Source organism: Papaver somniferum, chromosome 9, assembly GCF_003573695.1.
Source record: "Papaver somniferum cultivar HN1 chromosome 9, ASM357369v1, whole genome shotgun sequence".
Lineage (NCBI taxonomy): Eukaryota > Viridiplantae > Streptophyta > Magnoliopsida > Ranunculales > Papaveraceae > Papaver > Papaver somniferum.
Genome location: NC_039366.1, coordinates 45,999,344 through 46,071,432, shown reverse-complemented (window position 1 = coordinate 46,071,432; position 72,089 = coordinate 45,999,344). Strand labels below are relative to the sequence as shown.

At 39.2% G+C, this 72,089-nt stretch overlaps 4 protein-coding genes across 5 annotated transcripts; all 4 read left to right on the top strand.

The window, feature by feature from the left end:
• The first annotated feature begins 29,235 nt into the window (after positions 1 to 29,235).
• On the top strand, positions 29,236 to 33,759 carry LOC113311909. Its single transcript, XM_026560697.1, has 14 exons — positions 29,236 to 29,529; positions 29,692 to 29,854; positions 29,947 to 30,057; positions 30,160 to 31,197; positions 31,280 to 31,438; positions 31,524 to 31,623; positions 31,726 to 31,820; positions 31,930 to 32,121; positions 32,217 to 32,273; positions 32,353 to 32,424; positions 32,548 to 32,646; positions 32,728 to 32,859; positions 32,943 to 33,116; positions 33,253 to 33,759. The coding sequence occupies exons 2-14, from the start codon at positions 29,786 to 29,788 to the stop codon at positions 33,757 to 33,759; spliced, it is 2,805 nt and encodes a 934-aa protein (XP_026416482.1). The 5' UTR covers positions 29,236 to 29,529; positions 29,692 to 29,785.
• Positions 33,760 to 36,323: 2,564 nt separating this feature from the next.
• LOC113311908 lies at positions 36,324 to 37,399 on the top strand. The gene is made up of 2 exons (XM_026560696.1): positions 36,324 to 36,605; positions 36,782 to 37,399. Exons 1-2 carry the CDS (start codon positions 36,324 to 36,326, stop codon positions 37,397 to 37,399), a joined length of 900 nt encoding a protein of 299 aa, XP_026416481.1.
• Positions 37,400 to 41,548: 4,149 nt separating this feature from the next.
• On the top strand, positions 41,549 to 48,449 carry LOC113309940 (E3 SUMO-protein ligase SIZ1-like). The gene is made up of 17 exons (XM_026558454.1): positions 41,549 to 41,777; positions 41,934 to 42,057; positions 42,218 to 42,341; positions 42,903 to 42,969; positions 43,199 to 43,361; positions 43,531 to 43,661; positions 43,896 to 43,964; positions 44,389 to 44,476; positions 44,599 to 44,674; positions 44,835 to 44,908; positions 45,104 to 45,211; positions 45,574 to 45,735; positions 45,862 to 45,966; positions 46,050 to 46,130; positions 46,241 to 47,405; positions 47,674 to 48,060; positions 48,156 to 48,449. Exons 2-16 carry the CDS (start codon positions 42,034 to 42,036, stop codon positions 47,817 to 47,819), a joined length of 2,583 nt encoding a protein of 860 aa, XP_026414239.1. The 5' UTR covers positions 41,549 to 41,777; positions 41,934 to 42,033; the 3' UTR covers positions 47,820 to 48,060; positions 48,156 to 48,449.
• Positions 48,450 to 48,703: 254 nt separating this feature from the next.
• Positions 48,704 to 50,639, top strand: LOC113313971. 2 transcript variants are annotated; one of them, XR_003342177.1, is made up of 3 exons: positions 48,704 to 49,257; positions 49,343 to 49,738; positions 50,512 to 50,639. XR_003342177.1 is itself a non-coding variant. In XM_026562745.1 (2 exons), exons 1-2 carry the CDS (start codon positions 48,777 to 48,779, stop codon positions 49,480 to 49,482), a joined length of 621 nt encoding a protein of 206 aa, XP_026418530.1. In that variant the 5' UTR covers positions 48,704 to 48,776; the 3' UTR covers positions 49,483 to 50,048. The 2 variants fall into 2 exon arrangements, 1 of the variants encoding a protein (XP_026418530.1); XM_026562745.1 differs by lacking the exon at positions 50,512 to 50,639 and having other exon boundaries at positions 49,343 to 50,048.
• Positions 50,640 to 72,089: the final 21,450 nt, after the last annotated feature.

Sequence of the window (72,089 nt, the reverse complement as noted above, 5' to 3'; positions counted from 1 at the left end):
GAGAATTGACTTGGATTGTGCAAATTCAGGTATTACTGGTGGTGCATTTGGAAGATTTCCGATGGAATTGGTTGAATTCTGGGCAGGATCAGCCATACTCTCAATTTAATTTGCTAAACCTAAACCTTTCCTCTTCTGTTAAAGATCTCTCTGAAAATGGTAATCTCTCTGCTAATTAACCCCTCAAATACCCCATTGTGCCAATTCAATTCCATTTATGGCGCTTAGTTAGCCGTCATGTCACTTTGTTAACTACGCCCATTCAAAGCCATCGTGTCCCCTTCACTCTAATAACCATCATTACCCTATCAAGACCTATTTTCAACACCTAATTCCCATTAAGACTTTTACCCTCTTTGGAACTGCCATTAAGGGAGTATCTGGTGGGTCACCAAACTTTGATGTTTATCTTTGGGGTCTAATTAACTCTTTATGTTTTATGCATACTAGGAGATGGCAGCACCAGTTGGGAGGCTTCATTGCAACCTGCTAAAAATGCTCTTCCTGCTAGAACAGTCCTTCATATAATAGCGTGTCCAAAAAGGAAAATTTTGGCCATATTACGTTTCCAAAGTAATATTAACAATAATTAAAGCAAATACTAATTAACCACTAAACTCAAAATGGATATTAAGAGAAGTAATAAGGGAGAAGGGAGAATTTCTTATTCACTTAAGAAATTGGGATACAAAATACAATAGCCTAAGGGAGCTATTTATACAAGTCTTAAGGTGTTAGCTTGTATACACCACCTAGTATTACATGTCACACTACATGTAGGATGTTATGTAGCAATAACACCTCTAGCTTGCAAACCATGCAATTCAACACCCACTAGCTTTAGGTGTTAATCTCATCCAACAAAGTAGCTTACTATTGCTTAAGTAGCTTATACAAGTGCTTGGTGTAACAAGGTGCTTATGCAAGGTGCTTGGTGTAACTAATGGTGCTAAGTGGATAGCCACCATATCCCATGCATATTATAACAGGCCACACTTTGATTTGGCGTGTTATTAAAATGTTGAGTAGCTGAACCAGTTTAGTTTTTTCAAAACACCCTATAGACACGTCTAAAGATGGGCAGCTTGGTGGATTGATACGTTACCTAACTTCTTTGAGGTCATGCGTTCGAATATTGCGTTCGAAAGCTTTTTATTAATTTTTTCAGAAGGATGGGCTTGTTCAGAAGGATGACAGCGTCTTCTTCTAGAAGTTTTAAGGTAATTGGGCTTCCACTTGCCACTTCAAGCCCGTCTCTGACGAAAATAGTTGAGGGCAGCTGCGGTTCGGTACTGGGTTTCGACTTCGGGTCACGGGTAGCCCGCTTAGAGAGTCCGCTTGCCAAATAGCTGCCAAGTGTTTGCTGCCTCTTAACGGCCAATAAGTTGGGGTGGCGTTCAATAGGTCTTTGCATGCACTTAGTAGGCATGTGCCTCCACGATATCTCAACTAATTGATCTCGAGGATTGAAAAAGGATGGGTGAGATGTGTTAACTGTTGGTCTTCTCGTCCATAAGGCCTGTTTGGAAGAAATCAGTTTTAATTTCCAATTCTGTAACTCTGTAACTTCCACATTCCATCTCCGCAAAATCCCTTCAGTGTTCCAATTGTTGAAGCTATGTCTAAGCGAGGTTATAATGCATATCTAAATCTGAATGATCGCCCAGCCATGTCTACAAATCAGGAATCCATGGGTAGACCAGAGGAAAAGAAGGCTAAGATGAATATGCAAGAAAACCAGGTATTGATTTTTGATAATCATGGAAGAATTGTTGGGTTCAAGGTGTTGAAAGTGAATTTCATAGTTGTAATTGGCTTTATTAGTAACTGTGATGGTGTTATTGATTGGGATTCCCCCATTTCTCCAATTTGACAGGTAGTAGAGATAAGCAGTAGCAGTGAGGAACCAAAGCCAAACATGCAAGTTGGTACTGGAGGTGTTGGAGAAGTCAAAGAGGATAGGGTTGTTATGCATGATAGTGCCAGTGTTTATGCGTTGGATCCTCAACTTCTCCAAGGGGCTGATGAAGGGTGGGTGGTGTATGTCGTTCATCCTGACAAAGGCCGGTTTGTGATTAATGAAGGTGTGGTGCTTGTAGGGGAGCAGCAGGTGGTTTGTGGTGTGCTAGACAGGGGTTCTATTCTGCACCAGTTCCAGTTGCATGCAAAGCTAAGATTCGGGAGAATGACACTCATGGTCCCCAATGATGTGGTAGTATTCCCCAATATCTTCATGCTGGCACCAGTGATGCGACAGTTGGCAGAGGATGCTTATGATATTGCAATCTTCGGACCAGGGGAGATAACTGATTCTAATGAGATTCCTGAGGATGTAGTAGTGCCTATGCCTCCTCCTAGGGGAAACTATTCTGTGCCAAGGAGGAGGGCTGCACCAGAAAGGAGTGGAGCTAACAAGAAGGTTGTTGGAAGTGGTGTGGGGACCTCTGGGGTTGCACCAGGAGCTTGACCAGTATTCAACCATCCCCTTCCAGATGGTAAAGTAAGTATTCCTGTAAATGTTTTTTGGCTGAATATTGCATATGTTTCTCATGGATAAACAGTTAATGCTAGTGGTGCTGATTTTGGATTTGATAGTGTTGGTTTTAAAGACAATGATGTTCAATTGAATGTATATATGGTTCTGGGTTATTGTATTATGCTTGGTTGAGTGGTTGTTGTGTTTAATTTTGGTTTTGAGCTTGATATGGTGACTATAGTAAATAGCAGGGGGAATTTGAAAGGGGGTTATGCCCAAAAGTGTTTTCTACAGAAAGTTATTTACTAAAAATGTCTAGTTTTTTAAAAATTCCGAAAAAGGTATAATGTGTACACATTATAGGTGTGGATTCTTGATATTGTGTACACAATATCAAGCAATGGGTGCATATTCAAACATTTTTGGTAATTTATAACATTTTTGGGAATAACTAAAGAAAACTAGACACCTTTGGAAATTTTCTCGTTATCATGAAGGTTTGAAATTGTTTTATGGGGTTAATAGTTTTGTCTGGGCATTCAAATGAACTACTCCAACTGGTAGCTTAGGCAACTTTGAAGTTATAGAAATAGAACAACATATTAGTACAGGAATGCTTGAGAGAGCAATGAAAAATCTTACCAGAAATGCAGTGTGGTAGCTGAGAGGAAATTTCGATAGCACACATAGTCCAGGAGTAGGATCTTTTAGAAACCAAATTGCAGACTCCCAAGTTATTTATAGCATTCCAATGCAACAGATTACCAAAGAAATTTTGATTATAGGTGTTTAGAAGATTTGCAGAAATATTTTTGGAGAACCCAATAACTTGCAGAACATGCAAGTCAGGATCTATTCCAGAGAAAGCTAGGGAATTAGTCTTGAGGGTTTTGGGTGTACTTTTTGGGCACACTTTCAACTTGGCGTGTTTATTTAAATGTTGAGTAGTTCAATCAATCTAGTACTTTCAAAACACTAATCAAAAACATCTAAAGATGGGCAGCTTGGTGGATTGGTACGTTATCTAAATCCTTCGAGGTCATGCGTTCGAATATGGGCGAAAGATTTTTATTAATTTTTTCAAAACGAACTTTTTAGCCACGCTATAAAACCGGCGTTTCTATAGAATGCACACTATGGACACACATATACTAGCGTGTCTAAAGAAGAACTTTTTGGCCACACTTTCAACTTGGCGTGTTTATTTAAATGTTGAGTAGTTCAACTAATCTAGTATTTTCAAAACAGTAATCATAAACATCTAAAGATGGCCAGTTTAGTGGATTGGTACGTTATCTAAATCTTCGAGGACATGCGTTCGAATATGGGCGAAAGATTTTTATTAATTTTTTCAAAACGAACTTTTTAGCCATGCTATAAAACCGGTGTGTCTTTAGAACACACACTATGGACACATATATACTAGCGTGTCCAAAGAAGAACTTTTTGGACACACTTTCAACTTGGCGTGTCTATACACTATGGACACGATATACTGGCGTGTCTATAAATTGTACACTATGGACACACATATACCGGCGTGTCCAAAGAAGAACTTTTTGGCCACACTTTGAATTTGGCGTGTCAATCAATCGTACACTATGGACACGCATATACTGGCGTGTCTAATGAACCAACTTTAAAACCACACCTTAAATGGCGTGACTAACCTTTTGGACACGCCACAACTCCCTAATGTGGCCATAAACTGGTTTATAAACATGCCCAATACCTAATGTGGCCATAGACTGGTCTATAAACACGCCCAATCAAAAATTTGAAGTTAACGTGACTAAACGGTTGAAATTTTGACACGCTAGTAGCCCTGGCGTGGCTGAAAGCACTTATATGAACACGCACATAGAACATTGCGTGTCTATAGGGTAGAAGTATACCCTATAGACACGCCAAAACCAAAAAGGCGTGACAGGAAAATTTATATTTGGCGTGGCTAAAGGCCATTTCTGTACTAGTAGATGTTACTCATGAAACCGCTGTTGATGCCGAGATCACGATTGAATTTTTTCCATAAATTCTTGTTGATGACAAGACCATGGATAGAGTTCCTCCATATATCCTTGTTGATGCCGGTTCGAAGTTGCTCCACAGACCGAAAAGGCTAGAACCATGATTTTATGTGATCAGTGAAGAGAAGAAGTTCCTCAGTCGTGCAGGGGCTTGTGATGTTGAGAAGTCCCGTTGATGAAGTTTCACGGAATCACCTAAGGTTGCTCGGTGTATGTTGAAGGAGTTAGTGCCATTCATGTATGAATGATGGTGCGTCTGCTTCATAAGTCTTACCATGAGATAATGAAGACTTATCGATTGTAGTTCAGTTACACTTTGATCGTGCTAGTATTGAATCCGTATGTCGTCAACGAAATATTGGTGCTGAAGCTAGAGGTATCATTACTGAAGGTGTACTCTTTGATTGGGAGTACAATTGATGGCTTCTTAGATGCTTGAGCGTTGAAGCATATATTCCTTAAGCACTGAATGTCTTAGGTTTGATCATCTCGGCCCTGAGTATTTTCTTTTGATTCAGCATTCCTGCCGTTACGGTAGTAGGATTCAACACTTGTGCAGACATCAGAGCTTTCTGATTTTGTGGCACACATGGACACTCCTGCAAGGCTATGAAGAAACGCCCAAAGTGTTCTTTGCCATTCTTGGACATCATCTCAGTAATGAATTTTTCAATGCTCGATTCAGAGAAATGTCATATTCAACCACTAAGTAAAATACGGTGAAGCTACCATTCATAACGTCTTGTAGAAGTGCTAGCAGAATTGAGTCACCATGCTAGTATAGCATGTGAGGAAATGAATGACATAGACATGGAAGGAATGAGACTTGCCTGAGTGCGGAACCTCTTGATAAATGTCTATGCATCTTTTGCAGGTTCTTGCTTTAACCTCGTCAAAGTTTGAAATTCCTCCAAGTGCTCTGATGATGGAATGTCCGCCAAACCTTCTGGATCGGAACTTTCTTTGTTAGAGAGATATGCAACCAAAGGAGCTTTGTCATTACTCATCTTTTCAGCGTGGATCCACGCTCGTCTGAAGAACATGTCATATCCTGGATCTTCCTGATTATGTGAAACTTGGTTTCCGTCCAGGTTGAACTTATATTCACTTTGAGAGTGATGTAGACATAAATATTTCCGAGAGTTCCTTCAAGGTCTCTGATTGAGATGGGATCACGAGTAGCTTCTTGTCAAGTGATGCCTGCGGCTCTGAGGGTTTTTGTTGGAATGACATTAATGGCGGTGTCAGCATCGATCAACAATCTTCCGAATTCATTTCCTCTGAGATGGACTGTGGTCAGCAGTCCCCAGTCATGCATCTCCTTGTCTGTGGATGAAAGTTCAAGGAGTATTTCCGGGATGGACAGACGTCTGACACAATGTAACTCGGTTCTGTTAACATGTCTTTCCTTTGAGCTTTTGACAGATAAAACAATTCGCAGATATGCTCGATCAATGATTGGACTGCTTCTTTGATTGGTTTTTCAGAGAGTGTAAAGGTTCTGATTGGGAGAGGATTTGTGTGTACTCCTTTAGTCCACAGTTGAAGCTATTATGGATCAACCTTCTCTTTGAAGATGTGCTTCAAAATGTTGCAGTTACTTGTTGGATGATCGATGGACTTATGAAGGCGACAGTACCTTGGATTCTCCATTTCTCCTTCAGTTGGCTCTCTCCTGATGAACGATAATTTGATTGCACCATCTTGAACTCAGACTTCCAGTAACTCGATCACTCCTTCATGAAAAGAGAGAATTTTGAGTCTGTATGATCATTTCCCTATTCTTTGATGTTGGGTCGAGGTTTGTGCATTTTAGGATTGGTTATTTTCTTTGCGCCTTCAGATGAGCCTGGGATGTTGGAGAAGCGCTCTGATGCTGTGTATCGGCTTTACTTTCATTCCTTTTAACAACAACGTTTGTTGAAGGCTGGGGATTGTACTGATTGTTGATTATACATCGGTTGCTTCGAGGTTCCTCGACCTTGCAGACTTTGCTCTTTCCAGTAAAGCAGGTGTAGTAGTCGCTGATCGTTTGGATGCTTCATGAAGCTCTGAGAAAGTATGGAACCGGAGATTTTCCAGCAAGGCTCTGTAGACCGGCATCGTTCCGTCGATGCACAATTCCACCAGTTTTTGTTCACTGACATTCGGGTCATGACAATCCAAATCTTGGACTCTGAACCTCTTCACATAATCGTTCGGATATTCATTGTTCTTCTGAGCCATCCTTCCTAAGTCAGAAAGAGTAATCTGCTCAGAGACGAATAAGTACTTCCTGTAGAAGGCGTTAACCATTTCTCCCCAGTTAGCAATGCTCCCATGTGCAATGTTGTTGTACCAGGTGTATGCTCGGCCTATCAGAGATTTCGAGAATTCTTTCAGATAGACAACATGGTTGTGTTCATGCTCTCCTAGTGCCTCCAGGAATCGAGAGACGTGTTCTCGAGCATTCCATGTTCCGTTGTAGAGTGTGAACGTAGGAGAAGTGTAGCCTTTTGGGAGAGGGATTCTCTGCATAGCAGCAGGGTATGCAGGTTGATGACGGTGGACATATGGTGCATTTCCTTTCCCTCGATCCTCCAAAAACGTTCCCGATCTTCACGAATTATGAAAACGACAGGCTCATTTATTGATGACTTTTCCGCAGATTTGTGGACTTCAGCATCGTCAACTACCGGAACAACTTCGGGATCAATAGTTGGAGATGCTTCTTTGGATTTTCCCTTTTCCTGAGACTTCTCTGACATCTTGTCAGTGAGGTCCTTGAGATGAGCGCACAGTTTCTTTTGTGTTGTTGCCATCTCTATTTGATTCTTGGAAAGAATTTCTTGAATCTTCATGAGATCGGTTATGGTAGGCAGATCTTTTCTGATTTCTTCAGGAGTCCTATCAAAGAGCGGATTACTTCCGATGTTGGTTTGAGGAGGGGTGGTGCCGCCAGTACCATTGTTGGAAGTAGGAACGGTTTCTGGAGTACCACCATTGTTGCTAGTGTTGGCGTTATTTGTGTTAGGATTTGTGACTGAACCTGACCTAAGATCAACCATTTTGTGAAAGTTGATATTTCAATCGAGAGACTAATCTCCCACTGTGGTCGCTAATCTGTGGATGGGGAAAAACGATTTGCTGGTTTTTTAGGAAAGTGAAGAATCGAGTGTGTGGACAAGACTCCTCAACCGAACAAACTATTGAACCTCACACATATGCACTGCAAAGGGAGTGCTTAGATTCGAGAGATCAATCTGTAGGACTCCGGCCTAAACCAAGACAATGGTCGTTCCAGAGTCAATTCGGTCACAAAGAGGGAGATGGGTTGATCTGTAGGAGGGAAGCTAAGAATTGTGTGGGATCAATGATGATCAAGGATTGTGGATGTGTTGAAGGTTTCTGCAAATTTGATGAACCGCTGAAGTTGAGTTCTGCGAATAAGTTTTTAATTGAGTTGTTGACGAATGATGATGGTTCTCTGTTGTCCTCGATTTGGACCTGTTCATATTGCAAGAATGATGAACACCCTGATCCCTGTAAGTGTGACGGTTTCTTGAGTGAAAGAGTGGGAAAGTGGAAGATTGTGGTGAAACCAGTTCCAGGTCGTGCAGAGACTTGGTTAACCGTCCACGCACTACTTTGCTAACTCCTTCCAACGTTGCACGACTTACTCAGATTCTCATCGTGGATGAATCCACGTGCCGTAGGCCGCCAGACCAAAACCCTAATTGATATCCCCCATGTGACGTGATTGATGTCTCACGAATCGTGGAGTCTGCATGACAGACGTGTATTTGATTAGTCACGTTGACTGATTAGACAATAAGTCTAGGGTTTGTTACATTAAGCATGGATGGCGCATTGCTCGGTAGAACATTCGAGTAACTGAATAACTGGATATTGATGGTTGGATCAATTTGAGCAATTGAGCAAGTATTGCGAATTACTGAATATTGATAGTTGGATCAATATTCGAGCAATTGAGCAAGTGTTGCTCGATTCGACGAATTACTGAATATTGATAGTTGGGTCAATATTCGAGCAATTTGAGAAAGTATTGCTCGACTCGACGAATTACTGATAAATTACTGAATATTGATAGTGAATCAATATTCGAGCAACTGAGCAAGTATTGCTCAATTCGACGAATTATTGAATTATTAGTGATGTGACCCAATAAAATATTAATTAAAATATTGGTAGATTACCGAATATTATATAATTAATTCGCGTGTTGCTTGATGGATCAACATAAATTTATTTAGTGTTTGAACTTACTCAGAATAATGATTTATTGAGCATTTGTTCGAAACCCTAATTTTTGATCAATTGCTCATTAGTCGACGAATTGCTGAAAATAGGTTATGAGCGAAGGAGGGACCGACCACATGAGACTATGGACGTCCATGTGATGCCCAATTGCTTGAGTGAGCGTATACCAGGGTCCTAAGTTGGCCAGTTGGTGAAGGAATGACGATTAAATGCAGGTTTCATCATTTATTGAAATAGTGCTGGATTGAGCATTAGGTGATAAAACCTAATTATAGAAAAGTGATGGACCGACCAAGGTGGCATGAGACCGGCCCTTGGAGGTCGTGGGACCGCTGATGGGCGTTTTCACAAACTCTGAGTTGGTTATGAAGAGTTTGGACCCAATATGAGCGATTGCGCAAATTAGGTCAAAAGTGTGAAAACGTGTGGGACTGGCTTTGTGCAAGCCCCAGGGATGATCTTGGTCGGTCAAGAAGGAATGCACGTGTTACTATGATGTCCGAGTTTCCGTACTGAGATTTCAGTATTTTTTGATGTGCGTTCGAGCAACATTTTGGATTTTCAGAAGAGATCGATCTTTGACTGAAATCCTCGATTTTTTGCTCGAATGAGCAAGTATGCTCGTTTGATCACTATTTTGTGAATATTAAAATAATAATATTTTAATATATTTTCGTGAGTGACCTAGTCGGTCATGTAACCATGTTGACTTTTGTTTCTTTTATGGTTTGCGCAATATTTATGAAAATATGGAGAAACCATGATTTTTGCTGAAACAAGGAAGTTTCACAAGATGAGAAAAATAACAATTTATGAAAGATTAGGGTTTGCAAGGTGTGGGACCGGCCACGGCTAGGGTATGTCCGGCCGGATAAGTTGTGCGGTCCCGCAACACCTTTCCCTATTTTATATTATTATTTTTCATGAAACCACGAAAATATGGAAAAACCATGAGTTTTGCTCAAAAAAGGAAAGTTGTTAGAATGGAGGAGTCTTCATGAGTTCATGAAAGCAACAAAAATAAGGAAAAATAATGGAGGAAGCATGGGACCGGCCACGGCGAAGGCACGGCCAGCCGGCCGGTGGGCCCGGCCCATGGGCGCTTCTCAATTATTTTAATGTTATTATTTTCTCTCTCCTATTTTATGCAAGATTCCTCATTTTTCCATGTTTTCGCATGCTCATTCGTGCATTTGGGTGTTCGTTCATGCATCATTGTCGAGTACACTTGCACCATTTTATGGGGCTTACTCAGTGGTAGTCCAGATGCCCGATTGTTGAGTATTTATTACTAATTTATGAAATTCAATGGAGAATGATTCATGAAACTGAGTAATAAAAGTGAGTAGTTGTTTATTATCAATCCATAGGATCAGCCGTGGATTCGACCATGAATTCGGAATAATAAAACGAGCATTACCATTCCATGGGATCGTGGATTCGACCACAAAATCAGAGTAATAAGATTATTACCATTCCATGAGATCAATCGTGGATTCGATCATGAAATCGGAGTAATGAGATAAAATAGATTATTTTCTAGGAATTCAGTGGTGAATGTCACGGTAGAATTAATCTATCAGAAGGGATATTAGCCAGTTAAAGCGTCATACCCGTTCTGAAAGGTGTATAGTCAGAAAACAACGAGTGCTGCCGAAGTCCTGAAGGCGTTATTGCTCTCAATCTTACGGAGAACCGCCTGGATCTATACACGGTCTCTCTACATAGTCAGGGAACAATGAGTGTCACCGACGTCCTGAAGGCGTTATTGCTCTCAATCTTACGGAGAACCGCCCAATCTTTATTCTATGTAGAGGGGGGTCTCTCTCATGTAGTCAAGGAACAATAAGTATCAGCGACGTCCTGAAGGCGTTAATGCTCTCAATCTTACGGAAACCCGCCCAATTATGTTATTCTACATAGAGGGCATGATGAAATGCGAGGTATCGAACGCTCAGCTAGTGGAGGCCTTTCGAAAACAAATTTACCATGGATCGTAAAAAATGAATCATCACATGCCTGAAAGCCGTGTCAGAAACATGCAGCATCATGATTTTACGATTTTGACCTTTGTTGAAAATCCACCATCAACAGACTGCAAGCACAAAAGTAGGATAAAACACACAAGTCGGTTTTAGTTTACAATATGAAAGATATTATGGTGTAATTAGCATAATCTAGATTCTATGGTCCAAATTTCTTTTGAAGAGGCCCATTCCGTCAAAAAATACTACATCCTCGATTATTGGATTTGTGTTAATTCCAGCATATACACTATGCCGTTTTTGACCATTCGACCGTTCTTCGTAAATTGAAACACAAGGTTTCACTCTTAGAGCAGATGTTTTAAAATCAATTTAAAGGTCTGAAACCAAATCCCCTTCGTGAAAGGAAAAGGGGAATTTTCCACATAAATCGGCAGAACTTAACTGAGCTCTTTACAGCCAATTGGTGATTGAACGGATCTCACTCACCTGAAAAAAAGACAACCTGAAACAAAGACACTATATGAGGAAGGACAAAGCTGCTGCAACTTCGATTACAACCATATTAAAATCCAAAAGTGAGGTCGTTGCTTCGAGTGAACGTGTGTGGTTTAGAGAGTAGTACTTCTACATCCGCAGAGTGTAATAAGAGCATATGTCGATGCAATTCAGCAGCCTGGCACCAAATCAGCTGAATGAAATCATTAAATTTGTTAAAAGAAAAATTAAAATTAAGTGTTGCCTAATTATTCTTTCCACCATTTTTAATTCCACAGTGAAGATATAAGTCAGCTTTGTGGTTAAGGCACACACAAATTGATTTGGCTTTGTGGATAAAATTTTTATGACCTCACGACTGTTTTGTTATAAATAAAATGATTTATACATTAAATGTAGACATTGTTGAAAAAGCGGGGTCTAACAGCACCACCCAATATTTCACTTAGCAATCTGTATGGACAAACTCGAATATACTTTTAAGAGAATCAACAAGACTCAATCAATTAAAAGTATATCAACGAGTTTATATCTCTCTCTTGATTTGATTTACTCAAGCAGGAACTGCGATTTCTAATCAAATACAAGGAATAACTCGGATGCTACCAAAGACCAATAATATCCGAGGATCAATCAATGACAATCAACAACCAAAGGTTGGATTACTCTAATTGATGATCTAACACACAACCTGTATTATTTCAATTATAAAGATAAAACAATATAATGCGGAAACTGAAATAACACGGACACCAGAAATTTTGTTAACGAGGAAACCGTAAATGCAGAAAACCCCCGGGACCTAGTCCAGATTGAACACACACTGTATTAAGCCGCTACAGACACTAGCCTACTCCAAGCTAACTTCGGACTGGACTGTAGTTGAATCCCAATCAGTCTCTCACTGATCCAAGGTACAGTTGTACTCCCTACGCCTCTGATCCCAGCAGGATACTGCGCACTTGATTCCCTTAGCTGATCTCACCCACAACTAAGAGTTGCTACGACCCAAAGTCGAAGACGTGATGACAAACAAATCTGTCTCAGACAGGCAAGTCTATCAAAGGATTAATCTGTATCCCACAAATAAACCCTAAAAGGTTTTGTTCCGTCTTTTGATAATAATCAAGGTGAATAGGAACCAATTGATAATCCGGTCTTATATTCCCGAAGAACAACCTAGAGTTATTAATCACCTCACAACAATCTTAATCGTATGGTAGCGAAACAAGATGTCGTGGAATCACAAACAATGAGACGAAGGTGTTTGTGATTACTTTTTATATCTTGCCTATCAGAGAAATCAAACAATCTCTAGCCAATCAATATGATTGTACTATTACGATAGAATATGCAAGATCAGATCACACAACTACGATAAAAGTAGTATCGGTCTGGCTTCACAATCCCAATGAAGTCTTTAAGTCGTTAACCTGGTTTTAGAAGAAGAAAACCAAAGGTTAAAGGAGAACCGACTCTAGCACACAAACTAGTATCACACGTAAGGTGTGGGGATTAGTTTTGCAGAGTTGCTAGATGTCCCCTTATATAGTCTTTCAAATCAGGGTTTTGCCTTAGTTACAAAGCAATCAATATCCACCGTTAGATGAAAACCTGATTTAGATTGAAGCTAATATTTCTCAACCGTTAGATCGAAAACTTAGTGTTGATGATGGATTTTAGTTCAGGGCTAAAATTGTAAAACCAAATTTAATGTGATGACATCCTGCAAAGGATAAATCCGTGTGCTGACATCCTGCAGAGGATAAAGCTGTTTGATAAGTGATGAGTATCTCTTCTCTTTATTAATTCACCTAGAATGGAGCATGTGGCAACAATCCCAAATATTCTGTGAATTAAATACAAAAATTCACCTAGAACAGAGCATGTAGCAACAATCCAGAATATTCTATGAATTTTTAGTATTATTGATTAATGCATGGTTTGCCTAGTGTTTCCTGCGCTGTTCCCGGGAACTCTCACTATTGGTGCGGCATGATGACTGAGTGTTGCTCTTAATAGAGTAACATGAATATCCAAGTATCAAGAATGAGGCATGCACGAAATACCCGTACAGGCAACATCTCTCGGTGTGCTTATATTAACCCGATTGAGCATATTTAATCTGGACTGACCGTATCAGTCTCAGAAATGATCACGGCCACACAGGTTGACCGCATGATCTAACCAGCCTAGACAAACCACAGCAAGAGCAGACTATCACCTTAATGATCACCAACGGGCCTATTTATTCCCTAGCCGGTCGAACATTATACTTCACTTCCCAACGTGCCAAAACGCCAGCCCTAAAGAAGGGTGGCCGCGCTGCTTTGGAAGAAGCTCAAACGAGCAAGACTGCTTAAGACAATCTCAAAACAATCGTGACCGTCCAACTTCACTAGCCTGATTGGACGGCTTAGATCGCACCATGAAAGATGGAGGAGGCGCCAACACGCACATTAGCGGGCCCACTCTATCCCTGCCCGATCGATTTTCTCACGACCAAGCCGTGGAGCAATGAACGTTTGCTCGAAACATGGCTGGCGTGATTCTTTAAAGGCCGCGGAAAGTCCACTAGTGTCTTAAATCGATCACGACCATCCAACTTCGCCAGCATGTTTGGATGGCTTAGATCACACCTAGGACAATCAGACAGGTACGGTTATGTTCACCATCGGCCCAGCGTGGGCCCCACATGGTCGTCCTCCCCAAAGGAGGAGCATAGCCTGCCAAACCGATCGGCTAAAGTTGCACGCGCGTGACCGGCCCAAAACCCTAATTAGGGTTTGCGGCATGGCATATGTGTCGCAGATTGATCACGGCCATCCATCTTCGCCAGCTCGGATGGAGGGTGTAGGTATAGATTAAGGAGGTCCAGGGAGCATCAACGTGATCACTGCGGGCCCACCTGTATGTGTGACCGATCGGCCGAAGTGGAGCGGGACCAGACGCCTCGAAACGCGCCCCCCAAAGGTAGCGCACCGCGATCCCCCTAAAATCCTTTGCGGCATATAATTCCTGTCGCAAATCGATCATGGCCACTCATCTTTGCCAGTCAAATTAAGTGGCCTAGATCGGGCCTTCGTGGGACAGAGAGGTACAGGCGTGCACAACAACATGCCGCCTCCATGCAAGACCGATCAGTCCCACCAAAATTGGCGCCCATGCTTGAGTTCGATCAAGCCAAAGAGGGATGCTTGCGCACCTCTTAAAACCCTAAAATTCCATCAACGGTCGCAGATTTATGCCTTAAACCATCTCGTCCATCCAACTTTGTTAGCTTGGTCGGACAGCCTAGGTTGAAAGCTAGATGACCAATGAAATATCTCGATGATCATCGTCCGCCACTCTTCCACACGGAGTGATCGACCATGAGATGGCTCGCCCATGCGGCCTCTAAACGATCACTCGAAGATGGCTGGACGTGATGTTGTTTTAAGACGCTTAATCCGCGACTTATTCGGTTAAGCCTTAAAACAACGATGCTTCATACATATTGATCATATTCGATGCATTACATGTATAGAATATACACGATATTTTATAAATATTGATTTCTTAAATAACTTAGTTATTTAACTTAACACTGTATGCTACTTCCAGTGGGTCCCACGATCCACTCATTCGAGACATCAAGCATGTCACAAACTGCGGGATACTTACTGGGGTATTGGTCTGGCGGTTTACAGCGTGCAGTGTGCAACGCGCCATCACAATAACGTGTCAGGAGGCATGGACTATTAGCGATGATGGGAGAAGTGGGAAAATACTGATCGTGTGACGCTAACACGACCCCACTATTCCATCACTCCACTTCCTCCACTTCCTACGAGAGACGAGGGTTATGCTCAATGACTTCTAAATAGGTTCTCCTCCCTATTTCTAAGACAGACATAAAATCAAGTGTTGATATCCAGAAAACACCCAGAGTTGATTGCTTACATTTTTGCAAGACAGCTCGATATTCTGATACAAGTCATAAACAACCAACACCTTCACAATATCAACACCTTATTCGCTTCCCTCCCTAAGATCAACCCCATCTCCTTCACTTTGTGACCGAAACAAGTCTGGAACGGCCATTTCTTGGTTTAGACCAGAACTATATAGATTGATCTCTCGAATTAAAAAGCACTCCCGTGCAGTGCATTTGTTTAGGGTTTAGAATCGTTTCTCATCCACACACCCAAATTTACCAAAAATCGCAGAAACAGTTTTCACCCATAAACACTTAGCTTGTCATACATAAATGACGGTACGCTTCTAGGTTTGTTAACCGCACCCAAACGTATACATTGTTGGTTCAACAATAGTCTAACCAAAAAGGTTAACCATAAGAGCATTTCATACCAACCATGTTCTTCTTCACCATAACTAGTTCAAATGACTCAAATGAACTAGTTAAGAGAGTTGTTCAATTGCAAGGAAATCTTATGTAACTACACAAGACACAATTGAAGCAAAGATGATGTGATTCACAAGAATCGGTTCATGAACTTTAATATCCACGGTTTGCAAAAGCATTCCTTAGTCTTTTAAGATTAAGTTCAGAGATCATCTTTAGATATATAACCTTATCAAGTTCGCAGACTAGGTTCGCGTACTTAAGACACCGGACAGATTTTACAAACTCCAGCAGAAATTCTCGGGTTTGAGAACTTCGTCGGTTCACGGACTGGGTTCGCGGACTTGCCTCACGCAAGTAGTTTGTCAACTCCAGCAGAAATTCTCGGGTTTGAGAACTTCGGCAGTTCGCGGACTGAGTTCGCGGACTTGGCACTTGTCATACTTCCGGTTCTCTTGATCAATAAAGTTCGAGAACTTCGGTTCAAGTAATACATTGGTTATGTAATCTAAACTCTCATTCCTATCATTGAAACATTCTTAGAGGATGTTATGTAGTTGTTACACCATTTCTCGTCAAAGCAATTTTCAAAGTGACTGAAACATTCATGACTTTCGTCACTAGGTAAAGATAAACTTGGTCGAAGCGAAAAGCTTACCAACAAATATTTCGAGATATAGATAGGCGAGGTATACTCGGCTCGAAATACCAAATGTGTATAATCTAGTCTATATATATAGCATAGGACTTTTGTCTCAAAGAGTAGGAGGTAGAATAGATAAACTTTTGAGTGACAGATAAGTTCAAGTCTCCACATACCTTTTTGTTGAGAAGTTCCACCGGTTCCTTGAGTAGTCCTTCTACTTGTATGATGAATCGCCATGAAGTCCTTGAGATCAACTACACTTATTATCCTAGTCCGAGACTTAGCTATAAGAGACTAGAAATCAAGACTTATAGTTTTGATCACTAACATTGACAAACATGCTTGAGATAGCAACGCATGCGAGTTTGACCGAGCAGTGCTCTAACAATCTCCCCCTTTGTCAATTTTAGTGACAAAACTATCAATATATATGGAATACAAAAAAGATAATGAAACTTTAATAGCTCTTATTCCACATGTCTAATCTTTAACATTCCTTGAAATCTTCGTCACTTCCAAGTGCTCCAATGATCCCAAAGGTTGTAAGTTTAGCACCATCGTTGTTGAAGATCCGTAGCTATAACAATGAGAAAGCATCGGTCTCGATCATTGTTATACAGTGTCATAGTATTATTACACAGTATCAAAGCTCAATTGTATCACAACTTCAACAATAATACTATGGTGATATGTATCACTCCCCCTTAGTCAATACTCCATCTCACATGGAAACCACTCCACCTTACACAATGATCTGAAAACCATATGTATTTGTAGTGTGAGCTACATATTAATTCTCCCCCTTTTTGTCAATAAAATTGGCAAAGGTACAAGAGCGGGATCATAATGAAATTTCCGTAAGAGACATTTCATGACTAAAAGAAAAAAATACATACCAACTAATTTAGATGCAATCATAAAGCCGAAGCTAAATGCATTCATCAAGGAGTTTAAAGATACAAGATAACCCCTCTAAAATTCCACATCCGCACACCCCTCAAGATATAACAATTAAGCACAAGTTCAAAAGAACTCTCCCCAATTAAATGTCATTCCCGAAAGAACAACAAGAGCGACCTTAATTTCGAAAGAAAAGAAGGATTTCTCTGGACATAACAAATCACATACAAGTATGAATTTGAATCCAAAAAGTTCAATTAAATTAACCATAAGAGAACCCATGATTAATTTAATCGACAAATGCTCAAACATAAGTAAACCTATGGAGACTTAAAAAATACAATTAGACTAATCACAAGAGAACCCATAATTAATCTAATTGAAATACGCAACCAAATTAATCACAAAAGTAATCAATTTAACCGGTTACGCTCAACACAAGAAAACTTACGGAGCAACAACTAAATACCAAACAAGATGATTAACTTAGTTGAAAATGCTCGACATAAAGTACCTTATGGAACAACAACATAGCTAATAAAAGATAATCAACTTGGTTGTTTAATGCTCAACATAAGACACTTTACGGAGCCTCACAGTAATACATAAAATATGGATCAGGGAAGATCAATTACTGCGGAATACCCAAGGATTCATTCTATTTTCCATCACTATTTGTACAATGACATACAATAGACATAATCCTTGCAAACAAAATATTTTAACCTATCTTCCATCAATAATTGACAATATAGGATTAAATTTTGTATTTGTCAAAACTCCATTCATTCTTTTATCAATACATGCATATCGACTTACGAAAGGCTTTACTTTTGACAAGATATGGAACGGTCAAGTTCACGGACGTAAACACACAAATCCCATAACAAAATTGCAATATATAAAACCATAAAGATTAATACTGCAAAAATCATCTTCCAAACAAGTTTAGAATTTAAACCAATAAATCTAAAAACATGAAGATGAAAACGTTGGACATAGCTATGTGTAATCACAATAATGGCTATTCCAAACTCTAGTAATCCTTCTCAAAATAAGAATAAATTCTCATAAGAAATTTCCTAGGCAACAACACAAACACGTAATGCACATACAAGATGATTTGTCCTTATAGGGTAGAATCAATCTTTTTCGCATGGATTTACACCAACAATAGCTACCAAAGGAGTATAAAAAGATTTTCTTAACAAAAAAGAACATACAAAGTCAATAACGACTATGCACCATAGTTCACAAAGGATGATTGTGAACATTCAAGAATTCCATAACACTGTGTACTAATTTCCATTCTTGAACTTCCTTCTTTGTGATTCACCAACAACATTCTTGTAAAAACTACAAATTAGCTTAGAAGAGTAGTTCTCCAAGAATCCAAGTTCCCAAGTTCAAGAGAAGTGGAACAAGTGCAACGAAACGGAGCAAAATACTCAAAAACAAGAGACATGACGAATACCAATCTTAACTCATCCAAATTCAAGGTTTCTTATCTCCATTTTGAAGAGAATCCAAAGAGGAAGAGAGTGCAAAACGAATGAGGTCAATCCGAGTTCAGACGAAGAAGTTACAGCCAAAACAAGTTTATCGAATATCGACGTCAAGTATGCATACGGGTTTGCAAACGAATTTTCGTATCCTGGAGCATTTTGCAGACGGGGTTTGCGAACTTAAACCCCTGGATTTTGGTTTTAAATGATGTTATGCATACTTGGTATGTGTACCATGAAGTCCAAACATCCCGAACTAATGTTTTCAAACCTAAACATTTAAGAACCTTAAACACAGATCAAGTTAGGTAGAAATGAACGATAAGCAAGGTACATGGAACATTATAAGTACTCAAACAAGTAATAAAAACATAAAACTTGCTCAAGTTTATATACATTCCTTTTTAGAAAAGTCCAATTAAATTCTACCGCCTTACCGAACATAATCTGTGTGCCCAATTCTCGTGCTTCCCTCACCGTATACATAACAGGGCATTCCTTGGTGAGGATGCACTTACAACACAATCAAGTTGTGTTGGGGTGAAAAATGTCTTGATCACCACAAGTGACCTTTGGATTATCATGAAAGAGATCACTTTTAGAACCTTTCACATCCAATTCCATTTTTCCAAAAAACTTGTTAAGTTCCAACATCATGGATACTGCCTTCTCCATAGTCATGGAATTTTCTGGAAGATCATTCCTTTTCACACTCAAGGCATCATTGGCTTTCTTTGGTACCACTTGTGAGTGCGTTTAGGTACAACCAGAACCTTCTTCCCATTACTCTCTTCAAGATTTCTCGGGAGAGAATTGGATTGACTATTCTTTTGCAAGTTAGTCTTTCTCCCATTGGGAGCATCGGATCTTGTCTTCGTCTTTACAAAGTTATTTTTTTGATATTGTGAAAAGACTTCGTATGACGTTTATAGGCAAATCTAGGATTATCATAGCACTGATTCCTTTGCCTAAAGGTTGGACGTTTACAACCCGTAATGTCAAGAGTGTTAGCCTTAACATATGATCCCGGATTAATAACTTCTTTTGACACCCAAACAAGAATATCATGAAGTTTTTCATTCCTTATACGAAAACGACATCTCCTTTCCAGGTGACCTTTGTTTCCACAATAATGACAAATATAAGGAACGTTCTTACCCGGATTCATGTGTGCTGGTTTTGGAGGTTGATATACTTTGCTCTTTTGAATCTTAACTGCCGGTGAAGGTGTTCCACTTTTGCCATCAGTGGAAACCTTTTGTTGAGAAGAATCACTAGCCTTGACAAATTTTACCTCTTTGCTAATACTTGGAGCATTTATTCCCTTATAGCCCAATCCTCGTGTATCACGATGATTTTTACTTGCTCCTAGCATAGTGGTTAATTTGCTTGAACTAGTATTGAACTTTTTCAAGTCATCTTCCAACATCTTGATTTTATCAAGAGCAACAGCTAAATCATCTTCAAGGCGTTTTTCTCGAGCGAGATAAGCACGTTTTTGTCATCAAAACTTGTTTGTTGAGAGTTAAACCTTGCTTCAGATTCTGCAAGTTTCTCTTCCAACAAAAAGTACTTTTTATAAAGATTATCACATTCAAGCGACTTCATACGTAGTTTTTCCTCAGAATCCTTGAGGATCGATTCGTTAGAACGATTCGAAACATAAACACCTGCGTAACATCTTCTCAATTTATTGTTTTCACGACAGAGAGGAGTCAGAAGATGAGTGACATGAGAAGTTCTCATCTTCTTCTTTTCTAACGAATTCAAAACCTTCACATACTCAGAGACTTCCTCATCAACACCTCTATCAATATCTGAATCACCTTCATCAGAAAGTTCATCCAACTGTTCTTCTAGATTTGTTTCCCATACTTCAACAGGTTTTACATTAAGAGAATGTTTAGATACTGACCTATAGGTGACAGTCCTCTCCGGTGAATCCAAGCTTTGAAAATCATCTGGTAATTTATGAAAAAGTACGTTATTGGAGATAGACTCGTCCATAATCAGATCTCTACAAACACAGACTTATGAGGTCTTAAACGTGTTTGCCTGCTCTGATACCAATTGAAAAAGCGGGGGTCTAATAACACCACCCAATATTTTACTTAGCATTTTTTATGGACAAACTCGAATATACTTTTAAGAGAATCAACAAGACTCAATCAATTAAAAGTATATCAACGAGTTTATATCTCTCTCTTGATTTGATTTACTCAAGCAGGAACTGCGAGTTCTAATCAAATATAAGGAATAACTCGGATGGTACCAAAGACCAATATCCGAGGATCAATCAATGACAACCAACAACCAAAGGTTGGATTACTCTAATTGATGATCTAACACACAACCTGTATAATTTCAATTATAAAGATAAAACAATATAACGCGGAAACTGAAATAACACAGACACCAGAAATTTTGTTAACGAGGAAACCGCAAATGAAGAAAAACCCCGGGACCTAGTCCAGATTGAACACACACTGTATTAAGCCGCTACAGACACTAGCCGACTCCAAGCTAACTTCAGACTGGACTGTAGTTGAATCCCAACCAGTCTCCCACTGATCCAAGGTACAGTTGTACTCCCTACGCCTCTGATACGTCAAGGATACTGCGCACTTGAATCCCTTAGATGATCTCACCCACAACTAAGAGTTGCTACGACCAAAAGTCGAAGACTTGATGACAAACAAATATGTCTCACACAGACAAGTCTATCGAAGGATTAATCTGTCTCCCACAGATAAACCCTAAAAGGTTTTGTTCCTTCTTTTGATAATAATCAAGGTGAACATGAACCAATTGATAATCCGGTCTTATATTCCCGAAGAACAACCTAGAGTTATCAATCACCTCACAACAATCTTAATCGTATGGTAACGAAACAAGATGTCGTGGAATCACAAACAATGAGACGAAGGTGTTTGTGATTACTTTTTATATCTTGCCTATCGGAGAAATCAAACAATCTCTAGCCAATCAATATGATTGTACTATTACGATAGAAGATGCAAGATCAGATCACACAACTACGATAAAAGTAGTATCGGTCTGGCTTCACAATCCCAATGAAGTCTTTAAGTCGTTAACCTGGTTTTAGAAGAAGAAAACCAAAGGTTAAAGGAAAACAGACTCTAGCACGCAAACTAGTATCACACGTAAGGTGTGGGGATTATTTTTGCAGAGTTGCTAGATGCCCCCTTATATAGTCTTTCAAATCAGGATTTTGCATTAGTTACAAAGCAATCAATATCCACCGTTAGATGAAAACCTGATTTAGATTCAAGCTAATATTTTTCAACCGTTAGATCGAAAACTTAGCTTGTCATACACAAATGACTGTACGCTTCCAGGTTTGTTAACCTCACCCAAACGCGTACATTGTTGGTTCAATAATAGTCTAACCAAAAAGGTTAACCATAAGAGCATTTCATACCAACCATGTTCTTCTTCACCATAACTAGTTCAAATGACTCAAATGAACTAGTTAAGAGAGTTGTTCAATTGCAAGGAAATCTTATGTAACTACACAAGACACAATTGAAGCAAAGATGATTTGATTCACAAGAATCGGTTCATGAACTTTAATATCCACGGTTTGCAAAAGAATTCCTTAGTCTTTTAAGATTAAGTTCAGAGATCATCTTTAGATATATAACCTTCTCAAGTTCGCAGACTAGGTTCGCGGACTTAAGACACCAGACAGTGTTTACAAACTCCAGCAGAAATTCTCGGGTTTGAGAACTTCGCCGGTTCGCGGACTGGGTTCGCGGACCTGGCCCACGCAAGTAGTTTGTCAACTCCAGCAGAAATTCTCGGGTTTGAGAACTTCGGCAGTTCGCGGACTGAGTTCGCGGACTTGGCACTTGCCATACTTCCGGTTCTCTTGATCAACAAAGTTCGAGAACTTCGGTTCAAGGAATACATTGGTTATGTAATCTAAACTCTCATTCCAATCATTTAAACATTCTTAGAGGACGTTATGTAGTTGTTACACCATTTCTCGTCAAAGCAATTTTCAAAGTGATTGAAACATTCATGACTTTCGTCACTAGGTAAAGATAAACTTGGTCGAAGCGAAAAGCTTACCAACACATATTTCGAAATATAGATAAGCGAGGTATACTCGGCTCGAAATACCAAATGTGTATAATCTAGTCTATATATATAACATACGACTTTTGTCTCAAAGAGTGGGAAATATAATAGATAAACTTTTGAGTGACAGATAAGTTCAAGTCTCCACATACCTTTTTGTCGAGAAGTTCCACTGGTTCCTTGAGTAGTCCTTCTACTTGTATGATGAATCGCCATGAAGTCCTTGAGCTCAACTACACTTACTATCCTAGTCCGAGACTTAGCTATAAGAGATTAGAAATCAAGACTTATAGTTTTGATCACTAACATTGACAAACATGCTTGAGATAGCAACACATGCGAGTTTGACCGAGCAGTGCTCTAACAATTGTATTGCAACGCATTTCATTTTTTCAATATCCATTCGAATGGACTGTCTAATGGATTTAGAGACTCTAAAGGTGATGTTCATCACCAAGTTCATTTCTTCCTGCAAGATATGCAAGATAGTGCATTTTTCACCAATAATTAGAAAAAACAGCAATAAAACCTTAAAAAATATCATACCAGAAATGAACCGAGGACAAGAATCATGCATCCCGTGTCGTTAAGGCACGGGTCATATCCTAGTGTTTTTAAGATTGAACACAAAATATGGATCCATATTGGACCCCAGTCGGGTCGGAGAAAACTGTCTCGAGCCTAGGCCGAATTATTTATCCATCAGAGTGCGAGTGCTCACCATTTCCTTTCTTCGGGAAAGTTTTGGAGGCAAAAAATTTCGGTTCTCACTCTCTACAAACTTTTGCCAATTTGATCAGTAATGGCGGACGAAGTTATCGTCAATTCTCGTCATCACTTAACCGCAGATAAAGCTCTGCAACAGGTCCCCAAAGGTACATGAATTTCAAACTTCACTTTCCTATTTTTCTACTTACATCTTTTAATCCTCATTACTAATAAGCACACGACTTTAGTTCTATAAAACCCTAATTTTCTGTTATGTTGTGGATTTCTTTTCCATAGATGGAAAAAAAGTTGAAGTACCTCAAAGTTTAATCAAACGGCTTAGCTGTATCTTCTCAGAAGGAGTTCCATTTGCAGCACCTATCTCCACATTAAGGGCAAATGAAATTTACTTGGTACTTATATCGTAGTTCTTGAAATACTCCATTCAACATTTCCACTTCGATGTTCATTTTTTGATTATACACAACCTTGTCACAGTTTTTTGTTATTTTTAGGTTAGGGGTGTCCTGTAAATGCTACAGGGGTTTTGCAGTTCTCTATTTTACTGGAATGACAAAGGGAAATTTCATTATTAAGTTTCACAGGTACAAGACATAGTCTTTATATAGACTCACTGACTCAATCAATAGATACAAAATGACAATACAGGAGTGACCGACATTTGACAGACTGTAATCAATGTGATAACAACTGTAAGTAATCTATGGCTGTGAATAACTAGTCCTACATTGTATGGGTGTATGACTCAGTCTAACATCCCCCCTCAAACTCATGCATGTACTGCAGGCATGAGTTTGTTCTTTAACAGCCCAAACTGAGACTTGGAAAGACCCTTGGTGAATAAATCAGCAATCTGACTGAGAGTATGAATATAGGAGACTTTCAGGAATCCACAGCTAACCAAATCACGAATCATGTGATAATCAACTTCTATGTGCTTGGTACGAGCATGAAAAATTGGATTTGCAGTGAGACTCCCTGCACCAAGGTTATCACAGTATAAACGACATGGAAGTAACAAGTAGACAGATAGCTCTTCAAATAAGTATGATAGCCATAAAATTTTAGCAGCTGCATTTGCAAGGCCTCTATACTCAGCTTCAGTGGAGGATCGAGAGATAGTGTGTTGTTTCTTTGAGGACCAAGATACCAAGTTACCACCTACAAAGACACAATATCCTGATGTGGATTTGCGTTTATCAGGGCACCCTGCCCAGTCACTATCACAGTAAGCATTTAAGACAGAGCAATCACCAGCTTGAAGAGTAATACCCTGACCCAAGGAACCTTTAATATATCGCAAGATGCGTTTAGCAAGTTGGAAATGCACATCAGTTAGTTTGTGCATGAATTGACACACATAGCTAACCGTAAAACTGACGTCAGGTCGTGTGAGAGTGAGGTATTGAAGACCTCCCACCAAACTTCTATAAGAAGCTGCATTTACATCTGACAAAGGAGAGCCATTATAAGCTGACACTCTGGGTCCTGAGCCAACTGGAGTTCTACATGGTTTGCAAGTAAACATATCATATTTTCTTAGCAGATCCAGTGAGTACTTGTTTTGGGTGAGAAGCATCTTGTTTGCAGAGGAATCAAAAATTGCTTCAATGCCCAAGAAATAGTGAAGATCACCAAGGTCTTTCATGGAAAATTCTGACTTCAAAGATGTAATAAAGGAAGTAAGAAGAGAATCAGAAGTGCCCACAAGAATAATATCATCAACATAGACTAGGAGAATCATCCTCTCAGAATTCTTATGATAAATGAACATTGAACTAACACACTTAGAATTCTGGAAGCCATACTGAAGAAGATAGCCACTAAACCTCTCATACCAGGCTCTAGGAGCCTGCTTAAGACCATATAGGGATTTCTTAAGTTCACAAACATATGTAGGATGATCTGGATCAACAAAGCCAGGAGGTTGTTCCATATACACTTTCTCCTTAAGATGTCCATGCAGAAAAGCATTACTAACATCCAGTTGTCTCATGCTCCATTTTTTAGAAATAGCCAAACTTAATACACATCTAATTGTAGTGGCTTTAACTACAGGACTAAAAGTCTCATCAAAATAAATTCCATCCACTTGATGATAACCCTTTACCACTAGTCTAGCTTTATGTTTATCAATAGAGCCATCAGAATGTAGTTTAGTCTTATAGACCCATTTGCAACCAAGTACATTCATAGAAGGATGGTATGGAACATGAATAAAAGTATGATTTTCATGAAGTGCAGTATACTCATTTTTCATATCTTTGACCCAAACTGGAAGTTTACTAGCTTCTCTAAATGTCTTAGGCTCAGCTGGTGGTTGAAGTAGAGTATCAAGAGCAATGGGAACTGGATGTTTACAAGTATGATTTGCTACAAAATCTTTAGAGAGAGGCTTAGGAACATGGATACCTGATTTTGATCTTGTATGAACTCCAGAAGCAGGTTGAGTAGTAGAACAAGATACCAGATCTGATGAAGGACAAACTTCAGTGGTTGATGTAGACTCTGGGAAAGTAATAGGTATCTCTGAAGTAGAAGTAGTTGGTACCTCAATAGAAGTAGGTAACACTGGAGTAGAAGTAAGTGGTATCTCAGTAGAAGTAGCAAAAGGAAATTAGCTTCATCAAATACTACATGAGTAGTAACATAAATCCTTTGAGATTTGATATCCATACATTTGTACCCTTTGTGATGAATGATATAACCCAGGAAAACACAAGGAGCTGATTTTGGACTTAGTTTATCTTTTCTATAAGCCACTAGGTTTGGATAACACAAACATCCATATACTCTTAAAATAGAATAATCTGGTTTAGAATGATATAAAACTTCACATGGAGACTTATAGTCAAGAACCTTGCTAGGTAGTCTATTAATGAGAAAGACAGCTGTTAAGAATGAACCAAACCAGAACTTCTTAGATAGAGAAGCATGAAAAGATAAGGTATTTCCCATTTCTGTGACATGCCTGTGTTTCCTTTCAGCTGAACCATTTTGTTGATGAAGATGAGGACAAGAGATTCTCAAAGCAATACCACTTAAATCAAGAAATTCTCTAAAAGGACCTTTAATGAGTTCCAGTGCACCATCACATTGAAAATGCTTAATCTTGACTTCAAAGAGATTCTCAACAAGAGATTTAAACAGCTTAAAGCAATGAACACTGTCTGACTTATGCTTCATAGGATAAATCCAAGAAAATTTGAAACAATCATCAACAAACAAAATGTAGTATTTGTATCCCAAATGTGATTGTACAGGAGAAGGCCCCCAAATGTCACAATGAATAAGTAGAAAATGTGCTTTAGAAACACTACTAGTAGCATGAAAAGGAAGACATTTATTTTTGGCTAATTGACAAGACTCACAGACAGAAGAAGTACATTTGGTTGATAACTTGATGTTAGTAGCCATATCAAGTTTTTGAATGATCTTCTGTGCAGGATGGCCTAGCCTGAAATGCCATATAGAGGAAGAAGCGACTAAATATGAAAAGGAAGTACTGTGAAGAGAAGTAATAGTTGTTGAAGCATCACTGGATGTCTTGGATTAACCAAATAGTAGGGGATATAGTCCATTCTTCATTCTCCCTCTAGCTAGTATAAGGTTGCTCTTCAATGACTTGATTTCATACCCCCAAGGATAGAAGAGAAACACACAATTATTTTCCTTTGTAAATTGAGCCACAGATAATAAATTGTGTTGCAAGTGAGGTACATATAGAACTTTGTGCAGATTAAATTGATTAGAAGAAGTAGACAATGTAGAAGAACCTGTTAGAGAGATTGGAATTAACTTACCATCACCAACCATAACTTGTTCTGGTCCAGAATGAGGAGTAGGTTGCTGAAGTAATGATGCATCATTGTCCATATGACTAGAGGCACCTGAGTCAGGAATCCAAATTGGCCCTGAATTTGTATGACTCCAACAGACACCACTCTCATAAGCAGTATCAGAAGGAAATTGAACATTAAAATCAAATTCTTGTGTGTCCCAAGGAGAATGATAAGTACTTCCTGCATTGATATCTAGACCAAGAAAAGCTCGTTGTGGTGGTGCAGTGCTGTTGCGAGATGCAGAGTATCTAAATCTGCACATGTTTGCCTTGTGACAATCTTTATGACATATCTAACATGGCTCCACTCCAGAAGTGAGAATTCTTTTCTGCACAGGGTTGAATTCAGTTTTTCGAAAACCAGGTGGATATGATGATGAATTCTTCTGAGGTATAGGTGAAGATGATGATGCAGTCATAGGTGGTTGAGATGCCATAGAAGATGGAAATGGCATAGGTTTTCGAAAAGTAGAATTAGTATTGTATGATGAAGATTGGCGGCAAAATGCAGAATTTGTGGGATCTGTGATGAGGGAAGAATAAGAATCTGAGTCTTGTTCTTTCAAGAACTGCTCATGACTGATGAGGCGAGATCGAAGCTCAGAGAAAGACAATGGAGGTTCTCTATTTTGAACATTAACCACAAAGTGAATGAATTCCTTGCCAAGGCCATTAAGAGTGTACATTACCAAATCAGAATCTTGCACTGGTTCACCAATTTCTGCAAGAGAATCAGCAATTGTTTTAATCTGATGGAGAAACTCATAGATTGTTGAAGATCCTTTCTTGATAGAGTGAAGTTGAGATCGTAACATTGATTTTCTGGCGAGAAATTGATCGCTGAAAAGTTTAGCAAGATGCATCCATTTTTCTCTAGTCGTTTGTTTACCGAGTAACTCAGAAGAGAAGGAGCGATCAACAGTAGCGTTAATACAAGATCCAACAAACTTATCGATCTGCAACCACTCAAGATAGTTTGGATTTGGTAATTGAATGTTGTTAATCATAACTGTAGGTGATTCCGGATGAACAGATCCATCAACAAAACCATAAAGGTTTGTACAGATAAGAATAGATGAGATTTGATCCTTCCAAACCAAGTAATTAGATCCATCTAATTTTCCAGATACAAAATTAGATATATTATGAAACGGAATTTGAAATCTGCTATGAAACACAAAAGGATTATAAAAGGTTGAATGTTGTTGTGGTTGTGAACAATGTTGTTGTTGCTGTTGAAGATGTGTAAAATTTGTAGGTTGAAAAGATTGAAAAGATGTAGGTACATGAGTTTGTATAGGTGTGTGTTGTAGTGATGGAGGTGGAACTGATGTAGAAGGCGGTGGAATTGATGTAGAAGGCGGTGGAGTTCGTTGTGTAGACAGTGATGTTGATATGTGTTGAGAAGAAGGTAACCGTTGTTGTTGTGGTTGTTGAGAAGAAAACAATGGTGGAAACATAGTTGCGTTAGAAGAAGGATTGTAGGTGGTGGTGTTAACAGCGGAAGAAGAAGCAACAGTGGTTTGAGTAGTTCTCACCATTTTTTTTGGGTTAGTTGCAGGTTTAATGGTGAGAAGTTGAAGATGAAAGAAAATTACAGGATCAGAGGAAATTAAAATTCCTTTTGGTATCTGATACCATGTAAGAAGTGTGAACTGGTTAATTTCATTATTAAGTTTTACAGGTACAAGACATAGTCTTTATATAGACTCACTGACTCAATCAACAGATACAAAATGACAATACAGGAGTGACCGACATTTGACAGACTGTAATCAATGTGATAACAGCTGTAAGTAATCTATGGCTGTGAATAACTAGTCCGTACATTGTACGGATGTATGACTCAGTCTAACACATTTCAAAAGTGGAATCTACCTAATTCATCTTTCCCAAGCAAGTCTTAGTGAAATTCTCAATCAATTTGTGTACGCTGCAACATGTCTACAGTTGGTTGAGATTTTCATTAAGAAGGTGCAGATGTCTTCTTCGAGATCATCTCCTTCTTTAAAAGCATTTGCAAATTCTGTCTCAGCATGGCTCAAGGTATTACACCTGATATGTCTTTGTTGTGGAGCGTGAGTGAAAATAACTGGTTTTCTTATGTGGAAAAAGAGGTTTCGAGATCTTGCTCTAGAGGAGGAAATGAAGGTGATGAGCTCTACTGCTAGGACCACTCCATCACTTTTAGGACTGTCAAATGCTTTATCAAGGTGATATTCTTGATCATTTCATCCTTTAGCACCTAACGCATGCTGAATGGTGTACATCGTTCACACTGCAAGTTTTATAATTATAATCTCTCCAGGGTGACCTGGTTTATTTCTGGGTTTTCCCTCTATGATGTTGCTCACTGACGAATTAGGGTTTCACAGTGTGTGATCTGGAGCCGAATATCTTTGGCATACTGTGCAAGGAGCAATTCCTAGTTTTTCTTTGGACTTTGAGTCATTCGTTCCAGCCGGTGAAATGGCTGTTCATATCCTCGATCATCTATACGTGAAGTTAAATGAAGTTTGTCTTGTGCAAGGTGGCGAGGTTGCAGAAACACCTTCTGGTCCATATATTCCTTTTTATATTGTTAATATGGTATGTGATTCTAAGATTTAGTATGCTAGTTTTAATTTCAGGAGGAAGCGTACCATATGCTACTATACTTACTTGTAGGAAGCGTATTACCATATATTGAAGGACTTGATTCTTGGCTCTATGATGGAACTCTTGAGGATCCATTTGAGGAGGTACTTTTGCTTTTAATATAGTATTTTTGCGTGCCTGTGTTTATATTTTCTATTATTCGTACCACCTGGGATGCTTCAGTATTTTTTGTATGCTTGATTCAGCTGTTCTTTTATGCCAACAATGCAATTTCTATCGATCATATAAATCAAGCCGAGTTCTGGGAGAAGAGCTACCTGTTGAGGTCTCGGTGCAGACATTCTGGTACTGGGTTATCTGGAACAGCAATTGGCAATGATGGCGAATCAATGGTGAATGATAATAAGAGAATATCGGATAGGGAACCTAACCTTACAAAGAAAAACAAAACCACCACGGACCTTGAAGTGTGCCCTCTTTTTGTAAAGGATATAGCGAAAGCCATTGTATCTGCTGGAAAATCGTTACAACTGATTCGGCATACTACCAGAGAGTACGGTTCGCCATTGGGTAGTTCTGATACTGAAGATGTTGATGTTTTTGAAAGGCCTGAAGTTGGTACCGACACACGTGAGACGCATTCAGGGACAAACATAGCAGGGTTAACTTTATCAGAGATATTCTTTGTGTCATTGGTGGGTCTTTTAGGAGATGGTAGTCATGTCTCTAAGACTTTTGGGCAGGATGACCCAAAGAAACATAATATAGCACAAACATTAGAGTCATACATGGACAAGAAGAAGTTTCCTGAGGAGAATGGTGACATTGAGGCAGTCTCTATGTTTTCAGATAAAATTTGGTGTAAATTTTTTATTGATGCAATGTTACAGAAAGGAATGATTAATTCAGATTCTTCCAAGGATTCTGACTGCTTTCAGGGAGGTAATGAAGTGGAAATAGGTGGGGAATTTATAGGTCGGCCCCTTTCCATATTATATTGTCCTGAAAATCCTGTCATTACCGTTTGTCGGGCATTTCTCAATAACAACAAAGAATATTGGGGTAAACTGGATGTTTCTAGAAATTACCACCTCCCTCCCTTGAATGATGGGAGCTTACGGGATGCTATATTTGGTGGAATCGATGGGGTACCTTCTGCAATGAAGGAGACAGACTTTATGTTTGGTTATCCATTTGGTGAATCTGAGCATCAACGTTCAGAAGATGACATAAGAACTTTAGGAGTCTTATATCCGTTTCCGACTCTTCTTCCTCCTTTTCAGGTCCTATTGGATTTCTGACTCCTCAATTGTTTTTCGTTGGCATTTTTTAAAATCATAGATAACTCATGATTAACTTATACAGGAAGATCCCTATATTTCAGAGCTTTTGCTTTTTCAAAGAAATAGCACCCTTTCATCAAGAATTCTAATTCTTAACTGGATTCAAAAGGCCAAGCTTAAGGATACCCCACTTCCTGTAGTTATTATGCAGGAATGCCTTATTGTTTATATCAAGAAACAGGTAAACTGCTCATATGCAATTGGAAACTATTCATCTGTCAGTAGGCCATCTGATTGCCCTAACTTATTATGGTCATGTATGCTAGGTGGATTATGTTGGCAAGCATATCTTGCTCCAACTGATGAATGGTTGGAGATTGATGGATGAACTCGGAGTATTACGTGCTATATTCTTACTTGGATCAGGTATTTTTTTTTATATCTAGACTGTTATGGGAAGATGGCTTCTCTTTGTAAAATGTTGACCTCACTTCATGGACGTAACTATCTAGACCATCTAATCTTCAGGTGATCTTTTGCAACAATTCCTTATCGTGCTTTTCGATAAGCTAGACAAGGGGGAATCTTGGAATGACGAGTTTGAGTTGAATGGCGTTCTACAGGTATAATAAGAAATGCTATGAGATCTTGGAGACCACAATTATACTTCCAGTGCGTTTTTGCTTCATGTAAGATTACTAGTAATAGTGGTTTTTCTTTTATTGATTGCAGGAATCCATCAGAAACTCTGCTGATGGCATGCTGTTAAGTGCTCCGGATTCTTTGGTTTTGTCGATTACAAAGCAAGATGCTGCTGATGGCGATGACAAAAATACCAATTTCAGCCATGCCTCTAATAATCTCAAGGGCCGCAACCAATTCTTTGGAATTGATGCCCTTGATATGCTTAGTTTCAGTTATAAGGTGCGTGTTTTATAAATGTGATATGGATTTGTGGAATTTGACTTCTTTTTCAAGCCATAATATGCTTTAGAGCGATTTAATGCATGTGATGTCAGGTTTCTTGGCCGCTTGAACTTATTGCCAACTCGGAGGCAATTAAGAAGTATAACCAGGTCAGATTTCTCATTCTCTTATCCTTCAAGTGTTTGCTCAGATATGCTTCAAATGATCTAATTTTTGGGTTGAATGTAGGTAATGGGTTTCTTGTTGAAGGTTAAACGGGCAAAGTTTGTTCTTGACAAAGCTCGGAGGTGGATGTGGAAGGTATTTATACTGTTACTCTAGCTTCTAACTATTGATGTTGAAAGTTATGTTTTGACAAATCATTGTGAGTTTTTCAACCATTTGTACATTAATTATTAGCAATTGAAATTAATTAATTTTCAGGGTAGAGGGACTTCAACAGTCGATCGTAAACATCACTGGTTAGTGGAGCAAAAGCTGCTCCATTTTGTTGATGCCTTTCATCAGTATGTGATGGACAGCGTAAACTTCAAAATCTCTACATTATAGTCTTCTCGAAGAAGAGTCCCTCTCTGACAGCTCTTCCGTTGACCGAATAAGCAGGTTTTTCATAGTGCCTGGATTGAACTGTGTGAAGGTATGGCATCTGCTGGCTCCCTTGATGAAGTCATAGAAGTGCATGAAGCGTACCTGTTGTCTATTCAACGACAGTGCTTTGTGGTCCCAGATAAGCTAGTAAGCAAATCTACTCGAACTTCACTTTCTTTGGTAGTTGTAGCATAAAAATGTGTGTGATGCCAATCCATTTTGAACTGCAGTGGATGTTGATTGCTAATCGGACCAAAAGCATCCTCAGATTAGCCCTTGAGTTTTATTCCGTACAGCAAACACTAAGTAGTGGCGGGACAGCACTTGCTATCAAGGCACGATGCGAAATGGAGGTGGATAGAATTGAAAAGCAGTTCGATGATTGCATTGCCTTTCTACTCAGAGTATGCTTCTATATTAATCTTTTCTGATTAGCATATTTTCATTTGCTTCAAATTAAAGTACCATTGACATCATAATACAGTCAGTATCTGTCTTACTTGCATACAGAGAAGCTAAAACTATCTGAACTTTGTGTAGGTACTATCCTACAAGCTCAACGTTGGTCACTTTCCTCATCTGGCGGATTTAGTTACTAAAATTAACTATAACTATTTCTACATGTCAGATAGTGGGAGCATGCTCACTGTCCCCGGCTCTGAAACTTCTGGTTCTAGACTTGGGAAGGGATTTCCGGTCAGACCTACTTGTTTGAGAAACAAAACGCATGTACGAATAACCATAGGTGCCTTTACATGGCAATTGTTAGTACACCTCCTCCCCTCAAGATCTTCCCTGTATTGTGTTTGTGTATATAAGTTAAGATTGTATGTTTCTTTGCAGTGCAAAAGGGAGAGGAAGTTCTTTGTAAGTTTGTACATGCAAGAAGAAAAAGAATTCGACTCTTATTGTAGCTATGTTTTCTTTGTACACTATATCTTTCGGTTATCTAATTGCATTGAGTGTTTGAAAATTGGTGGCTCCAGCTTTGTTTGTGCTTCGGGATCAAAAGGCGAATGTTTGTTTTTGTTGTTTGTGCTATTCTGAAGTCTGAACCTGTTGAAAGAATAACCAGTCCTGCCACGCCAAGGATCATCAGCTATACCACTCTACATCATTTGGATGAGAATCGGTGTAAACTCACGACCATTAACATGTTGATGTGGCTCAACGCCCTGCCACTCGTGTCAAGGGTCGTAGTAGTCAGCCTTCTGCCAAAACCGGTACACAAACTGTAAATCACAGCTGATAAAATGGTGCACTAAAAAGGAATCTTCTGATATACAGTACCTCTTTTTGGCCTTTAATTCTTGACGTGGACATGGCCGGCAGACTTTGTTCATTTTGCTCCCATTATGGAATGAACAAACATGAAAAATGGATGTTCAAATCAACAGATCTGTTGATTTGAACATCGAGTCGTAACATCCAGCACGCGTTTTATGATGCAACGCGCGATCAAAGAACAAACGCCCGCAATCAACGAATAACCGCCCGCGATCAACGAACCAACGCATGCGTTCATGGGAAGATCGCCACTACAAAAAATTAAAAACACCTCACTTCTTCTAATTTTTAACTATTAAAGAAACATTTTAATATTGATAACCTTTTGTTATAGGGCCTATGACTCATGGATGTGCGGTCCATTGGTAGACTAGGATTTAATTTTTTACTCTTGTATAAATAGAATACTTACCTATGTAATGGGATTCTTTCCCTTCTCTGATTAATGAAAAATTCCTCTCTCTTTTCTTTCTTTCTCATTCTTATTCCAAAACGTCATCAGCAACGAGTTCCTCCCTGAGTCAAGATTTTTTTCATTTTTTTTTTAAATTTCATCGAACAATGGAACAAAACCTACGGTCGGTCTTATACTTCTCAATCGAAGATCAACCACTAAAAAGAAGAAAATTCTTTGTTTAAGAAAACTCCATTATAATCAAGAATTTTAGTACTTCTATTTTATCTTCTTCCTCTTTCAATCAATCGAAAAGGTATATCTACACCCCATCTCTTTATTTCATTTCTTGATGTGAGTGAGATCCGCCAAAACTTGTCTACAATGGCTTGATGTGTAAAATGGTTGTCCGCGTATGCTTGTATCTCTTTATTTCATCTCTTTATTTCATCTCTTTATTTATTTACTTTCCTGGATCTGCTCTCATATGCTTGTATGCTCCACTTGTGTTTAAAAAAAAAAAATGGTTGTCCGCATATCTAAAGAATAGTCTACCTACTTGTCGGCTATGTATGTTGATTATATGTTTTATCATGTTTCCTGTGACCATCTATGAATCTATAATTGATGTGTCAAAATGTTTGTCTAATGGTTTGCTTTTTTTTCTTTTCAAATCTAGCAACTCAGCCTAAGTTTTTTTTCTTTTTTTTTATAAACTATGCATGACCTAAACTCTGAAATGTGTACCAGGATGATTGCATTTTTTCTGTCTCGTTGCGTGCATACAATTGTCTATCGTTCATAACCATGTTTTGTTTGATGTGTTCACACTATTCCGCCACATCTAGCTATTTGCATGTACTACCCTATTTGATTCCGACATAATCATATGTTCTTACTGAAATCATCCGTCGCGATCATATATATTATTCAAATCAGCCCATCTTATTCCGTGTATGCTCATATAGTTGTATCTGCGCTTGCTTATTTTCTCTGGATTAATGGTACCATCATTTTTTTTTTCTTTAGTAATTATGATCGATTGATGATAAGTATATATGAAGAAATAATATAATATTATAATATTTTGTTTGTTTATGAACCTATGCTCAAATGTTTAATATAATATTATAATTTTTAATATATATATATATATATATATTTATGCTATTGTGTCTGTTTGGGCATATGCCATCTGTGTCTGTACCTTTGACCTTGTATGATTTGATTAGTCATAAGCGTCAGTTAGACTACATGCTTAGTGTGCGCCATGAGAGAAGCAATTTTTTTTATCATTATTATTACCAATCACGTCTGATCTGTACTGGTCCTCCATCTGCTTTATGTCTTTGCGCTATTCACTAAAAATTTATTGATTGTGACATACGTTTTTTTTCTGTTTGCATGTCCGTTTCTTTTCTTTTGCACGTCATTATGAGTGTCTACCTTTGACTGTTCTCTGTGTAACGTAAGATGATGTCTTTATTATTTGTTTATTTTTAACGTATTCGTTGCCTTGTCCTTTATAACGTATTCTGTGATGATTGCAATGTATTCTATAATAATAACAATAATTAATATACATTTACCATATGCGTGTTTTGTGTATCGTGTGTTCTATATGTGATCGTATTAATTCTTTTTATCACTATCATAATATGAAATATATTTTAATTTTAAAAATTACGTTCATTTCAATTGTTAATGGGGTATTGTCATCCGTTGGACTTTGACTCAAACGGGATACTTTAAGAACCATAAAGAGACTTGGTTTTCCCAATCCATAAAGAAACTTGGTTGTTGGGAATATAGTATCGGAATGGGTCATACTAATGTCCTTTAAACTTGTCTTACGTAGATGAGCAAGACGGAATATATCCGATAAGAGTTTGGACTGTTGGATATAGATAGACTTGAGTATCACCGTTGGATGGCTGATGTGAAGGTCGCTTTTGTAGCAAAAGAATGCACCCATACCATCACACCCTCTACTGACAAAGATGCTTCCCCAGCAACTGAAAAAGAAAAGGCTGAGGCCCTCCGATATTTGAAGGCACATATTGACCCTAATCTCCTTTGGGGATACCAACACATGATGTGTCCTAAAGAACTGTGGGATGCACTAGCAAGCCGTTTTGGGAGCATTGAGGATTGCATTCTCCCACAGTTGAATGAACAGTGGAATGACATCCAGTTTCTTGATTATGTGAAGGTAGGTGAATTCCAAAGAGATAGGCTTAAGCTACAAGCACACCTCAATTTATGTGGGATAAAACTTACAGATAAAGATATGATTCAAAAGACATTGTTTACTTTCCCTTTGTCATCTGTTATTCTAGCCAACCAATACCGCATAAAAGTTGATAACAAGAGAATAACAACTTTCAGCAAGTTGATCAACTTATTGCGGTGGCCAAAAGGCACAATGAAGTTCTAGCAAACAACAATGCTAGAGCCACCGGGAAGAAGAAAATTCCCGAGTCTAACTATGGCAAGGATAACAAGGGAAAATACCCCAAAGAAAAGAGGGTTAAAAATGTTGATTCATATTCTCATGCTCCATACTCACGTGGGAATAATAACCCACGTGGAAGAGGGCAAAGGGGCCATCGTGGAAGGGGCCATGGACGTGAGGGCCATGGGCGTGGAGGCCATGGGCATGGAGGCCATGGACGTGGAGGCCATTCAAATACCTGGTCTAGAGATGTTACTTCTGGACCTAGTGGTAGGGGCAATACTGTTGAAAAAACACATAAGAACTCCATGTATAAGAAGGTCGAGAATGAGAATGCACCTTGTTACAGGTGTGGAATCTCCGTACATTGGTACCAGCAATGCAAAGCTAGTGCCAAAGTAGCAGCCAGCTACAAAAAGCACCGGGAATCTATAGATCAAGAATCTCATTGTGTGGAAGAACATGATCATTCCCCAGATGTCAACTTCACCATTTCAGACTTCCAGGGCAACAAGAACCATGCCCTTATGGAAACACCTGACTTTGATTGATTGTTATTTCTTTTTATTTGGTTTTAGTTATCATTTGAACCTAAAAACTTGTTTATTTTCTTACTTTGTGGTTTAGCATACTTTGGTTTAAATATTTATTTTGATGACTTAAACTATGTTAGGTAGCCTTAAATTATCATTTTTTTGTTGATGGATCTAATTTTTATGGGAACTTATTATGCTTTTGATTTAATTTTTACTGTGATAATCTATTGCATAATTGAATTATGTAACCGAATTCTCTGAAGTACCATTTACTTGTAGAAATGTCATCCTCAGAAGAGATTGAGTGCCTAGCTGATAGTGGAACCACACACACTATTTTAAGAAATAGACAATTATTTGTTGACTTAATTCCTTATAAATCCTCGGTGACTACGATGATTGGATCATCACAAGTGATCATTGGGCGAGGTAATGCTCAATTTTTGTTGCCAAATGGCACAATGGTTAAATTCACAGAAGCTCTATATGCACCAAGAGCTAACCGTACCTTGTTGAGCTTCAAAGATATCCGTGCAAATGGTTATCACTTGGAAACTCACTGTGAAAATGGAATTGAATATATAAATATTATCTCTAATACATGTGGAAGAAAACGCATTTTAGAGAAATTAATGAGTCACTCTAGTGGTTTGTACACTACTACTATTCGGATTATCGAATCACATGTTGTTACCAACGATGAACTGTTGAACAGTGACTTATACAAGCTTTGGCATGACCGCTTGGGGCACCCAGGTCGTGATATGATGATCCGTGTTTTAAAGAACTCACACGGACATCCTTTCTTTCGAGAGAAAAGTAAAATGAGACAAAAGACAGTTACAATGCAAAGTAACAACGTCTGCCAGTCACTGCCATCTAAAGCAACTGATGAGCAACCTCTCTCTCATTCTACTTCGTGGACTTTTTCAAAAGCACACCACTCATTTTGCAAAGCTTGTTCTTTAGCAAAGACAGGAGCGAGACCATCCTATGCTAAAGATACAAAACAAAACATTCCATTTTTTACAAAGAATACAAGGTGATATTTGTGGACCTATACACCCAGAGTGTGGACCATTCAGGTATTTTATGGTTCTGGTAGATGCTTCGACCCGTTGGTCACATGTTGCATTACTGTCCACAAGAAATGCTGCCTTTACAAAGATCCTAGCACAAATTATACGTTTGAGGGTTCACCACCCCGATTATCCAATCAAGTCTATCAGACTTGATAATGCTGGAAAATTTACATCTAAAGGATTTGATGATTTCTGTATGTCTATTGGAATTGACGTAGAGCACCCTGTACCCCACGTACACACTCAAAATGGTCTCGCAGAAGCTACTATCAAAAGGATACAGATGATAGTTAGGGCATTGGTTATGCGTTCTAACCTGCCTATTACTGCCTGGGGGTACGCCATATTGCATGCAACATTACTTATTCGCTTTAGACCCACTATTAGCCAACCATTTTCTGGGTACCAGTTGGTAACTGGATATGAGCCTGATATTTCACATTTACGCATTTTTTGTTGTGCTACATACGTGCCTATTACGCCCCCACAACGTACTAAGATGGGTCCCCAAAGACGATTAAGTATTTATGTTGGATATGAATCCCCAACAATTATCTGCTATTTGGAACCTTTGATAGGCGATCTCTTTACCGCTAGATTTGCGGACTGTCACTTTGATGAGACAACCTTCCCAACGTTAGGGGGAGGTATGAAAAGGGATTTCATAAGGGAACGAAATGAATTGTCATGGTGTGTACCCACTTTGTCTCATCTTGATCCTCGTACCTCACAATGTGAAAGTGAAGTGCAAAGAATTATTGATCTTCAGAATGTGGAAAACTCAATGCATGATGCATTCACTGATATTGCTAAAGTGACGAGATCACACATACCAGCTGCAAACGTGCGGGAAAATGCACCTTATATAGAGGTGTCAAACCTACACTTGGTGGAAGTGTAACTGAGGCCGTGGCCCCCCAAAGGAAGAGGGGAAGACTACCTGGTTCGATGGATACTCACCTAAGGAAGAAAAGAGTGAGCAAGGCACAATTCGATCCATTTATCATCAATACAGATAATCCCTCTCATGAAATTGTCTCTGATTACAGTTATGTCCATGAATCAATACTAGAGGACGCTCCGATGTTTGAAATGATTCTAGAGAACAAAGAAATCTCTATGGATTATGAGAGTGCATAAGTGTTGATGGAAAGATCCTCCACGCAGATTGATGATGCATTTGCATACACCGTTGCTCAAGAGATCATTGAGAACGATGACATCGAACCATTCTCTATTGCAGAATGTCAAAAAAGAGCAGACTGGCCTAAATGAGAAGTTGCAATCCAGGAAGAATTAAATTCACTGGCAAAGAGACGGGTATTTGGTGCGGTAGTGCTAACCCCACTAGGTGTGAAGCCCGTAGGACATAAGTGGGTATTTGTCAGAAAGCTTAATGAGAAGAATGAAGTCTTGAGGTATAAGGCTCGCCTTGTGGCGCAAGGTTTCTCACAACGCCCTGGAATTGATTATGAGGAAACATACACTCCCGCAATGGACGTCATAACGTTCCGCTACTTAGTTAGCTTGGTAGTTTCAGAAGGACTTGAAATGCATCTTATGGATGTGGTTACAACATATCTCTATGGGGATCTAGATTCAGAGATATACATGAAAGTGCCTGATGGCCTTCCATTGCCCGAATCAAGTAACTCTAAACCACAGAGTGCGTTTTCGATTAGGTTGAAACACTCATTTTACGGATTAAAGCAATCCTGAACCAAGAAATCCCATGTCCCAAAGCTGACAACTATTAACATGGCGACATCAGGGGAGTATCTAATGATATGATGTCGATATCAGGGGGAGCGAGTGTCTATTGAACTCTTTTCCCTTCACCGAGTTTTATTTTGTCCCAATGGGTTTTGTTACTCGGCAAGGTTTTTAATGAGACAACAACACTAGGTTTATGACTCTCCGACTGAAATTTTCTTTTTCCCACAGGGTTTTTATATTTTAGGTTTTTCTGAAGAGAAGTGGCCATCTTTATCAACACGTTGTACTCTTTTCCCTTCGTCAAGGTTTTGTCCCATTGGGTTTTTCTTGTCAAGGTTTTAATGAGGCAACACATTTGAAGTTCCGCTTTTAAACCGCACAAGGGGGAGTGTTATAGGGCCTATGGCCCATGGATGTGCGGTCCATTGGTAGACTATGATTTAATCCTTTACTCTTGTATAAATAGAATACTTACCTATGTAATGGGGTTCTTTCCCTTCTCTGGTTAATGAAAAGTTACTCTCTCTCTCTTTTCTCTCTTTCTCATTCTTACTCCAAAACTTTTTAGTTTATATAAATAAAATTATTTGTGGGACACAATTGTTATTAGTATAAATAAATAAAATCATTAGTGAGACCCAACTCTTATTAGTTTATACTAATAAAATCACTAATGGGACCTTAAAATATCAGATTTGTTCATTTTATCTTGTTTCCCATAATGGAGAATCCTGTTTGACCATCACGTGGCTCAACAAACAAATGTATTTGAACATTACCATAGAAATTGCTCTTACCCCTCTTAAACAATATCAACTTCACACGACTGAATAAGGGAAACCTTTTTAACTTCGTTCCCGACGCTTAAGTAACAACCGCACATTAGGCGTGAAAAGAATTCAATATTGGCTGCAACTTAACTTATGCCGTCCAGATAAAACTACAATGCAATGCAATGCTATTAAAATCGCCTTGTGGGTGGCGTGTTTCGAAATAATGAGGTTGTGGTCCTTGTAGAGACCATTATACAGTTAAATGACAGAGGACGACTAAGGTTTGGCAATGTCAATTGCAATGACAAACTCGAGGACATACTGATACCCGTGGTACCTACTAGTCAAGTATTGCAGCACCGGCAGATATCAGTCCGTTGGTGGCTTGGCAATACAATATCGACATGCCATACCGCAGACCACGGTCCCATGAAGAAAAAGGATCTCAGATGTCCCCACCAAACTCGAGTGCAACCGTGTGCATTTGTTGGTCGTGGTCGTGAATCCGTCGGAAATTGAGACCTCGTTTGCCACGTTACACAGTGCACACTTACATTATACCCGGACGTGATCGGACGGATTAAACTAGATTTGATAAAAACCAGTTACGTCCGGAAATTTCATCGTGATTTTTGGGGAGAGTAGATTTTGCCCTTCCGGCTATGTTTCTCTCTACCAAAACAAAACGAAAGAGGAGAGATACAGAAGAAGAGAAAGAGAGATTCTCGAGTATCAAACCTAAAATCCATCTCACTCTCTTCTTCACTTTCTACACCTCCGTTAACAAACGCTTCTGTTTCTTGCTAATCTATTTATTTGAAGGTATGGGTTAATCGCATATTAGGGTTTTTGAGATTGTTGATTTTTTTTTTGGTATACTGTACTCATTCAAGGATTTTCATGATCCACATTTAATGGTCTTTATTTTTTATGTTTTTGGTTTGTTTTAACCTAACTTTGAATCATTCATGTTTGTAGCTCAACTTGGTTTACTTATTTAAGTTGGTAGTCAACTTAGAGCTTCAGCTTGATTTTGATCTCCAGAACTCTGATTCTGCTGCTCTGAAAACTTCAAACAATGGATTTGGTATCAAGTTGTAAGGTATATTACTGTTTATGTTGTTCACATTTGGAAGTAACTGTGACACTTAAAACGGGAAGCACTGTTAGATTATGTTTTAGGTATTTGTATTGATAGATACATTGGGCAAAGCAACAAACCGAATGTAGGTATTTGATTGTTTATCGGTGTTTTGTTGCAGGACAAGTTGGGATATTTTCGGGTTAAAGAGCTCAAGGATGTTCTAACCCATCTAGGTCTTGGAAAGCAAGGAAGAAAGCAGGACTTAATGGACAGAATTTTAGCTGCCATTACAGATGATCAAGGTGATTGGTTTATCTCAGTTGTTGTTTGATCAGTAGTTGTTAGACAGATGCATCTTTTTACATATTGCATTGTCTTCTGTTCTTTTAAAACACATTGTTGTGGTGTGTAGCTACACCTCCAGATTGCTAACGATACGTACTTACATTTTTAAACAAATGTTCGCTTTCATGAATACTCTTTGAAAAACTTTAAACCATTTTATGATGGTGCTCTACAAGGGTATTGGTTTCAGCATTAGCTCTGAGTTGGGAGCTTCACACACCCAACTATTTATTTCTTTTAAGTTTCTTTACATCCTTTTTATGTTGACCTTGTCTATGTTGGTGTTGGCCAGATTAGTAAAGAAATAATGAGAAGCCAGTATAGTACTATGCATATTATTTAGAATGATCTTTGTCCTTGCCAGTCATTTTAAGAGATAAAGCCATCAGATTTAACCTAACATCTATTCCCTTTGTTGATGGTGTTGGGGCTGGTCTTCCACTACATACTCTAGCAGTTTCTGGACTGTTTATACAGTGGATTAAGAGTATATGCTTATATTTGCTATTATTATGCAGTTACCAAGTCTAAGAAGAACTCTATTGGGAAAGAAGGGATTGCCAAAATAATCGAGGACACTTACAGGTGATCCCCTCTCCAAATAACCTTCTATGAAAGTTAACAAGATAAGAAAATTATATAGAAAATAATTTTTGTTTTTGTTTATATAGGAAATATATGTGTCTGTATATATAGAAAATTGCAATTATTTCTTAACTAGGTTACCAATTTTCCTAACACATTGTTCCATGTTCTCTTATTCTCGCGGGGATACATTTTAATGCAAACTTAATTATCTTTCTCCTCCTCGCAGGAAAATGCAGACTTCCGGGGCTACTGATTTAGCCTCTAAAGGACAGAGTGATTCATCATTTGACACAGCAAAGTTCAAGGATGAAGTTGTTGACTCTCGTAAAATAGATATAAAGGTTCAGTGTCCTTGTGGAAGCTCGTTGCAAACTGAGTCAATGATTCAGGTAATTCAGTCAATGATTTTATTGTAGTATCCATGTTGGATGCTTCATCCATGTATATATTGTGTTATATCTAGATCGTATCCGAGTAAACTCACATGTTAGAGCTATATTAATTACTTCTACCTTCAATCTCCTTTTGCTTATTAGTGACTGGTGTCTCTTATTACAGTGCGAGGATCCACGATGTCAAGTATGGCAACATATTGGTTGTGTTGTTATCCCAGATAAACCCACGGAGGGTGTACCACCAATTCCACCACAATTTTTTTGTGAAATATGTCGTATCAATCGTGCTGACCCGTATGTTACCAATTACTTACATTTTGTCAGCTTTTTGCTGTAGCCTCTTTTTTACTTTGTTTTTAGCGTGATCATATCGCTGGTTGTATGTAATCTGCCTGTGGCAAACGTCCCATTTGATTGCTGGTAGGATTATTTTGTTACATGGTTCTGATGATCCAAGCGTGGTAGTGTTCCTTAGTTCTTTTGATGGTAGTTCATTTTCTGAATGTGCTAAGTTTTCTCAATTAACAGGTTTTGGCTGACTGTTACATATCCACTACCTCCTATAAAGTTGACGGCTATGAGTATTCCAACTGATGGGTGAGTGGGTTTACTTTGATCTTTTGTTATATTACCTATTGATGTCTGAACTGGAATTTTTGTGGACATGGGGATGCTATTTCTTTTTTACATATTGTCCTGTGGTCATTACTCATCATATTCTATACTTGATTGTGTTGGTTTTGAGAACTCCAATTTAAAGTAAAACCTGTAAAATTGGTAGCCATTCCAAACTAGAGATCCGCTAATGATAAGTAAATTGCGCAATGTGTTGTTTGCCCTTTTCTTAAGAAGACCCATATTGGGAGAGGCTATCCTCGTTAAGACACACACACACTTGTGTGGATAACATGTCTGTTATCCATGTTATTGTCTTCGTTTTTGCATACACCTTTTTTTCTTGTGAAATTACTACTGGACATGCAGATTTATGATTTAATAAAGAATCTGCAATGTGTTGCAGGACAAATCCAATGCAGAATGTAGAAAAGACATTTCAACTGACACGAGCAGACAGAGATATGGTACAGAAACCCGAATATGATGTTCAGGTTGGTTTCTATTATTTTATTTTGGTATTGGTATTCCACTTTACTTGAGAAAATATGGGTTGCCATTGAAAATTTCTGCAATGGGCTGAAAATTCATCTACGATGTTACACTTTTACTTCAGGCCTGGTGTATGCTTCTCAATGATAAAGTTATATTTAGGATGCATTGGCCCCAATTTTCGGATCTGCAGGTTAATGGTAGGTGCTCTCTTTTTGGTGCTGTTATCGTCAACATATTAATTTGAACAATTCTGTGAAAATTTCATACAACTGTGGCTCAGAAGCCCCGCTGGTTGCATTAGGCCTGCTCTATGTTCTTCACTCAGTAGCCATACTTCATATTACATTGCATTCACAGGTGTGCCAGTTCGGAGTATCAATAGACCGGGCTCTCAGTTGTTAGGAGCTAATGGTCGTGATGATGGTCCTGCAGTAAGTCCCTTCCTTTCTTGAGTTTCTGTAACTTCATATGTTTCCTTGCTTTGGTGATAGTTTTCTTGTATCTTCCTTTTATCCGCTGGCTAGCAATGTCAAATAACTTTTTCGAACCTTGATAATTCAGTTTGGGCTTGCAAGTAGTTAGTTTCTTCATTTGGGTTATCCTGACAGCATATTCTTTCTTGTTAGATTACGACATGTACGAGGGAGGGGATGAATAAGATCTCTTTGACGGGATGTGATGCTCGCATTTTCTGCTTGGGGGTCAGAATTGCAAAGCGCCGAACAGTTCAGCAGGTATGGCTTTTGTTTTGGGCATGCCCCTAAGTGGTACTCCCTCCATATGATACTTTTGCCTGTTCCACACAGGTTAAGAAATGGTGAGATAATACTTTTTTTCCACCCCTATACATCCATGTTAACAATTTCCTTGGAATGCTTGTTACCTAGAAGTATAATGTCTGATATAAGGGCATTTGTTAGAACCTTTCGTAGAAATGTGAAGTAAACATAACATCCCCCCTGCCCCTAGAGTATCTCACTTAATAAATTTGATATGGGAGAGTACTTTGCTAGAAGTAAATGGTTAATTGCTTGCGAGCTTCAAAAAGGTTTCCATCTTGAGCCGAGTGGTTAATTAACTACTAACTTTTCACTAGGTTCTCAACTTGATACCAAAAGAGCTGGATGGTGAGCGTTTTGAAGATGCCTATGCCCGTGTTTGTCGTTGCATAGGGGGTGGTAATGATGCGGAAAATGCAGATAGTGATAGTGATCTGGAAGTTGTTGCAGATTCAGTTACTGCCAACTTGCGTTGTCCTGTAAGTTTTTATTCGTAAATTTTGCTTCTTTAATTGACATTGCTAAATTACATAACTTGTAGTTATAGACCATATTCAAGTGGATATGTACAATTATGCAACTGCTTATGTGTTTGGAGATGGCAGATGAGTGGTTCGAGAATCAAGATTGCTGGAAGGTTCAAACCTTGTATTCACATGGGCTGTTTTGACCTTGAAACTTTTGTAGAACTTAACCAAAGGTCTAGGAAGGTAAGCAATATAATTAGTTACTTTTTTCCCGTTTCTGTGCTTGTCTTGTTGTTAAGAGCTGAATAAGCCTACTTTATTTCCAGTGGCAGTGCCCCATTTGCCTCAAAAACTACACCTTGGAGCATATGATCATTGACCCGTATTTCAATCGCATCACAGCCATGGTACTGCTTACTCTTCATCTCCTGTTTTTTCTTTGCAGATTTTATCCAGGCCACTTGTGTGTCTTTAGTTTAACATAATATGTTCCAACTGACGTTTCATGGTTTGTCAGATGGGTCGTTGTGGAGAAGATGTAACAGAGATAGACGTCAGGCCAGATGGTTCTTGGCGCGCGAAGAATGACAGAGGGCATTTGGATCTTGCACAGTGGCACTTCCCTGATGGTTCTCTTTGCATTGAGACAGGCAAAAACATTAAACCTGACTTGGAGAACTCAAAGCAGATCAAACATGATGGACCTTTGGAAGGACAAAGTCCTTTTAAATTAGGAATCAAGAAGAATTCAAACGGGACATGGGAAGTTAAGAAACCTGAATTACTAACTCTGTCTCCTGAAAGTCAGCTAGAAGAGAAATACGATATTAATAGCGGAGGAGGCATTCCTAGGAGCAGCAATGGTACTGGAAGCGCTAGAGACGTTGATGATCGAAATGCTAATCGAGACGTTGGCGGGCAATTTGATTTCCTGGCCAACAATGGCAATGAGCTTGATTCTGTTTCTCCTAACTTTGACTCGGCCTATGAAGTTCCATCTGCTCCTGTAGGAAATGCAGATATCATCATTCTCAGTGACTCGGATGAAGAGATGGAAAATCTTATTTCTCATGGAGCTGTCTTTGAAACAGGTCAGAGTAATGCCTGTGGTACTTCTTTCTCTGTTCCTTCTCTTGGAGTTCCAGTCTCGTATCCTGAAGATCCAGGTCTTATTACTGACAGTGCTTTAGATCTTCTAAATAGTAACGGAGATGAGTTCGAGATGCCTCTTTGGCCATCAGTGGCCTCTTGTACTCATGCTGGCCCTGGGTTTCAATTTTTTGGTACTGAGACAGATGTCTCAGATTCTTTAGAAGACGTTCAGCGAACTTCTATTAATTGTCCCACGTCCACTAATGGTGGCTTCTCGTTGGTTCCAGAGACAACTTTAGATTCTGCAGTACAAATTTCAGAGTCTATTTGTCATTCAGACACCAATGTCAATGGTGTCTTGATTGATAATTCCTTAACGACTGGCGAAGATGACCCTTCTCTGCAAATTTTCCTTCCTACTCATCCAACTGCTTCATCGGCACCGACTGATGTGAGAGACCCACCTGTTTCGACAAACGGTATACGCAAGGAAGACTGGATATCTCTTAGGGTTGGTGATGGTGTTGGTCATGATCGGTCGGCAGCCACAAATGGTTTGAATGCAGGACACGAGTCTGTGTCTAAGGAGGGTAGGTTGGAGTCCTCAGTTACTCTCTTCCTTTGCTATATTATTCGCGTTAAGAACTCTGATGTGTCATTAGGGCGTAGATGTAGGCTTCATGCAAAGAGTCCATGCATATGTAGGCATTGCTTATGATTCGGCTGCCGCCAATTAGGAAACCTAGGCGAACGACTTAGAACCAATGGCTAATGCAATCATCCTTCCATCCTGCTTTGAAGCATATTTACCTTTCTTTGTTATTGGTGCTGACATGTCCTTTTTCTTCCTTACTGCAGCATCGTCGCTTCCGAGTTCAAATGATGAGAGGTCTGATAGGACGACAACAAATCAGCAGAAATCTGCAAGCCCTTTCTCGTTTCCGCGTCAGGCCCGGTCAGTGCGACCAAGATTATACCTGTCCATTGATTCCGACTCAGATTGATGATGAGTGAGCATCATGATTTTACGTATGATACTGGGAAGATTAGGTGTGGCTTGGTATCTAGCTCCCTTTTTTAATCTAACATCAAATGTGTCGAGAAAGTATGTGCGGTTTAGGCATTTACTGATTAGGGGAAAGGATACAAAAGAACACCTTGTTGTTGTCAGTAAAGGGAGATCTGTTCTCATCTGCTGCTGTGTAGGATGTCATCAGGGGGATTGCACGCTTGCTCTTTTCATCGGTGAGTTATTACATCACCATATTGTGCCTGTCTTCTTCTCTAGCTTTCTGTTGAATATTCAGCTTTATTGATATTCTTTTCCCATTGGTTTGCAGGAATAAAATAAAAACTTTTACATCGTCAACATCGTTTTCTGAGACAACCTCAGGCATAACTAAACAGAGTGTCACTTTGGTCTCCCCACTCCCTCCTCTTTCTTTCAAGGAAAAAGATCATCTTAGATATTTGTACATTAACTTTAGGTAATATATCAACCTTGTGCTCCCTTGTGGAGGGATTTTCGGAGGATAACTTCATTGTGTATATAACCCTATATAAGAAAGACCACATTGGTTCCTAAATCTTTCTACCTAAATTAATAGATGATTGAAACACCTTTTTAATTTAAATATTTTGTAAGCACTTCATAATCAGTTCACCAAGTTAACAAGGGATCTTCTTTTCCGAGGAAACGGGTAGACAAGTAACTAGACAACACTCGGTTTCTCATAGCTTACACGGTTTAAACCGGTTCGAGTTTGGCCCAATTTACCACATCCCTTTAAGCGGGAAACCCGTATGACCCGGGCATAGACCCATATTTCGTGATTTTTGAAAAAGGAAAAGATTCTTTAATGCGCCAACTAGAAAAGAAACAGTGAGTTATTGTTTCTCTCTCTCCAAAGTTAACAACTCAAACTTGATTGATCTCTCGGCAGCCCTAATTTCTTTGAAAAATGTGGCAACTCGTTGTAGCTGCAGCAGTTGCAGGATGTGGAATGTACGCGAAACATTTTCTTAAAAACGTAGATCAAGCTACGAAAATACTTGTTCATGTTGATCCTGAGATTAACGAATCCTGTGATGATCACGCTACTAAAGGTATTTATGAGGAGGAGAATGAATCTGTTGATCCCGAGATTAGTAAAACCTGTGATGATCCTAAGAGCTCCGGGGAACAAAATATGGTAGTTGAGAAAGAAAAGGGAATCTTTAGGTTTTCTAGTTTAGATCCCGGTGGGTCTAGATTGGGTTTGCTGAAAAAGGTGGGATTAAGGAAAAATGTGGGGAGGGTTAGTAAGAGAAGAATTAAGGTTGAGAAATATAATACTTGTGTGGAGGAGGAGAGAAACAAAGGAAAGAAAATCTCACTTCACTTGAAGAGAAGAAGAACTAACAAGAATGCAAAAAGAAAATGTGGATATTTTTCTTCTAATGGTACAAAATTATTTTACGAAACTGAAAATTTTGATGTACATAATTTTCATTTCTCTGATGAATTTTCTTTAATTTTATTCTGTAGGTGACCCATCATTTGGTTGGGGGATAGGTCTTGGGATTATGTGCATGATTTCAGCTGGGAAGGCTGAAATTAACAAGATGAACGAGGCTATAGAGGAAACTGCAAAAGTCGTTAGTAATTTTGAATTCTGTGCTCAGTAAAAGAAAACTATCCCGCTACCATGAGAACACCGGTTATGAAAAAGTAAATGATGGATCCTCCAAGGTAGTGGAAGACAAGAATAAGCAACCACCTGAGGTATATGTAAGTATCAACGGTGCATGTCCAGATGACACCAAAGTTTTGGGCCATTCATCAATTGACGGGGAGTCTGATAGTAGTACTCTAACAGAAGAGCCAGATTTTGCTCAGCTGGAAGCAGAGCTGGAATGTGAACTGCTCAAAATTTCTAATCAGGTAGGTCTTTTAGAATAGCACATCATTTCCTAAAGCTGAGTCATATTAGAAATGAATTGTATATGGTGCTTTTGTTCTAGCATGTACTGAGACTGTCACTTGGTGGATTTGAGCGGGTCACAGATCAGGTTGACTTTGTTAAAGTATTTGTTGCCACTGTAACCATGTGTGCCATCATCAGTGGCAGCATGATAAGCTACTCTTAATGGCTAGCTATAGAAGGTAAAAGTTGTTGTAAACGTCAATGTGGTTTGTGAAATAACTCCTTCTCTTTTTAATGGTGACATGGTCAGGATATTGTTAGAAACAACTTGTTATTACAATAACTCGAATTGCCGTATAATAACTAACTGTGGATGTAACAGCTTGTTGACTTATATTCCCCAAGAGTAGCGGTGGTTCATTCTTAAATAGCATCTATTGTGAGGACATGAATCAAAGCTCTGGCTTAACTATATTAACCAGTCACATCTAGTTGTAACTTACCCACTGCTACATACATTTTGTTAATCTGATTTTTTTGTAAGAATGAGGAGGAAATTTTTTTTTCAATTTACTGTAATTTTGTTGCATAACCATTATATATTTGTATATGTATGCAGTGCGTAGTGTTCTGTAGTCTTGAATTTAGTTACTATCTATCCTATGTAGCTCACATGTGATTGGTACTTGGCGTGATTTTCGATTTGATGTGTTTCATAAACTAACGATTTCTGCTGTTGTATGCTGAAAGAACCTCTTTAAGTGTGTGTGTGTTATTGTTTAATTTGTAGAAAGAAAGATCCACTCTTAGCATTTGTAGCATTGGAATTAAGCGAAATGAATCCAGCATAAAGTTTTGGTTTAGTTTACAGTTTTGATGCTCTAAACACTGCGGCTGGTACATGCGAGTTGTCATTTCTCCTTCCAGAAGTTGTTCTTTGTAGCTACCCTTCCTTTTTTTGAGTAATAAGGTTAAAGGTAACGATTTCTCTTGATTTTTTAATACTTTTATCTTTTTTTTTATGACTAATAGGTTAGTGAACACTGACATTGGTACTGTTATAAGAAACGGTGTAATAAACACACATTATGTTAAGCTATTAACACCTAATTATCACTTGTGACAATCTTCTCTTTGATATTTTGTCATATGGATCTCTGTCTCTCTATTCATAGAAGAACTGAGATAAAATCAGCTGTGAATGAAAACATGGAGCTAATGGTAGATGTCATTCAAGGATTAAGCAAAGACCTTTGCACTAGGTTTCAACCAGTTCTCAACAGTTTACTTGGGTTCTTTAATTCAGCTTTTAGAAGGTATTACTTTGAAACCCATCTTGATGATTGTTCATTGTTGTATATGATCCAATTGTGGTCTGTGGATGGAAAGGATTGGATGACTTGAAAAGTATAGGACTACTAATAGGCTAACTGATGATGTCGAGTGTGTTCTATATAGATGGTCTGTTGTTTCTAATTTTGTTGCTAGAGATCTGGCTCAATAGTAAGCCAGATTGGAGGTTCAGACCAAAAACAGGAATCCGAGTTATATATCTTTGGCCCAAGCAGCCAGAGAGTGAGCCACATTGTTATATGTTCTTGGTTGATTTTTTTTTTTTTACAAGCAACTAAACTAGAACTGAAAAAATAAATCTTTAAAAAGTGCATCCGTCAGTTGATTGCCTACAAAATTTCCCAGCGAAAATTGGTAAATCAGAGCTTTTGCGTCCCTTTCAACGACGATGTGAGTGAGCTGCAGCTCCATTGCTTTCTTCAAAACTGCCCATATGGTTCTGGTTTCTGCTTCTTATGGAGAATATACTTCAAAAGAGATGGCATTGCAACAAGATGGTTTACCAGGTGAATCTTTTATAATGTAGGGGATATAGTAAGGTTCCTGGAGATAAACATGGCTCTGGCAATAATTGTTGTGGGATTTTTTTTTTTTTTTTAACTGAAACTCAGGTTATTCCTACTATTCCAGATGGATCGCATAACAACAACAAACATGTACATTTTTTGAATCATCAGACAGGGAGGTAACAACATTAACAAGCCAACAATCAAGCCAATCAAGCAAAGTAGAGTTATGAAAATTATAAATAGGCAAGCATGGAGAGGTTGCATTCCAAACTGTGGCAGCAAAATGACATAAAACCAAAAAGCATGCATAATAAATTCATTGCAAGACAAACATCTAGGTCATATTATGGTATCAATAGGCATTCTGGTCAACAACACAGTTCTGGTAGGTAAAGCATTCCTGACAGATATCTAGATGAACATTTGGTGTGGGACTCTAAGTTTCCTAATGCGCCTCCAAAGAATGTTGCTTGGGGAAGGTCCAAGACCTCTGACTCAGGAGTGCATTGCTGGCTTAAGGGAATAGTAACAATCTTCTGTACAAAAGCGTTGTCAAAATGGATGTTCAACCTGGAAAGATTACAAGATCTGGTATCAGAATCAATAAAATAAGACACTTTCAAGCTAGGGGATGGAGGAATAAGAGTATTGGGTTTAGCAGACCCTAAAGTAGGAATCCATCTGTCCCACCAAGGGTCAATAAACTGGCCACCCCCCACAATCCAAGGTACGAAAGGATTTATGTGCTCTTTATTGGATACATCTCCATGTCTAGGAGAAAGCATAAGAGCATTTGGCATTCGAGAAGTCAGTATTAGGAAAGTATCAAGCTTTAAGAATGGTGCTTAGAAGAGTATTAGGACTTTCAACAAGTTTCCAAGTATTTCTAGCTAACATAACAAGATTATTTGATTCAACCTTCCTAAAACTTAAGCCACTTTCACTTTTAGGGGAACAAAGGGTATCCCATCCAAGAAGGTGAAGTTTTCTGTCCTTTGGGTCAAGGGTTTCCCTCCACCAAAATTTACAAAGATGAGAGTCCATTTTCCTGCACAGAGCTTTGGTGAAAAGACGAGGGTACCCAAGTACACCACAATCTTTTAATATAAACCTATAAGTCCGATACCAAGTGTGATCGTCTATGGACAATAGTCTAGACAATACAACAACTTGATATTCACTTGACAATAGTTACGGTAATAAAACCGATTGACTATAGGATCAATGTCAAGTGATTTGGATTAAAGCAAAATAGTATTATTTACTTAATTATAGTAACAATTATAATACGTAAGTAAAGTAAATCACACATACAAGATTTTGTTAACTAGGAAACAGGAAATGCAGAAAAACCCCGGGACCTTGTCCGGTTTTGAATACTCTTAGAATTAGCCGCTATACAAAGAACAAAAGCTAGCTTCGTATAGTTGATACCAAGTAAACTACCCCTAGGTACTTAGTTCCCTCAGTATCCCTGCGTCTTCTACCTTTTGGTCACGCACGTGAATCTCAAGATACAAATCACCATCTCAAGTTGCTTTGCTCCTTTTGATCGTATTCCAAACAACAAAGGAATGAAACTGTTTGGTAACCACTCTAAATAATCTTTGGTAAAAGATATGTTTGAGTTGTTGAAAATGTCTCTTCTGTTTAATCTAATAAACTCCTTTGTGTGGTTAGATAAATCCAAAATTTAATTACCGAAATAATCAATTTCCGGATTTGCAATCAATCAATATAGAACTCAAAGAGTATCTATAAAGTGATTCCGATCTTACACAACTAGATAATCACAAGTCTATCAAAGATAATATCTTGTTGGATCCCAGCCGATCAAGATGTGTGCACGAATCATGAGATACGAAAACTAATAAGAAAATCTTCTTCATCTTCAAATCTTTCATTGCCTTCTTAATAACCTGCACAACACAAACTTGAATCCTCTTGTGATCAATCACACACAAAACGGAGTCTGTTAACAACGGATTATCACAAGATGTCTTTAGATATAACAATAGTTCCAAAGATCCCGTCGATACTTTGATCTAGTTTGAGTGACCCTTATGTCAGAAGAGAAGACTCTCAAGAATAATCAAACTAGGTCCAATCAAAGTTTCAACAACCGTTAGTCAATCAAATCAATAGTCGAAAACTAATATAATAATGCAATTATCTAGTTTCCCACCAAAGGTACTCGTAGAGCTTCTTGATCCCACAAAAGTCTTTAAATGAGTGGTCGTAAGAGATTTCGCTTAATTAGGGTAATTTCCCTTCGGATAGACGCCCCCACCAGAAACAACACGATTGAAGTTTTCCTGACTCTTAGGATAATTTGCAAGAAATGCAAACTCAAGTATTCATAGACCAAGGTTGTTTGGACAACAAGGAAATTCTAAAACTGAAAATACTCTAAAGAAATGCATTAAAGTACCTAATTTCGGTTTTCCTATTTCCAATTAAATGTCAAACAATATTTTCAAAATCTCTCTTAGAAAACTGCTATTACTAGTTTAGTATATTAACTAATAAACCTTTTCTAGAGGATATGCTTTAATTGCTGGTAATTAAAACACATATATTTGAAAATCATAATTAAATGCTTTTCAAAATTTCGGTTTGGGATCACCTTCAGCATCAAGGAATATCTTTGAACAATTAATGATAAGATTTATGCACATGTTCAAATAATGTCGACATCTAGAAGTTTCCTATCTTAGCAAACCCTAATTTCAAAAATCACACACACATAAAGAAATATGTGAATATTGGAAACTCGGTTTTGCTCTTGGGACCAGTTATACCATGACTCACAATATAGGTTGTGATCGGTCATACCATGCTTCCCAGTGTAGGTTGTGACCGGTCATACCATGCTTCCCAGTGTAGGTTGTGACCGGCTACACCTTACTTCCCGAAGTAGGTTATGATCGGTTACACCATTCTTCCCAATGTAGGTTGTGATCGGTTACACCTTCCTTCCCAAAGCTAGTTAGGATCGGTTACACCTTGTCATACAATATAGGCTATGACCGGTTATACCTTGACTCTCAACATAAGCTAAGATCGGTTCTACCTTGTCATCTTGCATTGGTCATCCAAATATTATTCAATGAAGAACCGAACCAACACACTTATTGTTATAGCACTGCTCGGTCGAACTCGCATGCGTTGCTATCTCAAGCATGTTTGTCAATGTTAGTGATCAAAACTATAAGTCTTGATTTCTAGCCTATTTTTATATGTCTTGGACTAGGACATAGGTTGTGTAGTTGAGCTTAGTTTTCACGGCGTTCATCATTTGAAGACGAAGAACTACTAAGGGGATCTTGTGGAACTTCATCGACAAAAGGTATGTGGAGACTTGAACTCATCTATCACTTGGAAAGTCTATTTCTACTCTATCTGCTATATTGAGACATAAGTCGTATTACGATATAGTTTTCTATTTACACATTTGAGATTTCGAGATGAGTTTATCTCGCTTACATATTTCTCGAAATATGTGTTGACAATCTTTCGCTTCGACCAAGTTCATCTTATATCATGAGAAAATTTCCGAGTAACATCTTACATGGTTTGTGTGATACAATCATTTGGTGTAGGCTTGGAATGTTTAGATAATGATTATTTCAATATCTTGAAAATTGCTTTGATACTAATAGTGTGTGAAAACGGCTATTGTCATCCTCTAAGAATGTTTCAATGATTGAAATAAAGAGCTTAGAATCATGTAACCATCTTTGGATATAAACATTTAGTGTGTTCGCACATTTGTGTATAAGTCCAAAACTGGGAACCAACTGTATACATACTTGTGTGTGTACTAAATGGTTGATGGAGACTGGTTAAGTATACGTACCCGTACGCATACTGGCGGAAGTTCACGTCCGTGAATTTCTGCTGAGTTTGGAAATCAAAAACCAACTCAACCAGTTACCAAAGTATGCGTACCCGTACGCATACTAGCGGAAAGTTCACGTCCGCGAATTTCTGCTGAGTTTGAAAACCAAAATAAACTCAAATCCGGTTACTTAAGTACGCATACCCGTACGCATACTTAAGTGGTTACTTTCTAAAATCGGTCATGTACATGAACCTAAACATTTATAAAATAAGGAATGCAATGTTTGCAAACCATGTCTATAATATTCATGTATTAATTCGAGTGAATCAAACCGATTTTGCTTCAATTGTGTTCTTGTATACTTCTATGAGAATATAGAAATTGAACGGTTCTTCAACTAGTTTCATTTGAGTTATTTGAACTAGTTATGGTTAAGATGAATAAGGTTGATATGAGAGTGATCATATGGCTAACCTCGGTTAACTATTTGTGAACCAGCATGGTGTACACGTTTAGGTACAGTTACATAAACCTAAATGAGGGTACATTTCATTTGTTTGTAACAAGCTAAGTTCGATCTAACGGTTAAAACATATTAGCTTGGTTGAATCAGGTTATTCATCTAACGGTGAATATTGAATGCTTTGTTACCAAGGTAACTTGGATTGCAAACCCTGATTTGAAAACTATATAAAGGAGAACTCTAGCAACTGGGAAACCTAATCCCCACACCTCATGTGTGTTACTAGTTGCATAACTAGAGTCGATTCTCCTTTAACCTTAGGTTTTTATCGAGACCCTGTAGGTTAACGACCTCAAAGACTTCATTAGGATTGTGAAGCCAGACCCAACTATTTTCTTTTGAGTTGCGTGTTCTGATCTTGCCCAATTCTATCGTACTGAGTACAATTGAAATAATTGACTCGAGATTAATTTCTCCGATAAGCAAGATAAAAGTAATCACAAACATCTTCGTCTCATCGTTTGTGATTCCACAATATCTAGTTTCGCCATCCTACGATTTAGATTATTGTGAGGTGATTGCTAATACTAGGTTGTTCTTCGGGAATATAAGTCCGGTCAATCAATTGGTTCCTGCTCACCTTGATTTATCAAAAGACGGAACAATAACTCTTGGGTATTTCTGTGGGAGACAAATTTATTCAATCCTATAGACTTTTCTGTGTGAGACAGATTTGTTTATTAAGTCTTCGACTTTGGGTCGTAGCAACTCTTAGTTGTGGGTGAGATCAGCTAAGGGAATCAAGTGCGCAATATCTTGCTGGGATCAGAGACGTAAGGAACGCAAATGTACCTTGAAGCACCGTGAGATTGATTAGGGTTCAACTACTGTCCGTTCCGAAGTTAATTGGTAGTAGGCTAGAGTCTGTAGCGTCTTAATACATTGTGGTGTTCAATCTGGACTAGGTCCCGGGTTTTTTTTTGCATTTGCGGTTTCCTCGTTAACAAAATTCTGGTGTCTGTGTTATTTCTTTTCCGCATTATATTTTGTTATATAATTGAAATATCACAGGTTGTGCGTTAAGATCAATCAATTAGAATATCCAAACTTTGGTTGTTGATTTACATTGATTGAGACTTGAACATTGGTCTTTGGTACCGTTCAAGTAACTCCTCTTATATTCAATCAGGCTCGCGGATTTCTATTTGATGATTGCGAATTGAATTAAGAGTTAGAGCTATTAAACTCTTTGATATACTTTACTCTAGATTGAGTCTGACTGTCTAGTTGATTCTCTAGAAAGTATGTTGGAGTATGTCCTCTCAGATTGCCAAACGAATTGTTGGGTGTGGTTGTTAGACCCCCGCATTTTCAATTGGTATCAGAGCAGGCAAACACATTAAAGACCTCAAAAATCTGTGTTTGTAGCGATCTGATATGGACATAAGTGCTATCTCTATAAACGTACCACCAGTCTTCAATGACTCAAATTAATTGTGGTGGAAAATTGCTATGCGTGCCTTTCTTCAAGCGCATGATTTTCAATCATGGGTTTATGTAGTTAATGGCTATGATGCTCCCGTTGTGGCAGTAGGGAATGCGACCGTTCCTAAGGATATTGGTGCATATGACGCTGCCGAGATACTTCCTGCAAAGAAAAACTTCGAAGGTTTGAATGCCATCATACATGCCATTACCCCAAATCTTCAGTACCATGTGACTACGTGCACTCGGTCTAAAAATGCTTGGGATATCTTAGAAACCGTATTCGAAGGGAATACCAGCGAAGAGGAAGCTAGGCTTAAAAATCTAAATTCCAATTGGGAAAACCTTCATATGGCAGATGAAGATTCATTTGATGAGTTTAATGACAAAGTGTCTGAAATTGTTAATGCATTTTTTGCATTGGGTAAGACTATTCATGAAAAGGACATTGTGATGAAAATTCTCAGATCGCTGCCATCTAGATACGATTCTAAGAAGCATGCCATCGTTGAGGGAAATAACCTTGATACTCTTTCCAGAAGTACTCTTCTGGGAAAGATTAAATTACTTGATCTTGATCAGAATACAGTCAGAACTTCTGCGTTTAATGCTGTGACCATTTCAAGTGAAGCTTCTGGCTTGTCATGGGCTGATGAATGCTGCTCTAATCATGTCGATCCTAAAAGATCACTGATGACACAAAAGATCAAGGATATGGTAAAGAAAAGAAAAATATCTAAGAGATCATCTTCTCTCTCTATTGCTTCTGATGATTCAAGTCAAGTAAAAATATCTCAGTGTCCCAACGTCTTACATACTGCTGAAGTGTGTACGAAAGGTTCATCCTTCTCGGAAGAAATTCCATGCAACTCAAATTCCAGTTCGGAATGCGAGTCCGAGACTGAGATCCTATAATTTCTGGATAAGTATGAAGAAATTCACCAGGAAAATATTCAACTGAAGGAGTTGTTGAATAAACTTGAATCATCACTGCAGATGGAAACTCTTGAGAATGACTGTCTTAATGATGAATTACTAGAACCCTATTTCTAAGAGAAAAAGAGATCAATTCTCTCAAGTGTGACCTTCAAAGGTTGTCAGGAAGCTCAGACAAAATTTCAGCAATGTTATTTGGTCAAAAGGATTTTGGAAACACAAGTGGTTTAGGGTACAAAAGTAAGACAGTGAGCACAACAAAATCTTTTGTTCCAGCCAGCTCTGGATCAATCGATCATGTATGTTGTGATAAAAAAGAGTCATCTCTACAAAACAAACCTTCTTTGCTTTTCTTTTTTTGTGGAAGTACAAGTCATGCCCAAAATAAGTGTTGGAGATTCAAAAGGAACAACAAAAAAATTGCCAAACTTTAAAATAACATGCAAAAGATGAATCTGACTCTGGAGAAGCAGTCAGTGACGCCTGAGTAAAAGAAGAAGTCCAAAAGATTCAGAATCAGACGAGGTAAGTCTGGTTATTCTACAAACCTTGAGATCTCATCCTGTGACACAAGAAGTGAACATTCTGTTCACTCCATTACTATCTAAATTATAGTAATGAACTGAATCCTTATTTTATTTGGACTTGAAAAATAAGGATTACCTCAAGGTTGTTCAAGACTTGTAAATCTTTTCTTGTTTTTCTGTTCCATTTTTGAGCAAGAAAATATTTTATGGTTAAAATAGATAATGGATCATGAACCGTGGAGACTTATCTTAAAGTCCTTTAGGGTTTTTTTAACCTAGGAGTCTATTTAAGTTCATTTTTGAACATCATTGTTCTTTACCTTCTCTCCTTTCAAAAGATACAGTCTCATGGCTCCTACAACAAGAGGTACCACAAAAAGAGATGTCGTATAAGAAGTCAATGTGTATCTGTGTGAAGGTATTCAGTCCTCAAGGAAAAGAAAGGTAAAGGATATGACTAATGATCCAGGTTCTTCCTCCAACTACCTATTGTCTGCTTGTCATTCTGATAATAACTTTAGGATTATGGTGAAGGATTTCATCAGAAAAAGAAATGATTTAAAATCTCGAATCGTTTCATCTTTAGAAGATATTTCTCGCCATCAACAAATGTTGTCTCTAACAAAGAACACTCTGGGTGAACTGAAAAGAGAACTTAGTGAGTTAACTGATATTTCTGAAGATTTGGAGGAATTGAATGATCCGATTATCAATGAATTTTTCAATAATGAGAATGACTTCTTTGTAGATGCCCTGAGAAAGCTCTACAATGTCTAGTAAATCTTCTTATGCGAATTTATTTCTTGTATTTTTAGAAGAATAACTAGGGTTTGGAATAGCCATTATTGTAAGTACACATAGCTATGTCCAACGATTTCATCTTCATGTTTTTAGATTTATTTATTTAAATTCTAAGTTATTTGGAAGATGATTTTTGTAATTTTAATCTTTATGATTTTGTATATTTCAAATTTTTATGGGATATGTTGTTTACGTCCGTGAACCTGTGACTATCCCATACTTGTTCAAAAGTTATCTCTATTATGTCGGTATGAAAGTATTGATGAAAGATATAATGAACTTTTGACAAACAAAAGTTAAAGCCTTTTATGTCATTATGCAAATTTTGATGGAAGAAAGGATGAACTTTTGTTTACAAGGATTATGTCAATTATATGTCATTGTGCAAATAGTGATGAAAAATAGAATGAATCCTTGTGTATTCCGCAGTATTGGTCGATCTCCGATCCACAGTTTTATGCACATACTGTGTTGCTCGTAAGTTCTCATATCTCGAGCATGACCAATTGAGATTATTTTTGTGGTCGATTCAATTGAGTTTATTTGGATTCAAATTCATGTTTCATGTGATTTGGTTATATCCAAATAAATCCTTCCTTTCTTGTAAAAGCAAAGTCGCCTTTGTTGTTCATTCGGGAATGACATATTATGGGGGAGAGTTCTTTTTGAACTTGTGCTTAATTGTCAAATCTTTATGGGGAGTGAGGCTGTGGAATATTAAATGGGTTATCTTGTATCTTTATAAACTCCTTGATGAATGCATTTAGCTTCGGCTTTATGATGGCATCTAAATAAGTTGATATGGTATTCTCTTTTGGTCATGAAGTATCTCTGTGAAAATTTCATGAGGATCCCACTAGTTTTCGTACCTTTGCCAATTTATATTGACAAAAAGGGGAGAATTAATGTGTAGTTTCATACTACAAATACATATGGTTTACATATCATTATGTAAGGGGGAGTGGTTTTCATGCTGAGATGAAGTATTGACTAAGGAGGTGTGATACATATCACCATAGTATTGTTGTCAAAGTTGTGATACAATTGGACTTTGATGTTGTGTGATAATACTATGACACTGTATAACAATAATTGAGAGCATTTGTTTTCTCATTGTTACCACTACGTATCTTCAACAACTATGATGCTGGGTTGAACACGTTTAGAATCATGGAGTACTTGGAAGTCAAGAAGTTTTCGAGTCGTATTGAAGATGCCAAGGAGATCAAGCATTTGGATGAGAAGCTATAATTTTAAATTATTTTGTAATCCATATGTATTGATAGTTTTGTCACTAAAATTGACAAAGGGGGAGATTGTTAGAGCACTGCTCGGTCGAACTCGCATGCGTTGCTATCTCAAGCATGTTTGTCAATGTTAGTGATCAAAACTATAAGTCTTGATTTCTAGCCTAATTTTAGATGTCTCGGACTAGGACATAGATTTTGTAGTTGAGCTTAGTTTTCACGGCGTTCATCATTTGAAGACGAAGAACTACTAAGGGGAGCTTGTGGAACTTCATCGACAAAAGGTATGTGGAGACTTGAACTCATCTATCACTTGGAAAGTCTATTTCTGCTCTATCTCCTATATTGAGACATAAATCGTATTACGATATAGTTTTCTATATACACATTTGAGATTTCAAGCTGAGTTTATCACGCTTACATATTTCTCGAAATATGTGTTTGCAAGCTTTCGCTTCAACCAAGTTCATCTTATATCATAAGAAAATTGCCGAGTAACATCTTACAAGGTTTGTATGATACAATCATTTGGTGTAGGCTTGGAATGTTTCGATAATGATTATTTCAATATCTTTAAAATTGCTTTGATGCTAATAGTGTGTGAAAACGGTTATTGTCATCCTCTAAGAATGTTTTAATGATTGAAATAAGGAGCTTAGAATCATGTAACCATCTTTGGATATAAGCATATAGTGTGTTCGCACATTTGTGTATAAGTCCTAAACCGGGAACCAAATGTATACATACTTGTCTGTGTACTAAATGGTTGATGGAGACTGGATACGTATGCGTACCCGTACGCATACTGGCGGAAGTTCACGTCCGTGAATTTATGCTGAGTTTGGAAATCAAAAACCAACTCAACCAATTACCAAAGTATGCGTACCCATAAGCATACTGGCAGAAAGTTCACGTCCGTGAATTTCTGCTGAGTTTGAAAACCAAAATAAACTCAAATCCAGTTACTTAAGTACGCATACCCGTACGCATACTTAAGTGGTTACTTTCTAAAATCGGTCATGTACATAAACCTAAACATTTATAAAATAAGGAATGCAATCTTTGCAAACTGTGGCTATAATGTTCATGTATTGTTCGAGTGAATCAAAACGATTTTGCTTCAATTGTGTTCTTGTATACTTCTATGAGAATATAGCAATTGAACGGTTCATCAACTAGTTTTAATTGAGTCATTTGAACTAGTTATGGTTAAGATGAATAAGGTTGATATGAGAGTGATCATATGGCTAACCTCGGTTAACTATTTGTGAACCAACATGGCGTACACGTTTAGGTACGGTTAAATAAACCTAAATAAAGGTACATTTCATTTGTGTGTAACAAGATAAGTTCGATCTAACGGTTGAAAGATATTAGCTTGGTTGAATCAGGTTTTTCATCTAACGATGAATATTGAATGCTTTGTTACCAAGGTAACTTGGATTGCAAACCTTAATTTGAAAACTATATAAAGGAGAACTCTAGCAACTGGGAAACCTAATCCCCACACCTCCAGTGTGTAGAGTCGGTTCTCTTTTAACCTTAGGTTTCTATCGAGACCCTATAGGTTAACGACTTCAAAGACTTCATTGGGATTGTGAAGCCAGACCCAACTATTTTCTTTGTAGTTGCGTGTTCTGATCTTTCCTGATTCTATCGTATTGAGTACAATTGAAATAATTGACTCGAGATTAATTTCTCTGATAGGAAAGATAAAAGTAATCACAAACATCTTCGTCTCATCGTTTGTGATTCCACAATATCTAGTTTCGCCATCCTACGATTTAGATTATTGTGAGGTGATTGATAATACTAGGTTGTTCTTCGGGAATATAAGTCCGGTCAATCAATTGGTTCCTGCTCACCTTGATTTATCAAAAGACGGAACAATAACTCTTGGGTATTTCTGTGGGAGACAAATTTATTCAATCCTATAGACTTTTCTGTGTGATACAGATTCTTTTATCAAGTCTTCGACTTTGGGTCGTAGCAACTCTTAGTTGTGGGTAAGATCAGCTAACGGAATCAAGTGCGTAGTATCCTGCTGGGATCAGAGACGTAAGGAACGCAACTGTATCTTGAATCAGTGTGAGATTGATTGGGGTTCAACTACAGTCCAGTCCGAAGTTAATTGGTAGTAGGCTAGAGTCTGTAGCGCCTTAATACAGTGTGGTGTTCAATCTGGACTAGGTCCCGGGGTTTTTCTGCATTTGCAGTTTCCTCGTTAACAAAATTCTGTTGTCTGTGTTATTTCTTTTCCGCATTATATTTTGTTATATAATTGAAATATCACATGTTGTGCGTTAAGATCAATCAATTAGAATATCCAAACTTTGGTTGTTGATTTACATTGATTGAGACTTGAACATTGGTCTTTGGTACCGTTCAAGTAACTCCTCTTATATTCAATCAGGCTCGCAGATTTCTATTTGCTGATTGCGGATTGAATTAAGAGTTAGAAATATTAAGCTCTTTGATATACTTTACTCTAGATTGAGTCTGACCGTCTAGTTGATTCTCTAGAAAGTATATTGAAGTTGTTAGAGCACTGCTCGGTCAACTTGCATGCGTTGCTATCTCAAGCATGTTTGTCAATGTTAGTGATCAAAACTATAAGTCTTTATTTCTAGTCTCTTATAGCTAAGTCTCGGACTAGGATAGTTAGTGTAGTTGAGCTCAAGGACTTCATGGCGATTCATCATAAAAGTAGAAGGACTACTCAAGAAACCGGTAGAACTTCTCGACAAAAAGGTTGTTTATGGGTGAAAAAATTACTGCTGGTTTTGGTAATTTGGGGTGTGTGGATGAGAAATGAATCTAAACCCTAAACAAATACACTGCACGGGAGTGCTTGTGATTCGAGAAATCAATCTGTATAACTCCGGCCTAAACCAAGAAATGGACGTTCCAGACTTGCTTCGGTCACAAAGTGAAGGAGATGGGGTTGATCTTAGGGAGGGAAGCGAAGAAGGTGTTGAGATTGTGGAGGTTCTGGATGTGTATGACTTGTATCAGAAAGCTGAACTGGCTTGCAGAATGTAAGCTATCAGTTCTGGTGTTTGGATACGGTTGTATCATCACTTGGTTTCTGTCTTGTCATGGAAATAGGGGGGAGAACCGATTTATACAAGTCATTAAGCCTTACCCACGTCTCTCGTGGGAAGTGGAGAAACTGGAGTGATGGAGTAGTGGAGTTGCGTATGTAAATGTCACACGATCAGTCTTGCCCACTTCTCCCATCATCACTAACCGTCCATGTCTTCCTGACACGTTCTTGTGATGGAGCCTTGTGCGCTGCTCGCTGTAAACCGCCAGACCAATACTCCAGTATGTATCCCCCAGTTTGTGACATGATTAATGTCCCGAGTGTGTGGATCGTGGGACCCAAAGAAAGCATGTGATCCTAGGTTAAATAACTAAGTTATTTAGGAAGTCGATATTTATGAAATATCGTGTGCATTCTATGCATGTAACGCATCGAATATATTCAGCGTGTATGAAGCATCGTTGTTTTAAGGCTCAACGGAGTAAGTCGCGGATTAAGCATAACATCACGTACAACCATCTTCGAGTGATCGTTTGGAGGCTATATAGGTTATCCCTGACTTGACCGATCACTCTGTGTGGAAGAGTGGTGGACGATGATTGTGGTGATACCTCACGGGTCGTCTAAATCCTGTCTTAGGCTGTCCGTCCAGGCTGGTGAAGTTGGACGGACGAGATGGCTTGCGACCCATATCTGTGACCGTCGGATTAGGGTTTAGGAGGTGCTCGAACACCAGCCTTTAGCTTGGTCGAATCCAGGCATGGGACACGTTTTTGGCAAGGCCGATTGGGCATGCATGTAGACGGCATGCTGGTGTAGGTGTCTGTACCTCACTGTCCCATGAAGATGCGATTTAAGCCACTCAAATTGTATGGCAAAGAGGAGCCGCTGAGATTGATTTGCGACAGAAATCCCATGCCGCAAAGGAATTGAAGACCGCACGTCGTGCCTACATCGGGCGCGCGTTTCGAGACGACCAACCATGGTCGGTCTTGGACGATCAGTCAGGCATGCAGTCGGCATGTAAGTGTACACGTCCGTACCATACTGTCCCGTGAAGATGTGATCTAAGCCACTCAATTTGTCCGGCAAAGTTGAGTGGTCGAGATTGATTTGCAATTGAAAACGCGCGGCCATGCCTAGTTTGGGCGCACGAATCGAGACGACCAACCATAGTTGGTCTTGACCTATTAGTCATGCATGTAAGCGGGCCCACAGTGATTGTGTTGACATGCTATGGGCCCTTTGAATCTACATCTACACCCTCCGTCTATACCTGCGAAGATGGATGGTTGAGACTGATTTGCGACACATGTGATGTGCCGCAAACCCTAATTAGGGTTTCACGTCCACGCTGCTTTGGCTGGACGAATTGGCAAGCCACGCTTCTCCTTTGGGGAGGCCAACATGTGGGGCCCATGTTGGGCCGGTGGTGAACGCACCAATACATGCCTGGTGGCTATGGGTCCGATCTAAGCCATCCAATCATGCCGGTGAAATTGGATGGTCGTGATCAATTTGGGAACTTTAGTGGAATTTCCTGCGACCCTCAATTCTTCACGCTGACACAATTTCGGATAAACGTATATTGCAATCTGGTCAAGTTAAGGAAGAGTCGGTCATGCAGGTAGGAAGAAGGTCCGCCGGTGTACACCACGGTGCTTGTTCGACCGGCTTTGGGCTGATCCACGCCTTCCAACCACGCCGGTGAAGTTGGACAGACGTGATGAACATGAGACTGCCATAGGCGGCCTTTGTTTGTACGATTCCTCCAAGCTGCTTCATACCAGTCTGGACATACAACTTCAAGCTGGTGTTCGGTGGTAGTTTGGGAGGCATGGTAGGTATTCGACCGACCATGGCATAGTGGGCCTTCTGGTGGTCATTAATGTAGTAGCCTGCTCCTGTTGAGGATCGTCTAGGCTGGTTAAATCGTGCGACAGACTTGTGTGGCCGTGATTGTTTCTGAGACTGATATGGACAGTCCAGATTCAAATATGTTTAATCGGGCTAGTATAACACACCGAGAGATGTAGCTTGTACGAGTATTTCGTGCATACCTTATTATCAACATTTGGAGATTCATGTTACTCTGCTGAGAGCAACACTCAGTCGTCATGCCGCACTAATAATGAGAGTTCAGCGGAACAGGAAATACAAGGCTAGTCATGTATTAATTGATAACGTTATAAATTCACAGGGTATAAGAGATTGTTACTACATGCTCCAACCTGGATGAATTAGTAAAGTGGAGAAGTATTCATCACTTATCAGTGGCTCTATCCTTTGCAGGATGTCAGCGCATAATTTTTTGGCTTTTTACAATTTTAGCCTTAAATGAAAATCCACCATCAACATTAAGTCCCCTGCTAGCACATAATGGTTACCCTATTGTGGGGGTAGGCATGAGATGGTGACAAATTTGTATACTAAAATGACCAAGCTAGAGTAAGTACATATTTACAGCATAAACATCGCCAGGTGGAGCTGGTCAAACTAGGGTTTGGGAGAAAAGCACGACTTGGTCGGCGTTGAGACCTCGGGATAAGCTCTGCTGTAGATGATTCGGTCTTTCTTAGGGTTTTCTTCAACATGTATGCGGGGTTTAAAACCGCCATTCATTGATAGGATTTTCTTGCAGAAACTCTATCTCTTCAACATGTCGAACAACAACAGATCATTTTCTTCGTATCACCCAGGATCTTCTGTTAAACGCGCACGCCCATCTGAGGTTCAAGATGAACAACTTTGCGATGACTCTCCTATTTGTGCTCGCCGGAAGGCCGTACCAGTTCGTTCTCCCCCCTTTTTGCAGAGACGCCCATGTGTGACAGTGGTCGATGATGATGATTTGACCAGTCCTCTTCCTTCAAATTCAAACACAACCACCCCTGCTGACCTTGATGATGCATATTTAGGTATCTCGTCTTACGAATATCCCAACGCAGGTCTTCCATTCGATATTCACATGAAATGTCTGTCTTCCAGCTATCGAACCATCGACGGATTCTTGGGGCGGAAGGAGTTTGTGCCTTTATACACAAAAGTATGGAAGAGGTATGGCCATATTGCAACCAGGAATGTAGTTCAATATTGTGCATCTTCTTTGGTTACTACGGTGAACTGCCTTCTTCCACTGATTGCCGAGATGGAAGGTATCTCCATCCGTAACGTTGCCGAATCAAAATTTGAAGAGTGGGAGAACATGGTGTCTACCTGTGAATCGATGAGATTCAATGTGGGTTGTCTACTACAGCGTCTTGACATCATCAAGGTTGATCGATCCGGCATCCTTGCGAACGTAGTTCCTGCTGCGAAGGCTATCTTGGAAGAAGAAAAGGATCTGGCCGCTGAATCGGAGAAGGTGGAGCAGGTAGTACAGAACTTGAAGAATAGGACAGAGAGATATCAAGCTAGGTTGAAGATGATGCTCTGAAGGAACTATAACCTGCTGGATGGCCTCTTCTAAGCCGCATTCAGCTGTATTCTCTTATTTTTAATGATGTTCATGTCAAGAAGATTTCTGAACATCTTTGTGGAATAAATTGCATTGGTTTTTGATTGGTGAAAATGGGTTTTTCATTAATGCAAAATTGATAATTCGAACGTGTAATGAAAATAAATGCCTGTATTGTTGTGTCATGAGACAGAAGCGGACAATGATCAAGCATGATATGCCTTGAGCCATTTTCCGTTGATGACTGCTTCTAACTTTCCCCCGTCCACCTTGATGATCTTGTAGTAGCCGGTACTGTAAGCCTTAGTGATTGTATAAGGACCTTCCCATTTCAGTGAGAATTTTGGTGCAGACATGTCTTGTTGGATGTTCTTGGCCTTCTTCAATACCAAATCTCCCACTTTGAAAACACGTGGTTTCACAGTTTTTTTATACGCTCTGGAAATTCTATTCCTGTACACCTGAATGCGTTCCTCTGCTTTGCTTCTTCTGAAATCCATAGTGTCTAACTCAGCTACTCTAGAGTTAGATGCTTCAGCCTCGTTCCAGTGGACCCCGGTTGCTGCTGCAATCCTAGCTGATGGGATTTTGATCTCTGTTGGGAGAATTGCTTCTGCACCGTAAACAAGTGAGTATGGAGAAACTCCAATGGAGCTTCTGGGTGACGTCCGGTATGCCCATAGCGCCATTGGTAACTGGTCGAGCCATTATCTAGGATTGTCATGTACTGTTCGACTGATAATCCGGATCAACGTCTTGTTGGTACTCTCAGCTTGTCCGTTTCCTTGAGGGTAATAGACAGTGGAGAAGACCTGCTTAATTCCATATTCTTAAAGTAACTCTCGTACCTGTTTGTTGACGAAGGGAATGCCATTATCAGTGATAATATGCTTAGGCACACCAAAACGGCAAATGATATACTCTTTAATGAAAGCCGCAATTGTTGTTCCTGTAGTTCCTCGCAGAGGAATGGCCTCCACCCATTTAGTGAAGTATTATGTTGCGGTTATGATATATTCGTACTTCTTTGATGATGGCGGATTGATTTTTCCGATAATGTCCAATCCCCAACTGTAAAATGGCCATGGACTTCTTATAGAGTGTAAAGGGGTGGAAGGCGCATGAACAAGGTTCCCATGAATTTGACATTTGTGGCAGCTTTGAAAAAAAGCAGCTGCATCGTCCTCCATGGTCGGCCAATAGTATTTCTCGTGTATCTGGAGAAATAATTTCCTCTTCCCTTGATGTTCCCCTTTGTGCGTTTCCTTCAGCATAACCGGGATTTCTATCCTAGCCAGGCACCTCAATAGATCACCTCTGAAGCTCTTGCGGTATAAGATCCCTTCGTGAAATATGAACCCCTTTGCCTTTTTATTTATCTTGACAGCATCCTTTTGACTAGCAGGAGTTGCCCCGTTGCGGAGATAGCTAATGTACGACTCTCTCCAGTCCCCAGTGTGGTCCACACTAAAAACCTCCAATTGGTGTGGCGGTGCTTAAAAATTTGAGCAGGACTTCTGAAGCAGTCGGGATTGAGCCTCCATCTCTGGCCATTAATAGCCCATGCATTGAATTCGTCGGTAAAGCGTTACCACCAATGATTGTCCATAAATTTTATTGTGAATGCGGTTAAGTTTTGGTTGTGCTTCATCATCCCCAAGACATCTCGATAGGGAACTATCCGGGTTTCGATGATATAACATACCATGAAACATGAATAAGTTCTGCAGGGTTTTGAGATTGAACTTTCCTTGGGAAAGTGAGCTGCTGAGCTCCTGAATGATCGGAGTTCGCCAATCGCAAATCTTGGTGTCTTTATATTGTGACAGCCATGTTGATTATATGGTTCTCCTCTTTACTGTCATGGTTTCTTCTAAATCTTCGAACTTCAATTTGGACGCCAGCGTGGCTAGACAATCGGCGTGTTTGTTGTTGCTGCGACCAACATGGATTATGGTTGCATCGGCAAACTAGTTTAGTAACCTTTGTGCTTCTGACCGTTATGGAGCTAACGTTACTTACTTCAATGCATATACTCCATTCATATGATTCATCAGTAGCTTGGAGTCACCTCTTATCTCCAGGTGCGTGACTCCTGCTTGCTTGGCTATTGACATCCCTATGAGGAAGGCTTCATACTCTGCTGAATTGTTGGTACATTGGAAGTCCAGCTTGAAGGAGTGAGAGAATACTTCCCCAGTTGGAGATACTAAGTCTACGCCTGCCCCTCCGGTGTTACTGCTAGGAGTGGCAGAGCCGTCAAAATACTATAGCCACACTTCTTCCTCGACAACGGAGATGTCTGGAAATTCTCCAAAAAGATCCTCGTGTAGTCCCGTAGTGCCTTCCCCAGGGAATGCCGCTAGTAAGTATGCGACTGCTTGCCCCTTGATATCTCTCGGTGATGCACGTGTTATATCTAACTCTGACATTTGGAGAATCTACTTGGCCGTCCTTCCCATCATGACCGGTTTTGGAAGTAAGAACTTCGCAGGGTCAGATTTAGATATGAGTACCACCTTGTTGGACAACAAGTAATGTATGAACTTCGGAATGGAATGGATTAGATCTAAACATGCTTTCTCCGCCTTGGGATATCTGAGTTCAGCATCTCTTAATATTCGACTGAAGTAGTATATGGGACGTACGATTCCCTCATTGTCTTCTTGAGCGAGCAAGGCACCGACAGCGGTGTAGAGACAAAGCGGCTTCCCTTGGACGGGAGACTTCATGATAGCTGGAGATGACAGTATTCGTTGAATCTTTCGGAACGCTTCCTGTTGAGTTGCGGTCTAAACGAAGCTTGCTCCCTTCTTCAGCAAGGAGGTGAATGAGGCAACAAGCTGGGCCAGGCCAAGTATAAAACGTCGAATGTAGTTCACCTTTCCCATGAAGCTTTGGAGTTCCTTCACAGTTCGTGGTGGCGGCATCGTGAGGATGGCTTGAGTCTTGGACGGGTCCACCTTGATCCCTTCTGTAGTTACTTGGAATCCCAAAAATTTGCCTGAAGAGACACCAAAAGTGCATTTCAAAGGGTTCATATTCAATTTGTATTCTCGACACCTCTCGAACACTTGCCGTAATACTCCGGTGTGGTCTACTCGAGCTCTTGACGTGACCACAATATCATCTACGTAGTCTTCTACTTGTTTATGCATCATGTCGTGGAAGATTGCCGTCATAGCACGTTGATATGTTGCACCGGCGTTCTTTAAACCGAATGGCATAACAGTATAGTAGAAATTTCCAAGGGGGTTCGAAAGGCTGTCTTACTTGCATCGTGTTCATACATCCTTATCTCATTGTAGCCGTTGTAACCATCCATGAAGGAGAACATGCCGTGTCCACTAGTGGCGTCCACTAACATGTCGATGTTGGTCAGAGGAAAATCCTCCTTGGGGCAGCACTTGTTCAAGTCTCTGAAACCTACGCAGCACCGGATCTGTCCGTTTTTATTCTTTACTGGTACCACGTTAGCTAACCAAGTCGGATGATGAATAGGTTTGATGAAGCCGACAGCTAGCAACTTCTGAATTTCGTTTTTGATTTTCTCTTCCACTTCGTGTTTGAATTGCCTCGGAGACTATTTGATCGTCTTGGATCCAGGTATGACATGTAGATGATGGGTGACCAATTTTTCATCCATACCAGACATTTCCTCATATGTCCATGCGAATACATCTTGATACTCCTTGAGAAGTTGGACAAGACTCGCGCGTTCTTCTGTGGACAAAGTCGAACTGATTGAGACAAGCCTGGGAGATTCTTCATTCCCGATGTTAACAGTCTCGAGCTCGTCAGTTGTGGAGTTGGTGCCATCTTGTAGCTGTCGCGGAGCGTCCAATACCTCCTCTTGTCGCCCGTCGTTCTTGAAGCATTCATCTGGGCGGAGAGACTGGGTACCAGTCTCCCCTGCTAATTGCTAACAGCGGCATCGGTATATTGTTTTCCCCTTCTGATCACGTCTTGCCTCGAAATCTCGTTCTGTGGACGTAGGTTGTGGTTTCACCGGATAAAGTAGAGTGTCTGGTCAGCAAAGGTGCGTCGTGGTGGATATCCCTCAATGATGCAAGTCGGTCCTCCTCCTGGATTGACGCCCAAGTGGGGAGTGGGGTGCACAGGACTTTGTCTGATCCTTACCGCAGAGTTTCCATTGGCTCGAACAGTTCCACTCCACATATTGGTGCGTAAGGAGACAATGATGCAGGAATACGGATGACTTCCTTATTCAGCATGGTCTTCAGGCACTGGTGATACGTTGAAGGGATGACCCTATTGTCATGAAACCACGGTCTCCCTAGTATCATATGATAGTCCTACTCCTTCTCTATGACTCCAAATTTCACTTTTGACTGAACGGGCCCTACTGATAAATTCAGATTGACATACCCGTATGTGCTGGTCCGGTTTCCGTCAAAGTCTGTCATTGTGGTAGCTTTCCGTACGATATTGCATGGGAGAACCTTGGCTGCCCTGAGAGTCTTGAGAGTAATCACATTCGAAGATGCTCCTGTGTCGATGAGGGCCCTCCTTAACTCTGAACCCTTGATGCGTGTGGTAACATGCAGGTCCCGGTTGTGACCTTCCTCCGCCATCATGTCGTCCTCTGTAAATGTGACATTATTTATAGATGTTTCTGCTGCGTTTAGGACTTCTGGACATGAAGGAGCCAGGTGTACGTCCAGAGCTATCTGGTTAAT

Coding starts and splice junctions, on each gene's coding strand:
- LOC113311909 (XM_026560697.1), top strand. CDS start 29,786: ATGGCTGTTCATATCCTCGATCATCTATACGTGAAGTTAAATGAAGTT. Junction 29,855..29,946: donor GTCTTGTGCAAGGTGGCGAG/GTTGCAGAAACA, acceptor TTTTAATTTCAG/GAGGAAGCGTACCATATGCT. Junction 31,821..31,929: donor AGTTGAATGGCGTTCTACAG/GTATAATAAGAA, acceptor TATTGATTGCAG/GAATCCATCAGAAACTCTGC.
- LOC113311908 (XM_026560696.1), top strand. CDS start 36,324: ATGGCTGATGTGAAGGTCGCTTTTGTAGCAAAAGAATGCACCCATACC. Junction 36,606..36,781: donor AGTTTCTTGATTATGTGAAG/GTAGGTGAATTC, acceptor AACAACTTTCAG/CAAGTTGATCAACTTATTGC.
- LOC113309940 (XM_026558454.1), top strand. CDS start 42,034: ATGGATTTGGTATCAAGTTGTAAG. Junction 42,058..42,217: donor ATTTGGTATCAAGTTGTAAG/GTATATTACTGT, acceptor GTTTTGTTGCAG/GACAAGTTGGGATATTTTCG. Junction 42,970..43,198: donor ATAATCGAGGACACTTACAG/GTGATCCCCTCT, acceptor TCCTCCTCGCAG/GAAAATGCAGACTTCCGGGG.
- LOC113313971 (XM_026562745.1), top strand. CDS start 48,777: ATGTGGCAACTCGTTGTAGCTGCAGCAGTTGCAGGATGTGGAATGTAC. Junction 49,258..49,342: donor TGGATATTTTTCTTCTAATG/GTACAAAATTAT, acceptor TTTATTCTGTAG/GTGACCCATCATTTGGTTGG.